Source organism: Piliocolobus tephrosceles, chromosome 21 (genome assembly GCF_002776525.5).
Source record: "Piliocolobus tephrosceles isolate RC106 chromosome 21, ASM277652v3, whole genome shotgun sequence".
NCBI lineage: Eukaryota > Metazoa > Chordata > Mammalia > Primates > Cercopithecidae > Piliocolobus > Piliocolobus tephrosceles.
The window spans coordinates 43,514,970-43,587,058 of NC_045454.1; the positions used below are offsets into that span (position 1 = coordinate 43,514,970).

Genomic DNA, 72,089 nt, shown 5'->3' on the forward strand with positions numbered 1-72,089 from the left:
AAAAAAAAAAAAAAAAAAAAAACTTGGATTCCTAGGTATTTTGTTCTCTTTGAAACTATTGTGGATGGGAGTTCATTCATGATTTGGCTCTCTGTCTGTTACTGGTGTATAGGAATGCTTTTGATTTTTGCACATTGATTTTGTATCCTGAGACTTTGCTGAAGTTGCTTATCAGCTTAAGGAGATTTTCGGCTGACATACTGTTTTCTAAATATACAATCATGTCATCTGCAAACTGGGACAATTGGACTTCTTCTTTTCCTAACTGAATACCCTTATTTCTTTGTCTTGCCTGATTGTCCTAGCCAGAACTTCCAACACTGTGTTGACTAGGAGTGGTGAGAGAGGGCATCCCTGTCTTGTGCCAGTTTTCAAAGGGAATGCTTCCAGTTTTTGCCCATTCAGTATGATACTGGCTGTGGGTTTGTCCCAATAGCTCTTATTGTTTTGAGAAACGTTCCATCAATACCGAATTCATTGAGAGTTTTTAGCATGAAGGGCTGTTGAATTTTGTCAAAGGCCTTTTCTGCATCTATTCAGATAATTATGTAGTTTTTGTCTTTGGTTCTGTTTATATGCTGGATTATGTTTATTGATTTGCGTACGTTGAACCAGACTTCCATCCCAGGGATGAAGCCCACTTGATCATGGTGGATAAGCTTTTTGATGTGCTGCTGGATTCGATTTGCCAGTATTTTATTGAGGATTTTTGCATCAATGTTCATCAGGGATATTGGTCTAAAATTCTTATTTTTTGTCGTGTCTCTGCCAGGCTTTGGTATCAGGATGATGTTGGCCTCATAAAATGAGTTAGGGAGGATTCCCTCTTTTTCTATTGATTGGAATAGTTTCAGAAGGAATGGTACCAGCTCCTCCTTGTACCTCTGATAGAATTTGGCTGTGAATCCGTCCGGTCCTGGACCTTTTTTTTGGTTGGTACGCTATTAATTATTGCCTCAATTTCAGAGCCTGCTATTGGTCTTTTCAGGGATTCAACTTCTTCCTGGTTTAGTCTTGGGAGCGTGTAAGTGTCCAGGAATTTATCCATTTCTTCTAGGTTTTCTAGTTTATTTGCGTAGAGGTGTTTAGTGTTCTCTGATTACCGGTAGTTTGCATTTCTGTGGGGTCGGTGGTGATATTCCCTTTATCGTTTTTTATTGCATCTATTTGATTCTTCTCTCTTTTCTTCTTTATTAGTCTTGCTAGCAGTCTATCAATTTTGTTGATCTTTTCAAAAAACCAGCTCCTGGATTCATTTATTTTTTGGAGGGTTTTTTGTGGCTCTATCTCCTTCAGTTCTGTTCTGATCTTAGTTATTTCTTGCCTTCTGCTAGCTTTTGAATGTGTTTGCTCTTGCTTCTCTAGATCTTTTAATTGTGATGTTAGGGTGTCAATTTTAGATCTTTTCAGCTTTCTCTTGTGGGCATTTAGTACTATAAATTTCGCTCTACACACTGCTTTAAATATGTCTCAGAGATTCTAGTATGTTATATCTTTGATCTCATTGGTTTCAAAGAACATCTTGATTTCTTCCTTCATTTCATTATGTACCCAGTAGTCATTCAGGAGCAGGTTGTTCAGTTTCCATGTAGTTGAGTGGTTTTGATTTTCTTAGTCCTGAATTCTAGTTTGATTGCACTGTGGTCTGAGAGACAGTTTGTAATAATTTCTGTTCTTTTACATTTGCTGAGGAGTGTTTTACTTCCAACTATGTGGTCAATTTTGGAATAAGTGCAATGTGGTGCTGAGAAGAATGTACATTCTGTTGAATTGGGGTGGAGTGTTCTGTAGATGTCTATTAGGTCTGCTTGGTGCAGAGTTGAGTTCAATTCCTGGATTTCCTTGTTAACTTTCTGTCTCTTTGATCTGTCTAATGTTGACAGTAGGGTGTTGAAGTCTTCCATTATTATTGTATGTGAGTGTAAGTCTCTTTGTAAGTCTCTAAGGACTTGTTTTGTGAATCTGGGTGCTCCTGTATTGGGTGCATATGTATTTAGGATAGCTAGCTCTTCCTGTTGAGTTGCTGTAATGGCCTTCTTTTTCTCTTTTGATCTTTGATGGTTTAAAGTCTGTTTTATCAGAGACTAGGATTGCAACCCCTGCTTTTCTTTGTTCTCCATTTGCTTGGTAGATCTTCCTCCATCCCTTTATTTTGAGTCTATGTGTGTCTCTGCATGTGAGATGGGTCTCCTGAATACAGCAAACTGATGGGTCTTGACTCTTTATCCAATTTGCCAGTCTGGTCTTTTAATTGGACCATTTAGTCCACTTACATTTAAGGTTAATATTGTTATGTGTGAACTTGATCCTGTCATTGTGATATTAGCTGGTTATTTTTCTCATTAGTTGATGCAGTCTCTTCCTAGCATCAATGGTCTTTACATTTTGGCATGTTTTTGCAATGGCTGGTACCGGTTGTTCCTTTCCATGTTTAGTGCTTCCTTCAGGGTGTCTTGTAGGGCAGGCCTGGTGGTGATAAAATCTCTAAGCGTTTGCTTGTCTGTAAAGGATTTTATTTCTCCACTTATGAAACTTAGTTTGGCTGGATATGAAATTCTGGGTTGAAAATTCTTTTCTTTAAGAATGTTGAATATTGGCTCCCACTCTCTTCTGGCTTGTAGAGTTTCTGCCGAGAGATCGGCTTTTAGTCTGATGGGCTTCCCTTTGTCGGTAACCCGACCTCTCTCTCTGGCTGCCCTTAACATTTTTTCAACTTTAGTGAATCTGACAATTATGTGTCTTGGAGTTGCTCTTCTCAAGGAGTATCTTTGTGGCATTCTCTGTATTTCCTGAATTTGAATGATGGCCTGCCTTACTAGGTTGGGGAAATTCTCCTGGATGATATCCGGAAGAGTGTTTTCCAACTTGGTTCCAGTTTCCCCCACTTTCAGGCATACCAATCAGATGTAGATTTGGTCTTTTCACATAATCCCATATTTCTTGGAGGCTTTGTTCATTTCTTTTTCCTCTAGACTTCTTGCTTCATTTCATTCATTTGATCTTCAGTCACTGATACTCTTTCTTCCAGTTGATCGAGTCAGTTACTGAAGCTTGTGCATTGGTCATGTATTTCTCGTGTCATGGTTTTCATCTCTGTCAGTTCGTTTATGGCCTTCTCTGCATTGATTATTCTAGTTATCCATTCATCCATTCTTTTTTCAAGATTTTTAGTTTCTTTGCGCTGGGTACGTAGTTCCTCCTTTAGCTCTGAAAAGTTTGATCTACTGAAGCCTTCTTCTCTCAACTCGTCAAAAGTCATCCTCCGTCTAGCTTTGATCTGTTGCTGGCAATGAACTACGTTCCTTTGGAGAGGGAGAGGCGCTTTGATTTTTTGAATTTCCAGCTTTTCTGCCCTGCTTTTCCCCCATCTTTGTGGTTTTATCTGCCTTTGGTCTTTGATGATGGTGACGTGCTGATGGGGTTTTGGTGTGGGGGTCCTTTCTGTTAGTTAGTTTTCCTTCTAACAGTCAGGACCCTCAGCTGTAGGTCTGTTGGAGTTTGCTTCAGGTCCATTCCAGACCCTGTTTGCCTGGGTATCAGCAGCGGAGGCTGCAGAAGATAGAATATTGCTGAACAGCAAGTGTTGCTGTCTGATTCTTGCTCTGGAAGCTTCGTCTCAGGGGTGTACCCTGCTGTGTGAGGTGTCGATCTGCACCTAGTGGGGGATGTCTCCCAGTTAGGCTACTCAGGGGTCAGGGGCCCGCTTGAGCAGGCAGTCTGTCCGTTCTCAGATCTCAACCTCCATGCTGAGAGATCCACTGCTGTCTTCAAAGCTGTCAGACAGGGTCATTTATATCTGCAGAGGTTTCTTCTGCTTTTTGTTTAGCTATGCTCTGTCCCCAGAGGTGGAGTCTACAGAGACTGGCAGGCCTCCTTGAGCTGCGGTGGGCTCCACCCAGTTTGAGCTTCCCAGAGTCTTTACCTACTTAAGCCTCAGCAGTGGCAGGTGCCCCTTCCCAAGCCTCCCTGCTGCCGTGCAGTTAGATCTCAGAATGCTGTGCTAGCAATGAGGGCAGCTCTGTGGGCGTGGGACCCTCCAGGCCAGGTGTGGGATATAATCTCCTGGTGTACCATTTGCTGAGACCCTTGGTAAAGTACAGTATTAAGGTGGGAGTTACCTGATTTTCCAGGTGTTGTGTCTCAGTTTCCCTTGGTTAGGAAAAGGGATTCCCTTTCCCCTTGCGCTTCCCAGGTGAGGCGATGCCTTGCCCTGCTTCAGCTCTCGCTGGTCGGGCTGCACTAGCTGACCAGCACCGACTGTCCAGCACTTCCCAGTGAGATGAACCTGGTACCTCCGTTGAAAATGCAGAAATCACCCGTCTTCTGTGTCGCTCACCCTGGGAGCTGGAGGCTGGAGCTGTTCCTATTCGGCCATCTTGTGCTGGGATCCTTTTTTTTTTTTTTTTAAACAGATTGATGGTGAAGTGTCTGATTGTGGTTTTCTTTGCAGTTATCTCACTTGGGTTTGCCAAGCTTGAATCTGCTGGTTTGATGTTTTTAATCAGTCTTAGAAAATACTCATTGTTTTCCCGTGTCCATAAGTTTGGCACATTTCTGTTAACCTACCTTGAGTTCACTGATTGCCCTCTTCCCCCACCTTTATTTGCTGTGTTTAGTTTGCTTTTAGGCCCACTTACAGAATTTTTTAAAAAAATTTCAGAGACTGTAATTTTTACCTCTAGATTGTCTGTTTCTACTTTATAGATTCCACTTAGATAATGTAATTCTATGTATTTTCTTTTTTCTTGTTTTTTTTTTTTTTGAGAGTCTTGCTCTGTCACCCAACCCTGGAGTGCAATGGCACAATCTTGGCTCACTGCAACCTCTGCGTCCCAAGTTCAAGTGATTCTCCTACCTCAGCCTCCCGAGTACCTGGGATTATAGGCATGTGCCACCACACCTAGCTGATTTTTCTATTTTTAGTAGAGATGGGGTTTCACCATGTTGTCCAGGCTGGTCTCGAACTCCTGACTTCGTGATCCGCCTGCCTTGGCCTCCCAAAGTGCTGGGATTACAGACATAAGCCTACAATTCTATGTATTTTCATCCATTTGAAATTTTTTATTTAATGTATCTGTGATAACTTATAGGGACAATTCTGAAACTGCCCCTATAAACTTTATAAAATTAATCAGGAAAGAAGGGAGGGGGATAAATGAAAAACCAACCTTATAGCACATTCAACATTAATCAAGTTTAATCTCTGACCTCCTCCTTCATAGTTCACTGGTGCCTACTGTCCTAGAATCATGTAGACCCTGTGTATTAGTCTGTTCTCATGCTGCTAATAAGGACATCCCTGAGACTAGGTAATTTATAAAGGAAAGAGGTTTAACGGACTCACAGACCCTCATGGCTGGGGAGGCCTCACAATCATGGCCCAAGACAAAGAGCAAAGGGATACTTTACATGGTGACAAGCAAGAGAGCGTGTGCAGGGGAACTGCCGTTTTATAAAATCGTATGTTCTCATGAGACTTATTCATATCATGAAAACAGCATGGGAAAGACCCACCCCCATGATTCAATTACCTCCCACTGGGTCCTTCCCATGACAGCTGGGGATTATTACAATTCAAAGTGGGGACACAGGCAAACCATATCACCCTGTTACAAGATCATACTTCCCCTTAACCATTATAAAACATTAAGTTTTTCCTTTGAGATACTCTTTCACACTTTTTACATGCTGATAAACATACCATGTCAGCTAGTCTGAAGGACCCCATTGACTCAGCTGGTCTGAGGCGCCCCACGAGCTGACTTACCAAAGAATCCAGTTTCCACATCCTGATGACTTCATCCTGCTTGCTCTGACCATCAACAACCCTAATTCTCCAGTCCTTCACCCTCCCTGATCCCCTTTAAAACTCCAGCCTGGAACTTCTTGGGGGTATAGATTTGTCTCCTCTTATCTCCTTACTTGGCACCCTGTGGTAATTAAACTCTGCTTAATCCCTATGTAATTGGTGTGCTACTACACAGCAGACATAACGAACCTATTGGTTCTATAACAATTCTAAAGTCCTTGTCTGCTAATTCTAACTTGCCGTATCATCTATGGATCTATTTCTGTTGGAGCATTTGCTCTTGATGATTAGTAACATTGTCCTCCTGCTCTGCACATCATGTGATGTTTTAAATTGTATGTGGATATTATGTTTAAAAGAACAGCAGAAATCAAAAAAATATTTTCATATAGAAGTCACTCCGTTTCCTCTGTCAAGCAGTTCAGATGAGAATCTCCTCAACTTTGATCCAATCAGAGGTTGAGATGTGAAAAAAATTAATTTTGGTTCACTTCTGGTTTCAAACATCTTGAGTAAGATCTTTCCTGTGACTATTTCAGAGCACTTCCTCTAGCAGGACTGTGGAATCTAAGCATTGCAAGACAACAGGGATATCTATTTTTTTCCTGGTTAGTGCCCAACACCAGCTATTGCTACACACTCAGCAAATCATCATAGGGATATGCAGCACTGGTAAAGACAGTCCGTTTTATATTACAGTGTCACACTAGCCTTGTGACTGTAATTCCCCCCCTGCCCCGCCCCCATATTCCAGTGAAGTTCCTCTGCCTGTGGCAGGCCTGGCTTGCCACCAGTCTGCTCCTAGACCAGGAAAATGCCTTCAGGGAAGAAACCAGCCACTGATTTCTGCTCTTCTAGGAGGAGCTCATCCTCTGGCATTTAATTCTCTCACTCCTTTTATTGTCCACAGATTTCCAGGGTCTTTGAAGATGTTAATTCACTATTTATTCATGTGGGTTCCTGTAAATGTCTACAGCCCATCTGGAAGTGGAGCTGTGTAACTTTGTAACTTTTGGAATCTAAATCAGTTTGGGAGAATTGAGTCTTTTCAGAATTTGGCCTATGAATGTCTCAAATTTGTTTAGGTCATCTTTAATGTTTTCAATACTGTCTTCAAAACAATTTTGGTAAATTTTAAATTTATTCTTCCATATGTTATACTATTGTTGCTCTCATAAGTGGTATCAACCTCTAAATTTTATTATTTCTATTCCTGAGTATAAGTTGCAAGTTTACCTTAAGATACTAAACATTTTCATTAATTCTAATAATTTATATATAGATCCTTTGAAATTTTCCATTTAGGTAATATTATAAAGACATTTACTTCTACTTTTCTGGTCCTTAGGTTTTTAAATATCATTAGCCTGCCTCACTTAAGAGTCCAGTAAAATACTAAGTAGTGTTTTTAATAGTGGATACCATTATCTTCCTGATTTTAAACTCGTTTTCCACCATTGTTTACTTTTGCATTTTTATATAGTGTTTATATTTTGAAAGATTTTTCTCAGTAATACCTCTTTATGGCTTTTTCTATATTTACTGAGATAATCCTGTTTTTTCAATAATGTGTTAAATGCTTTGAACACTGCCTCATTCATTTTAGGTGCCTAGTAATTATTAGTATGAGTGAATGAGTAATAAGCCTACTTTAAAAGTGAATTGTATTTATTGATTTTTTCCAATGTATAACCAACTTTGCATTTCTGGGTAAATTTAAATTTGATATGATGGTTTCTTTTTAAAAAATACCCAGTTTCAGCCGGACATGGGGGCCCACACTTTTAATCTCAGCACTTTGGGAGGCTGAGGCAGGCGGATCATGAGGTCAAGAGATCGAGACCATCCTGGCCAACATGGTGAAACCCCATCTCTAACTAGCTGGGTGTGGTGGTGCATGCCTGTAGTCCCAGCTACTCGGAGGCTGAGGCAGGAGAATTACTTGAACCCAAGAGGCGGAGGTTGCAGTGAGCTGAGATCACGCCACTGCACTCTAGCCTGGTAACATAGCAACACTCCATCTCAAAACAAAAAGTTTCCTTCTATCTTGTAAACTGTTTTTGAAGGTTTTCAGGTTTCATTCTGTCCTTGTCTGAGTTTGTTATCCTGCCCTCATATATTGCCAGAATGTGTTGTTGTTCTTTTTTTTTTTGAAATGGAGTTTCGCTCTTGTTGCCCAGGCTGGAGTGCAATCTCGAATCACTGCAACCTCTGCCTCCCGGGTTCAAGTGATTCTCCTGCCTCAGCCTCCCAAGTAGCTGGGACTAGAGGCATGCGCCACCATCCCCAGCTAATTTTTTTTTACTTTTGGTAGAGGCAGGTTTTCTCCGTGTTGGTCAGCTCAGGTGATCCACCCACCTCGGCCTCCCAAAGTGCTGGGATTACAGGCGTGAGCCACCATGCCTGGCCCATAATGTGTTGTTTCTCCAAATTTTCAAAGTGTTGTCATATTGCTTCTTTTCTGTAAGGTAGAAACTTCACTAATATAGTGCCTCCAGAAACCAAAAAAGCTTACTAAGCATTGTGCTATTTGTTGTTAGTAGCACAAATTGCAGCAATTTTCCCTTCACTTTAGAGGGAATATCTTGGTAAGCTCCAGATAACTGAACCCCTAGAAACTTCAGGTGGTTAGCCTGAATGTTTGGGTCTATTCCCAAACAAACATCTTATTCACCTATGTCTTATGAAAGAACTCATAAAGGCTTCAATAGAGAGGACAAGTTGTGGGATGAAAAGATGAGCATACCTGGTGGATGTTATTGTAAGCAACAGTGTAACTGATGTAATGCTGAGAAAAAGTTGCTCCTGGTTGTCCTTACAGTTTGAGAAAATGGCATTTCTAAGTCAGTATCTCACATTTATATCAAGTAAATTAATGAAAATTATTACGGAAAAACTATGGGTACTATAAGAATAATAGGACAATTTGCCAGAAACATAAAATGAGTAAGCCCATTTGTACCCAACTGTAATGCCCCCCAAAAAATGAGAAACAGATTTTTATTTTTTCCTGAGACAGTCTCGCTGTGGCCCAGGCAGAAATGCAGTGGTATGATCTCGGCTCACTGCTACCTCTGCCTCCTGGGCTCAGGTGATCCTCTCAACCTCAGCCTGCTGAGTAGCACACTACCATACCTGGCTAATTTGTGTGTGTGTGTGTGTGTGTATTTTTTTAGAGATGGAGTTTCGACTCATTGGCTGGGCCTGAACTGGTAAGTGCAAGTGATCTGCCTGCCTTGCACTCCCACAGTGCTGGGATTCCAGACATGCACCACTGCACTGGCCTAAGAAGAAAGATTTTTAAAAAAAAAATTTGGCTGGGTGCAGTGGCTCACACTTGTAATCCCAGCACTCTGGGAGGCCAAGGCAGGGGATCACTTGAGATCAGGAGTTTGAAACCAACCTGGTAAATATGGTGAAACCTTGCCTCTACTAAAAATACAAAAAGGTACCCAGGCATGGTAGCATGTGCCTGTAATCCCAGCTACTTGGGAGGATGAGACACGAGAAATCATTGGAACTCGGAAGGCAGAGGTTGCAGTGAGCTGAGATCACACCACTGCACTCCAGCGTGGGCGACACAGTGAGACTATGTCTCAAAAACAACAAAAAATTTAGAAAAACCATGGTTATAGTATGACGTTTTAACATACTGAGAGGTGACAATGTGCCAGTGGCCCTCACTCTCAGTGCCTATTCGGCCTCGGTGTCCACTCTTGCGGCGCTTGAGGAGCCCTTCAGCCCGCCACTGCACTGTGGGAGCCCCTCTCTGGGCTGAGCCAGCTCCCTCTGCTTGTGGGTAGGTGTGGAGGGAGAGGCATGGGTGGGAACCAGGGCTGTGCGCAGCACTCACAGGCCAGTCCGAGTGCCCGCAGGCACGGGCTCGTCAGGCCCCACACTTGGAGTGGCCGGCTGGTGCCGCCAGCCTGGGGCAGTGAGGGGCTTAGCACCCAGGCCAGCAGCTGTGGTGGGTGTGCCCAGTTCCCCAGCAGTGCCAGCCCGCTGGGCCTAAGCTGTCTCCCCGTGGGGCAGGGCTCAGAACCTGCAGCCCGCCATGCCCCAACCACTCTATGGTGGGCTCCCATGCAGCCCGAGCCTCCCCAACGAATGCTGACCCCTCCTCCACGGTGCTCAGTCCCATCAAATGCCCAGGGACTGAGGAGTATGGGTGCATAGCACGGGACTGGCAGGCAGCTCCACCTGCAGCCCCAGCGTGGGATCCAGTAAGTGAAGCCAGCTAGGCTCCTGAGTCTAGTGGGGACTTGAAGAACTTTTATATCTAGCTAAAGGATTGTAAATACAACAATCAACACTGTTGTGTCTAGCTCAGGGATTGTAAACGTACCAATGAGCACCCTGTCAAAACAGTCAAATCAGCTCTCTGTAAAGTGAACCAATTAGCAGGATGTGGGTGGGGTCAGATAAGGGAATAAAAGCAGGCTGCCTGAGCCAGCCAGCGGCAACCCACTAGGGTCCCCTTCCACACTGGAAGCTCTGTTCTTTCACTCTTTGCAATAAATCTTGCTGCCACTCACTCTTTGGGTCCATGCCATCTTTATGAGCTGCAACACTCACCTTGAAGGTATGCAGCTTCACTCCTGAAGCCAGTGAGACCATGAACCCACCAGGAAGAACGAACATCTCCAGACGTGCCACCTTTAAGAGCTGCAACACTCACTGTGAAGGTCTGCAGCTTCGCTCCTGAAGCCAGCAAGACCACGAACCCACCAGAAGGAAGAAACTGCGGACACACCATCTTTAAGAACTGTAACACTCACCGCGAGGGTCTGTGGCTTCATTCTTGAAGTCAGTGAGACCAAGAACCCACCAATTCCGGACACAATACCACTCTCGATTATAGAGATCAGGAGACAACGTTTGTAAATATACGACCTTTTTTGTTTTTTTAAGAGTTGGGGTCTCACTCTGTTTTCCAGGCTGGAGTACAATGGTGCAAACACGGCTTACTGCATCCTCAACTTCTGGGCTCAAATGATCCTCCTGCCTCTGCCCTCCAGAGTAGCTGAGGCTACAAGTGTGCAGCCTGCACCCAGCTAATTATTCTTTTTTTGGTAGAGATGGGGTCTGTGTCACCTAGGCTGATTTCAAGCTCCTAGGCTTAAGTGATCCTTCTGCCTTAGAAAACACAATTTTTCAACCGTACTTGAAAGAGTCCTAAAACTTGACCATAATATTAGATGTAACAGTTAGGACTGAAATCAGCTGAAAGAGGAACTTCCCACAAGAGTGGTTTAAACCACGTGGCAGTTCATTTTCCTCTTGTAATACAAAACCCAGAGATAAGCAATACAGGATTGGTGCAACCAGATAACATTGTATCTCCCCTGTTTCATTTAGTATCCTTTCTCTGTCCTCCTCTTGGTGTATATATTTTCTAGGAAATAAGGGATAAGACAGAGGGCAAATAGTTAAGAAAAAAATACCAGATGAGATATTCCCATTTCCATGAGCTTCCTCAGAAGCTGTATCCAGTGACTTCTGCCTACTTTGCATGGGCTAGGGATGTGGACATATTTGGCCACTCACAGCTGTAAGGAAAGCTGGGTGAAAACTGTCCACATTGCCAGCTTGAACTAAATGGTAAATTTTATTACTTTAACAAGGGAGGAATGGGTATCGAGACAGCAACTAGTTCTGTCTGCCTCAGTACATCAGTGTCCAGCAATTAATTATGTTCAAATCTGTATCACAAAGAATCTACAAATTGAAGACCATGTATTCTGTTCACAATGGAATTAAACTGAAAAGATAACTATAAGATCTACATAATATACTTAATAAGTTGTGACACATATAAGAATGAAATACTGATAAAAACAATCAGCGCTATAACATTTATAAGGTTTGTCCCAGTGTAACAGCCAGCCAGAGTTGGGCCAGAAGGCTGTTTCCATGTGGCCATAACAGGGCTTCTCTGCAATGTATGTTCTAAAGTGAGAAAGGAGGCATGAGGGGCAACAAACACTTTCCTGTCATCATCTCATTCATGTAGTTCCTGGCCAGTGTGGATTCGCTTGTGCATTATAAGGTTAGTGCTTGTGCTAAAGGCTTTTTCACACTGAATACATTTGTAAGGCTTCTCTCCAGTGTGAGTTCTCACGTGTACCCTCAGGCAAGAGGAATTCCTAAAGGCCTTCCCACATTCTTTACACTCATAGGTTTTCTCACCAGTGTGAGTTCTCTTGTGCACAATAAGGTAAGAGCTTGTGCTAAAGGATTTTCCACACTGGTTACACTCATAAGGCTTCTCTCCAGTGTGAGAGCGTATGTGTTTCTTAAGGGATGACTGATCAATGAAGGCTTTTCCACAGTCACTGCATTCATATGGTTTCTCTCCAGTGTGGGTTCTCACATGTTTCTGAAGGGATGAAGGAACAGTGAAAGCCTTCCCACATTGTTTACAGTCATAGGGTTTCTCTCCAGTGTGAGTTCTTTTGTGCACATTCAGATGAGAGCTCTGGCTAAAGGATTTTCCACAGTGATCACACTCATAAGGCTTCTCTCCAGTATGAGATCTCACGTGTTTCTTAAGGGAAGACCGAAAAATGAAGGCTTTCCCACACTCACTGCATTCATAGGACCTCTTTCCAGTGTGAGTTCTGACACAGTTCTGAAGGGTGCCATAGTCACTGCATTCATTGCCTTTCTCTCCAGTAGGTATTTGCTCATGTAGTGAGCAGGAAGAGTGTAGGCTAAAGGACGTATCACATTGATCATACTCATGACACTTCTCTCTTGAGGGAGTTCTTAAGTGTTTCCCAAGGGATGACTCTTGATTGAAAGCTTTTCCACAATCAGTAAATTCAAGAGTGTTCTCTCCAATGTGAATGCTCACATGACTCCTAAGAGTTGATGGATGGTTGAAGACTTTGCCATACTCTGTATATTTATAGCATTTCTCTCCCTTACAATATCTTGTACAAATAAAGAGAGTGTTCTTTCTGAATTTCCCACAATGGTTACACTCCAGGGAGTTCTTACCAGGTTGATTTTCTGCCTATTGAAAAGGGAGTAAGTGGTGACTAAAGGCTTTTTCACTTTCACCTTATTCACAGGAATTCTCTTCCATGAGGATTCTGCCGTATATAGGAAGCACATGATCGTAACTGACATGTTTACCATTTTCAGTATGTGCATATGACTTTTGCCCTATTAGCTTTTTCAAGTTGAATAAGCCCAGTCCTCTGTCCAAGGCTCTATTCCTTCCCAGCAAAGGGCTTCTTTAATATAGTTTTTCTAATACTGAGTGAAGAATGAATGAATTATGTACTAAATACTTAACATTAAAATCATATTTAAGTAAATGTTTACTTGTGGTTATTCTCTGTGAGCCAGCAAGCGTTAACTTAGGTTTACAGATTTCTCCAATTTCATGAAAATCAAACTCTCTCCTGAGATAGCTTGGTGCCTGAACTCTTACCCCTGCTTTGGGTGCTGATGTTTTAACTCACTGAAATTCCCAGACGACTTCTACAAAGACCAGGAATAATTCTGAGTTAAGTCTTACCATGTTTATGCCATTGGATGTTTTTCCCCCAGGAATGTTCTGCATAGCAATTACATCTTTTGATTTAAGTCGAATTTCCCAGTCTGAAATAGCACAGAAAAATTTTTATAATTATTGGGAGAAAAGGTTGGGATGAAAGAAAAAGGGAGCAAGACCCTATAGATTTGTTTTCAAATAGTATCTTGCAAGTAGAGAAATGTGAGAGAGAAGACACAACCAGTGATTCACCAGTGATAGGAACAAGCAGTAGAAATGGGAGGTATTTTAGTTGGAAAGGATTGTGGAGGTTGGAAAATAAGACAGTATCTGGAAAATAGGGAGAACTAAACAAAAGGCATTCATGGAAATGTTACATTTAAAGAGGGATTAAAACTTTTCTCGGAGACCAAATTAACACATGAATGATTGGACAGATGGTGAAACAGGAAGGAAGCTCATGTAATGGCCTCATTTCCTGCACTGAGTGACATTCCCAAATGTACCAACCCTCAATGGCCAAGGCCGTACTCTGTTCTGCCCAGGGCTCACCTGCACAGTCACCTTGTAGAATTCCTCTTTCATCTGTCTTCAGCTCTTCTTGATCCACCTTGGAGATCAGACTGTGTCTGCAGAGCTGATACCCTGCTCGTGCAGAAAGAGGATGTGGGAGAAATGTGTGAGAATTAAATATTCCACAAAACTGACTGCCATACTTTGACTTTAATTAAAGGAATGCTAAAATAGTCAAGTGCAGCTTTAGGAACAGCAAAACAATCAGAGCCGAGTTCGTTCTTTCACAAAGACCAAAAAGCATAGTCCATGCCCTATACAGAAGTGACCCTTGAAACCTATACACAAGATCAGAGACAGATCACAAATTACCTAAAGCTATTAGTGACAGAGAAAATGAAATCAGTGCATTTTCATGGGAAGCCACTGGACTGCCCCCTCAAGGGCAGGGACCATTCGTTTTGTGGTTAACCACTGTAGTGCCGTTCTTTTCACAGATTCTGGAATACAATATGCGCTTAAGAACTATTTGCTACATAAACAAATGAAGGAATGAGGCCAGCCTTACCCACTGAGGCCAGGTTCCTAAAGTTCTCCAGCATCACATCTTTGTATAGATTTTTTTGAGCAGGGTCCAGCAATGCCCACTCCTCCTGGGAAAAGTCCACTGCCACTTCCTGGAAGGTCACGGAGTTCTAAAACATCACATACATATTCTGGCTCAGCCGATGACCATTTTTGACAATATACCAGGAGAAAGGTGGGTGAGGCTGACAGGACTGGAGAGAAGACCCAGGGCACTGGAAACTCAGACATACATCAGAGGCCTTCTATTAATTTGCCTTAAAGCTGACTTCTCAGAACTCTCTTTAAATCCTACTCCCTGGGCCATTTCATTCAGGGTCGTGGTCAAAACAGCTTTTCTAAAATATGATTGGCTTGATCTTTGCACAGTGAGGCTGTAAGGACTCTCTTGGTCTTATTCAGATCCAGTATAGATAGGGTATACTGTAGGAATGCAAGAAATATTTGAGAAATGATAAACAGTTTTCCTAGTAAAAGTCTTCGTTTACAGCACTCACTAAAGCATGGAATTCATACTCAAAAATATGGAAGAATATCTGGAGAAAGTTAACAAATGTGGGAACACAAGCCTTTCCCAGGGATTCCCTCTTCCACATGAAGCAGCCTGGGAACTGCGGAAGATGAAGCCAGCTCAGATTGGGCTGTGAAGCTTCAGGTCAGGGGCAAGAGATGTGTTCTTTCCAGGAATGGCAGTGTGCTTTTGGAAATCGAGAAATTTCTTGTGTACCTGTGACCAGGCTGTCAGCCACCTTGCAGCCATTCTTCCTCCTGTAGGTTTCCTTCCTGGCTGGGCAGAGTCCTAAGCAGGCAGAGCTAGAGGAGAAAATAGAAGCCATTAGAGTCTAGGCCTACTAGATACTCAACACTAGCAGGCTTGGAAGCTTCTTCATACTAAAGAGTATACACACAGAATTTAGTTATAATTTGTCTCCTTATCCAAGAACACAGTATATCCTCAAATTAGAAATATAGTATGCATTTTTCATTTTTTCTTATTTGACTTTTTTGTAGCCTGAACCACTAAAAAGGCTTATGACTGCTAACAGCTCAGGAGGAATGAGCCTCTAAAGTGCAAAACTCTCTCTGAATACCATTTACCCATGACAGAAACCAGGACTCACTGGGGAAATAGCTGAGTCTGGTATAGAATAAGAAATCTTCAAGATGAGTTTGGAATATCTTATATCGCACCTCACTTTCCTCATTGTTAGAATAGGACAGACTTCATAGGGTTGGGCTGAGTTAACATCCCTAAATTACTTACAATAATAATGAGTAACTTGTAGGGACCATAAAGGTGAGCACATTTGCATTTCATAATAAAAGGGTGACATTCCAGAACAACATTTAGTACACTCAGCTGTATATGTGAAGTCATCAAAATCTGCTGCAAATCTTCCAGGACTCTTCTTAACTCAGTAGCCTACCTTCAAGGCCCAGTTTGCCTGCCCGATTTTACTTTTTAAACTTTTTTTGTTGTAAACGAAGACACATATGCATTAATCTAGGCCTACATAGGTTTAGGATCATGAATATCACTGTCTTACACCTTCTATCATGTCCCATTTAAGGTATTCAGGGGCAATAACACGCATGGAGCTGACATCTATGGTGACAACGCCTTCTGGAATCTCTTCTGAAGCATCTGCTTGAGGCTGTTTTTGAGTTAACTCTTCTTTTTTAGTAAGTAGAAGGAATGCACTCTAAAATAACACAAATGGTATAAAAATAATATAAACCAGTAATGTGGTCACTTATTACTATTATCCATTATTATGTACTGCACATAATCTGTATTGTACATAATCATATGTACTACTGTTACATGACTGACAGTGCAGGATTAAACCACGACATGTGAGTAATGTGCTTTACAATGTTACATTGGCTATGTCACTAGGTGATTGGAATTTTTTTAGCACCATTATGTTATGAGACCACTGTCACATATGTAGTCCATCACTGACCAAAATGTCTTCATGCAGTGCATGACTGTACTACCAACCAAGAATGTTTTATCTGCCAAAAATGGCCTTCAGAAATGAAGAGATAAAAACTTCCTTGGACAAACAAAAGATGAAGGGCTTCATGAGTAATGGAGCTGATTTATAGGAAATAGTAAATTCTTCAGCTTAAAAGAAAGGACACTTAGTAACATGAAAACATAAAATTATAAAACCCACTGGGATAAAGGTAATTATACACTCAATCCAGATTACCCTAATACTGCAACAGTAGTATCTAAATAACTTTTAACTCAAGTATAAAAGATTAAAAAATAAAAATATTAAAAAGTTACAATAATTTGTTAATACACAATATAGAAAGACGTAAATTGTGACATCAAAAACATAAAATGTGGGAAATGGAAGTAAGAGTATAAATTGTATGCAATCAAAGCTAAGCTGTTAACAGCTTAAAACAGACTACTAAAACTACAGGATGTTTTAAGCTTCATAGCAGCCACAAAGCAAGAACCTATATTATGGAGAAAAGAGAAAGGAATCAAAGCATATCACTAAAGAAAGTCATCAAATCACAAAGGAAGGGAGGAAGAAAGGAACAAAACATCTGTACAACAGCCACAAAAGAATGAACAAAATGGCAACAGTAAGTACTTATCAATAATTACTTTAAATATAAATGTACTCAGGAGGCTGAGGCGGGATGATCACTTGAGAGCAGGCAGGAGTTTGAGACCAGCCTAGGCAACATAGCAAGACAACATCTCTACAGAAAATAATTTAAAAAAATTATCTGGGTGTGGTGGCATCTGCCTGTAGTTCCAGCTATTTGGTGGGCTAGGGTGGGAGGATCGCTTGAACTTGGGAGTGGTCAGAGTATGATCATGCCACTGCACTCCAGCCTGGGTGACAGAAATCCTATCTCCTTAAAGCAAACAAAAAAGTAAATGGATTAAATTCTCTAGTCAAAACACATAGTAGCTGACTGGATTAAAAAAGAAAGACCTAAGGTATATGCTGCCTACAAGAAACTCACTATAGCTTTAAGAATGCATGTATCCTGAAAGTAAAACGATGGGAAAAGACATTCCACGTAAATGGGAACCAAAGAGAGCAAGGGTGAGTAGGAAAGATCTTATATAGCTTAATGTTACACCTCAAGTTACTAGAAAAAGCAGCAGCTAAGCCCAAAGTCAGCAGAAGGAAAAAAGAAGAAACTAAGCCCAAAGCCAGTAGAAGGAAGGAAATTAATAATAAAGATCATAGCCGAAATAAATGAGAGACAACAGAAAAGATCGATGAAACTGAAAGTTGGTTGTATGAAATGATAAACCAACAAAAACCTTTAGCCAGACTACCTAAGATGAAAATAGACAAGACTGAAGTAAAATTAGAAATGAAAGAGAAGGCATTACAACTGATAACTACAGAAATACAAAGGATCGTGAGACTATAATGAAACATTATATGCCACAAAATTGGATAATCTAGAATAAATGGATACATTCCTAAAAACATACAACCTGCTAAGACTGAATCATAAATAGAAAACCTGACAAGATCAATAAGAGTACAGAGATTAAATCAGTGAGGAAAAATCTTCCATCAAAGAAAAGCCTAGGGCCTGATGGCTTCACTGCTGAATTCTACCAAACATTTAAAGAATAATCCTTCTCAAACTTTTCCAAAAAAATGGAAGAGGAGCCCAACCAAGCTCTTCATCAAACTCATTTTATGAGGTCAGCATTACACGGATACCAAAGCCAGAAAAAACACTGTAATAGCAAAAAACTACAAGCCAATATCCCTACTGAAAATAGATGCAAACTCCTCAATAAAATACTAGCAAACCATATTCAACAGTACATTAAAAGGATCATATACCATGATCAAGTGGGATTTATCCCAGAAATTCAAGGATAGTTCAAGATATGCAAAATCAATGTGATATGCCATACTGACAAAATGAAGGATAAAAACTATATGATCATTAGAATAGATGCAGAAAAAGCACTTAGTAAAATTCAGCATTCTGTGATAAAAACCCTCAACGAATTAGTTATAGAAGGAATGTACTTCAATACCAGTAAAGGCCATAGGTGACAAAGCCACAGCTTATAGTCAATTGTAAAAAATTGAAGGCTTTTCCTCTAAGATTGGGAACAAGATGCCCATCCTCGCCACTTCCAGTCAACATACGACTGGAAGTTCTAGCCAGAACAATTATGCAAGAAAACAAAAGGCATCTATGTTGGAAAATAAGTAAAATTATCTGTTTGTAGATGACATGATAGTCTGATGTAGTTTCACTTCATTATTTTTGCCTTTCTTGCCTGTGCTTTTGGTGTCAACTCCTTTAAAAAAACAAGACCAGCCTGACCAACATGGTGAAACCCCGTCTCTACTAAAATGCAAAAATTAGCTAGGTGTGGTGGTGGGTGCCTGTAATCCCAGCTACTTGGGAGGGTGAGGCAGGAGAATCACTTGAACCTGGGAGGCAGAAGTTGCAGTGAGCCAAGATCATGCCACTGCACCCCAGCCTGGGAGACAGAGCAAGACTCTCTCAAAAAAAAAAAAAAAAAACCCAACTGAATTATGAAAGGAAGCAAGGGAAAAAAATGGATGTAGTAAGAATGGCATGGCAGGTGTTGTATGAAAGGAGAGAAGGTTAGCACTCCCCTTGACAAGGATGGAAGAGGCCCTCGGGCCTGACAACACGCATAAGGTTAAGGCATTGCCACCTACTTCGTGGCATCTAACCATCGTTTTTGATGGGTGCTGCACACCAACATGGCACAAGTATACATATGTAACAAACCTGCACGTTATGCACACGTACCCTAGAACTTAAAGTATAATAAAAAATACATATATATATATATCGTGAATATAGTTCAATGACAGTTAATAGATGTACATCATCATCATCAATCTTAATATTACATACTTTTCTATTTTATGGAGTTAGTATAATTTGGTCAATTTCTATTTTAAGACTTTAGCTTGTTTCTAATTTTTGTCTTAATAAACCACATTTGATAAAAAAAAAAAAAAGAATGGCAAAATGGTGACAATCATTGAGGCTGGGTGGTAGGTACATAGTAGCTTCATCATAGCACTCTATTCCTGGGTACGACTGAAAATCCATGGTGAAAAGTTTTTTAAAAAGTAAGTAAAATTTCCATATGAAAACATGAAGCAAGGAACTGTACCTGTCAGGTATAACAGGAAGAAAATCTCTCTTGAGGATTTGTGTACACAAGTGCTCTCTTTTAGGTTTCAGTCCAAATTCATTTGTGTAGTTCAAACAACCTCAAGAGAATAATTTCACTTAAGAGGGTCCTAAGTGGCATTGTCCCCAAGCAACTAGTGCAAGCAAATGGACCTATCTCTGGAAAATCAACTTTAAGTCAGGTCTTGAGAAAAAATCTTATATGCAAAGTTCTAAGTAAACTGAGGAAGGCACAGTTTAAGAAACAAACACAAATACGCAATGTACCATGTGTAAGACACAGCTAAAACACAGCTATCAGGTGGAAAAGCCTAACACTTCAGATATTATCCTTTTAGACATACTTTAAAAAATATAGAAGCTTAAAGAAATTAACAAAAATTTGAATGGATGTGGAATAAGATACTTTAAAATGGTTAATTAGTTTAAAAACCAATTTTTAGAAATGAAAAATAAACCCACTGAAATGAGAAATTCAATGCCAGTATTAACTACTAGATTAGAACTTTGATAGCACTATTAGATGAAAACCTAGCGATTTTCTTGAATTAGTGAAAGACACTAACCTTTGGGTACTGGAAGTATTATAAGCCCCAAGCTGAATACATAAAAAGAAATCCATATCTAATTTCATTATAGATTTTTCTTCCTTAGTATTTGATTTTTTTCCATAATTTCCAAAGCAGCTAGGGGAAAAACACACGTCACCTATAAAAGGAAAAACAGACTGATAGCTGACGTCTCAACAGCAACAATGGACATCAGAAGAAAGCAGGACTATGTCTTCAGTGTGCTGAGAAAAAAATAACTTATCAACCTAGAATGCTATACAGTTAAACTATCTAGTTGCTCTTTATAGGAAATACAAAGATAACCAGTTTAAGCAATGAAAACAAACCAGTCAGCAAAATCCAAATATTATGTGGGACATTTTAAGAACAAATAACTTTATTCCTTTAATAAATCAGTGGATTAAAAAAATGAAAAGGGAGGAGGAAGAGAACAGACACAACAGAAACTTAAGGGGTATAAAATTTAAAAAAAAGGGGACCCTATTAAGCTTCTCATTTGAACAAACCAAACGTAAAAAGATATTCTGTAGCCAATCACGGAACATCAGACTTTGTTAGTTGGGATAATGGAGTAGTGGTGATGAACCAACTAGAGATGCACAGTTAGTAATTTACTGAAGAAATGACAGGATGTCTGGAATTTGCTTTAAAAACAAATCTTGGGGAAAAAAACAGCAATATTTATTTGCAGTAACCACTAATACAGTAATCACTAATCATGTATGGACAGATACTGAACACTTGAAATGAGGTTAGTGTTAAACTTTAAGCATTTAAACTTCAATAGCCACACGAGGCTAGTGGCTACTGTATTGGACAGCTAAGGGCTAGATGATGCAAGATGAGCAAAATATTGGTAACTGTCAAAGCTGGGTGTTAAGGACATGAGAATTCATTATACAGTCAGCCCGCTACACGACCACAGATCAAAAATATGTGGAAAAAAAGATAAATGCTTCTGTCTGTACCGAACATGTAGACTTTCCCCCTTGCTATTATTCCTTAAACAATACAGCATAACTATTTATGGTCCAGCACAGTGGCTCACACTAGTAATCCCAGCACTTTGGGAAGCTGAGGCAGGAGGATGCCTTGAAGTCAAGAGTTCAAGACTAGCCTGGGCAATAAAGCAGAACCCTGTCTCTACAAATATATATTATTATTATTATTTTTTAAGTTATCCAGGTGTGGTAGTGCATGCCTGTGGTCCCAGCCACTTGGGAGGCTAAGGTGGGAGGATTACCTGAGTCCAGGAGTTTCACGCTGCAGTGAGCTATGATCACAACACTGCACTCCAGCCTGAGCAACAGAATGAGACTCCATCTCTTAAAAAAAAACAAAAAACCAACGAACCACTTACATAATACTTATTGTACTAGGTACTATAAGTAATCTAGGGATGACTTAAAGTAAATGGGAGGGAAAACATAGCATTTATGGGAGGATGTGTATAGGTTATATGCAAATAAAATGCGATTTTATATAAGGAATTTGTGACTGTGGAGTTTGGAAGCCCTGTGGGGGTCCAGGAACCAGTCCCCCATGGATACGAGAGACACCTGTACTATTCTACTTCTGTGGAGAATTAAAAATTTTCATGATTAAAAGCTTAAAAAATATACAAGGACAGTTAAACAAAGGCATTTTAAAATAAAGACCGGAGACAACGTACCCATCAAAAAAGACCATCACAGAAGTAAATTAAAAGTACTTCAGGAGATAGGAATGTTAAGTAGAATGAACACAGGTAAAATGGATAAAATTAAAGAAACCTTTACTATATAAAATGATAATAATATCCAATTTGTGAGATGGAAAAATAAGCTCAATCCTAATACTAAATAATATATAAATTGGGAAGGAGGTGACTCAGTTGTATGTTCCTTGTATTCTTCCACTGGAGACTCACAATATTGATTGATGAGCTTTAGACTGTAAGTATGCATGATAAAATAGGGTAAAAATTCAAAGGATGGATATAATGAGTTAACTCACAGTCTAGAAGACAAAATGGAATTAGGTTAAAAAAAAAACCCTCAATTCCAAAGGTAAGAAAAATAAGGGAAATGAAACAAAAAAATAGGTCAAATGAAAAGCACAATGTAGTAAGATGGTAGAAAATGTCTGACTTTATCAGTAAGCGTACAAATGGGCTAAATTCTGCAGTTTAAAAAGACTGTCCCGGTAGATTAAGATAAACTCCAGCTCTATGTTATTTCATTAGATGCACTGCAACCCACAACAACACATAAAAACTGAGTCTCGCCAAGGCGGAGTGGATCACCTGAGGTCAGGGGTATGAGACCAGCCTGACCAACATGGAGAAATCCCGTCTCTACCAAAAAAAAAATACAAAATTTGCCGGGCTTGGTGGTATATGCCTGTAATACCAGCTACTTGGGAGGCTGAGGCAGGAGAATCACTTGAACCCGGGAGGTGGAGGTTGCGGGAGCTGAGATTGCGCCACTGCACTCCAGCCTGGGCAACAAGAGCGAAACTCCGTCCCAAAAAAGAAAAAACAAAAAACAAAAAACTGAGTCTCAAAAATAAGAAAGATATACCAGGTGAATATTAACCAAAATAAAGTTAGCTAAATTAATTTCATACATTTTAAGACAAAAGGCACTATCAGAGGTAATGACATGAGGATGTAAAGTACCAATTAATCAAGAAGATATAAAATTCTAGTCTCATAAAACTCATAAAGCAGAAGCTAGTACAATTAAAGAAGAAATAACACAAATCATCAACACTTTAAGACTTTCAAACACCGCTCAGCGATAGATCATATAAAAAAAGGATATGAAGATTTGAACAATACAATAAGTATGTTTAATCTAGCACACTGAGGGACACGACTGAATGTAATGAGTATACATACATTCTTTTGAAGCACAAATGAAGTGTTTATAAAAACTGACCATATTGTATGGTAAATATACTGTAAGCTATCTTTCAAAATTTGGTATATTAAACATCGCAAGTGCCCCTTAAATATATATACCTACTATGTGCCCACAAAAATTAAAAATTAAAAAAATTAGAAAAAGATTTGGTATACAGACACGTTCTCTGACATGTCTTAATTACAATGTAATTAAATTGTAAGTTAATTACAAGAGATTACGTTGAACTAGATGAAACGGCTGTTTTGGTAGTTTAAAACTGGTTGAATGTTAGTGGTTTCATATTTTTCAAGCAAATAGAAAAAAGTAACACATTTGGAATACAGAACACATCACACTTCCAAAAACCTTATGGTTTTATAAAAGAATTGCATTAGAAAATACATAATACTATAGTTATTGATTAGTTCTAAGTACCACAACTTGTAGAATGTAGCTAAACTGGTCCATAGGAAAAAAATAAGCTTTTTATATGTTTATATTAGAAAAGAAGTAAAGTTAAAAATTAACTTCAGTGGTTGGAGCCGGAATAGCAAAAAATACTATGATGAACTAGAAAACAACAGTGTCACTCAAGCGACAAACTGGTTCTTTGAAAGCTACTAGGAGAAAAATCAGGCAAAACTCTTCAAACAAAAAGGGAGAAAAACACAACTATAGATGTTGCAGAGATTAAACAAGACATGAATAACTTTAATCAAATTCAAAACTTTCAGGAAATAAATTGATTCCTACAGAAATATAACTTACCAAAACTGACTATGTAGAAATTACAATAAAAAGAACTAGCTGGTGATGGTTGAGTAACACTGTGAATGCAATTAATGCCACTGACTTGTACATTTAAAAATGATTAAAATGGCAAATTTGGCTTTAGATATTTTACCACAATTCAAAACATGTAAAAGAAAGAAGAATCTAGACTGATGCTGTCAGCAAGGCGCTAGGTCTTCCCAGCTTAACTCACTGCCCAGACATTCTTTTAAAATAGAAAACAAAACTGGATTATTTAGGTATTCACCAAAAAACACCATGCTCAAAGGCTTTATCAGTTATGCCACTCAAAGAAGAAAGAATTCTAGTCTGGATGAAAATCTTCCAGAGATTAGGCATATTTATGAAGACTCTGGTTACTTAAACTACACTTCAATGTAATTCATCACTAATGTTTACATTATATTAGGTATAGATAACTTATCCACTCTATAGGGAAGAGTTGGGTATTTAGAAGGTTTAATATAGCCTTTATGCAAACCCCAGAATTGTGTATGGTTCAAAATGTCACGTTTGCATTTGATTATTCTATTAACAGCAGTTTACAATATTACAAGGGAAAAAAATGGTCACTTTTTTTTTTTAAATGGTCACTTTAAAACTAATTTCACAAAAGTTTAACTTATCAAAGGGATTACAGTGATTAACAGTATAAAAGGAACAATGTTCTCTGAGATTGGCATACTGATATCAAACATGACAAGGCCACTTTAAGTAAACAAAATTATAGGCAAATTTCAACATAGATTCAGATATTCTAAGGAAAATAAGTCCAAATAAAAAATGTCAATAAATAGGAAAGATAGTACAACAGAATTAAGTTAGGTTTACCAGAGGAATACAAGAGATGCTTACTATTAGAAAATCAATATAATTTGCTTCATTAATAGAGCAAAAGAAAACCAGGATGATCAACTCAAAGTGATAAAAACCAGTATCACATAATGATTTCAAAAATAAATATTTTCAGCCTGAAAACTTTCAGGCTGAATGTAATTCAGCCAGCTTATTTATTTATTTATTTTTGAGACGGAGTCTTTATCTGTTTCCCAGGCTGGAGTTCAGTGGCACGATCTCTGCTCACTGCAACCTCTGCCTCCCAGATTCAGGCGATTCTCCTGCCTCAGCCTCCCAAGTAGCTGGGACTACAGATGCGTGCCACCATGCCTGGCTATGTTTTTGTATTTTTAGTAGAGATGGGGTTTCACCGTGTTAGCCAGGATGGTCTCCGTCTCTTGACCTCATGATCTGCCCGCCTCAGCCTCCCGAAGTGCTGGGATTACAGGCGTGAGCCACTACACCCAGCCTCAGCTGAAATTTTTAAAATACAATTCAAAGATGGGCAAAATGACCTGAATGAACATTTTTCTAAAGATAAAAATGTCAACTGCACATGAAAAGATGCTAAATATCATTAGTCACCAGGGACATGCAAATCAAAACCACATTAAGATACCACTTCACACACTAAGGTGAGTGTAATTAAAAAGACAAGTGTTGAGGATGTGAAGAAATTCTGGTTTTTTGTGGAGGGGAGTGAAGTGGTGCTGCCACATTGGAAAACAGCCTGGCATTTCACCAGAAGATTAAACATAAAAGTTCGTCTCATGAACAAGCCATTCCACTCCTAGGTATGTATATACCCAAGAGAAACATTCACAGCAGCATTATTCATAATAGCCAAAGAGGAGATACAACCCAAATGTCTATCAACTGATGAATAGATACATGGATAAATGAAAATGTGGTGTATCCATACAATGGACTATCATTTGACAACCGAAAGGAATGAAGGCCAGGCATGGTGGCTCATGCCTGTAATGCTCAGCACTAAGGGAGGCTGTAGTGGGTGGACCACAAGAACCCAGGAGTTCAGACCAGCCTGGTAACACAGTAAGACTCAATCTCTACTAAAAATTAAAAAAATTAGCCGGGCTTGGTGGCCCACACATGTGGTCCTACCTACTCAGGAGGCTGAGATGGGAGGCTGAACTAGGAAGGTCGAAGGCACCACTGCACTCCAGCCTGGGTGACAGAGCAAGACCTCGTCTCATTAAAAAAAAAAAAAAAAAAGGAATGAGGCTGGGCACGGCAGCTCACACCTGTAGTCCCAGCACTTTGGAAGGCCAAGATGGGCGGATCACGAGGTCACGAGATCGAGACCACCCTGGCCAACATAGTGAAACTGCGTCCCTACTAAAAATACAAAAATTAGCCAGGCATGGCGGAGCACGCCTATAATCCCAGCTACTTGGGAAGCTGAGGCAGGAGAATTGCTTGAACCCGGGAGGCAGAGGTTGCAGTGAGCCGAGATCGTGCCAGTGCACTCCAGCCTGGCGACAGGGCTAGACTCCGTTTTAAAAAAAAAAAAAAAAAAAAAAGGAATCAGGCAGTGATACATGCTACAAAATAACCTTGAAATCATTACGCTAACTGAAAGCAGCTAGTCGCAAAGGACTACATAGTTTATGATTTCCATTTCATGATTCCATTTATATGAAATGTCTAGAATAGGCAGATCCACAGAAACACAAAATCTCTTAGTGGTTGCCAGTGAAATGAAGTGGAATGGGGGAATAACTGCTGATGAGTACGGGTTTCTCTTGGGGCAATGAAAATGTTCTAGAGTTAGATTGTAGTCATGGTTGTACAACTCTTAATATACTAAAAACCGCTGATTTATACACTTTAAATGAGATGAAATATATGACCTTATGTCAATAAAGCTGTTACAGAAGGGAATGTCCTTAATCTATCCAAAACATACAACAAACATATAAGTAGTGACAAGCTGAAAGCTTTCGTTCTGACACCCTGGAAGGCAGCAAGGATTGCTCCTTCTAATGTTTCGGAGGTCTTAGGCAGGGCAGTAAATTTGCAGGGCAGGAGTGGGGTCATAATAGGATTATAAAGGGAGAATAAACTTCTTATTCATAAACAATATGTCAATATGTAAACATCCGAAACAAACTACAGGTAAACTGAAAACTAAGGTCTGCTGCTTGCTGCATACAAAACATACATTTTCGAGGGCTTAAAACATACATTTTTGAGGGCTCACAAGTCCCATAGACGTGGATCTGGTCATACCTAGGAATTACACATTCATTTACCCTTTGACCCAACAACTTGACTTCCAAAAACAAACTTTGAAGACCTAAGTCCACAAATATGAATAAACACGCACAAGCCCACTCAGATGGAACAACTCAAATGCCCATCAGGCACTAGGGTGCATCCCCATAACAGAGGGGAAAAAAAGGGACGATCTCCGCAAATTGATAACGCACATCCCAAGATATGCCTTCTAACAGCGAAAAGTGAGGCACACGAGGGCATTTTCTTGAGAAAAATAGTCTCATACTGGGGAAGACGTTTAAAGAGTACGGTACGGAAAGTGGAGAAGAGGCCCCGGCAACGCGCTCTGACCACGTCAACCCACTCGCCTCCTCCCAGGGACCAACGTCCGGAATGGCCGCCCCAAGCCCAGAGGTGCCGGAAAGAGCCGTAGTCGGGGGCTCTAGGAAGAAACACAGCGATAGCCGGAGGCTTGCGCGGGAGGCGGCAGGCAAAGTCTGGAGCAGCCGGGGCTGTGCACGGCCCCCTCGACCCCTTCCCTTCCCACTCCACCGGCCTGACTAGCGGGGCGCACCTGGGCCTGGCTCGCTGGGACAACAATCGATACGAAAACCTCTCTCAGCTACAATCGGCAGCGCTGGGAGACGGAGAGACGACGAATGCGCACTTCCGCTTCCGGCCAGCGGCTGTGAGGGGCGGGCTCACCAGCTCGCGCATTTGGTGGATTCGCCCTGAGGACTTGGGAATGGGGAGTGGCAGACAGCTCTGCTCCCTTAGGGCGAAGGCTGTGACTATTCATTGCATTAGAGAAAAAAAAGAGGCACAAGCCAAGAAACTTGCTTGGGTCTCAAAGTTAAGTAAAAGGGTCCGCAAGAACTAGAATCCGTACGGTCTTCCCAAGGGAAAAAGCAAATGTCTCCAGAGGAAAATGGGACTCTGCAGCCGCAGGGGGGAAAAGGGGTCCAATTGCCCCTCCCCTCTTCCTGACCAAAGGAAGACCCCCGAGGTCAGGGATATTTTGGTCTGGACTCCAGTTTAAACAATTAAGTCCAGGTATTTAAAAAAAACTAAGGGTCTCTGTCAGCACTTGAAATTATCCGCCAAGAAAGGAGATCCTGTTAGGACCAACAGGGTTTGATTCACATTTGCAAGACTGGAACCTTGGAATTAAAACTGAAAATCTCAGTCCGGTGGTAGAAAAAAAGATGCATTTTAAATGACTTTGCAGTTATTACTGTATTCAGACATCCCAAATCCAGGCTTTAAAAAAATCTCAATAGCCTTTGTCCCTTTTCCAGACACTCCCATGAATAAAACTCCTACCTAGACAGAAGGATTTAAGAATGTTTAAGAGAATCATTATTTTTAAAATTATTATTTTTTTGAGACTGAGCTTTGCTTGTCATCCAGGCTGGAGTGCAGTGGCGCGCTCTGGGCTCACTGCAACCTCCGCCTCCCAGGTTCAAGCAGTTCTCCTGCTTCAGCTTTCCAAGTAGCTGGCATTACAGGTGCCCGCCACCACGCCCAGCTAGTCAATTTTTGTATTTTTAGTAGAGACGGGGTTTCACCATGACCAGGCCAGGCTGGTCTTGAACTCCTGACCTCAAGCGATCCACCCGTCTCGGCCTCCCAAAATACTGGGATTACTGGCATGAGCGCCCGGCCAGAGATTCACTGTTAATGTTATTCACTAGAGCCACTCAGAACTAAGAATCCTGGCTAAAGGAAATCTCAATCCCTCCTGGCAGTTTGTGCCTCTCACATAGACCAACTCCATAAAATAACTGCCTATAAACAGAATATCCTTAAAGCACTAGGGATTAACTACTAACATTAGATTTAGGCATTAGGGCCATTGTGTTTAAAACAAAAATTTCAATCTACATCCAAAAAAGGAAAGATTTTTAAAAGTTAGTTTCTTTTCTTTACCACATTATTAGAGCCTAAAAAGGAACTACTAAGTGAAGTGTGAGGATATTTACACATGTTCATTGACCAAGGACTCTCGACTTTGTTCTGGGGACAAAGTGTGATGGTCTGAGGGAGAAGTAAAATGTCCATTAGCCCTCCTGAGCTCCATGGCAAACACACAGCCTCTGTTAATGCCGGTCTTGGCCTCCATCTGTATTCATGCAAGAGGCAGAACCTCTTTTTTTTTTTATTTTTTTTATTTTTTGAAACAGAGTCTCACTCTGCCGCCCAGGCTGGAGGTGCAGTGCCTTGGCTCACTGCAAGCTCCACCTCCTGGGTTCAAGCCATTCTCCTGCCTCAGCCTCCCGATAGCTGGGAATTACAGGCACCTGCCACCATGCACAGCTAATTTTTTGTATTTTTTTTTTAGTAGAGACGGTGTTTCACCTTGTTAGCCAGGATGGTTTCGATCTCCTGACCTCGTGATCTGCCCACCTCGGCCTCCCTAAGTGCTGCAATTACAGGTGTGAGCCACCGTGCCTGGCCTTTTTTTTCCTAGAGAAAATGCCAAGGCTGCATGCATGCAGATCCAAGAGCAGACTGCTTGTTCACTGGAATACAGCTACCTCACTGATTACACCGATTCCATTTTTAAATTATTATTTTTTTCTGGAGAGGGAGGGTGGATAAGAGGAGAAGGAAGTTCCAGGGAGTCAAAGGCCCAGAAACTCAGTGGAATGTCTCTTCTCACCACAATCTGTTCTGCTCCCTGCTGCTGACAATTCCCACTGAGCTCTTCAACAATCTCCCACACACAGGACAAGGGCTGCTTCTCCTACCTCCTCGCCCATGGATGCAAACATTGGTGGGAGCAATCATTTTATTTTTATGGCAAAGAGAAGCCCTGAGGTTACCCACATGGATGCCTTCAAGGTGACAGGCAGAGCTTGAGGCTCTGAAAAAGGCTGGCCTAAAACTACTGCACTAGATGTGCACTTCCTGCTTAGATGAATCTCATTTGAGAATTAATGATATAGCCTTGCCTATATGGGGCCCTGTTCTGACTGCAGTCAGGTTTGGGGTAGGCAGTGTAGAAACCCCCAAGATATCCTCACAGGCATCTGTAAAACTCATGTTAGGGATTTATTTATACTAAGCCACAGTAGGTTCACGCAAATCTAAAAACACTTTATGACGTGTTTGTGTTTGTCTTAAATCCTTGATCTCTTAAAGCAATTAAAAAAAAAAAAAAAAAAAGCAGGCCCAAATTGAAAACAGGCTTTCCAATTTCAATGGGTAGTATTTCTTCCGTATGAAAACTTTACATTTGTGAGTCCTGTATTATTATTGGCCAGATTTTCAGAATTATTTTTTTAAAAGACTACTTTAGGATTTTCGTTAAAGGATACTGTCACCATTTATATACCAAAAACTGGCAAAATTGTACCACCTCTGGATCCAGAGCAGAGACATATTTGAAAACAAATTCCCAATGAAACCAAACCTGGGGGTTTTCAGGGCTCAAAATCAAAACCTATAGCCTTGTTAAATGCTCATATATACTTTTCTTTTTTTCCCCTGAGATGGAGTCACCCTCTGTTGCCCAGGCTGGAGTGCAATGACACCATCTCGGCTCACTGCAACCTCCGCCTCCTGGGTTCAAGCTGTTCTCATATCTCAGCCTCCCCAGTAGCTGGGATTACACGCGCCTGCCACCATGCCTGGCTACTTTTTGTATTTTTAGTAGAGACGGGGTTTTGCCATGTTGGTTAGGTTGGCTTCGAACTCCTGACCTCAGGTGATCCACCCGTCTCGGCCTCCCAAAGTGTTGGGATTAAAGGTGTGAGCCACCGTGCCCCGGCCTCACATGTACTTTCAACTTTTCATTCCTTTGTCAACTGCAAGAACCGTAACAAGTTGGGTTTCTTGTCAAATACTACAATTCTTGCAGTTGACAAAGGAATGAAAATTTTTTTTTTTTTTCCAGTAGCTTGGCAAAACAATCCTCTTATTTCTGATGACAGCAATACTCTCACTTCCTTCTAATTCCTGAAAATCAGCATATAACATACTTTCATTTTATTGTGCTTTGCAGATAATGTGTGGGGTTTTATTTTTATTACAAATTGAAGGTTTGTGGCAATCCTCCACTGATGAAGTCTACTAGCACCATTTTTCCAATAACACATACTCATTTTGTTTCTCTGTCAGCATTTTGAAGCAAAGTATTTTACAATTCAGGTGCGTCCTGTTTTTTAGACATAATGCTACTGCACACTTAATAAACCTTTTTTTTTTTTTTTCTTTTAAGATGGAATCTTGCTCTGTTGCCTAGGCTGGAGTGCAGTAGCATAATCTTGACTCACTGCAGTCTCCAACTCCTGAGTTCAAGTGATTCTCCTGTCTCAGCCTCCTGAGTAGCTGGGATTATAGGTGTGCTCCACCACACCTGGCTAATTTTTGTATTTTTAGTAGAGATGGGGTTTCACCATGTTGGAGAGGCTGGTCTTGAACTCCTGGCCTCAGGTGATCCATCACCTGCCTCAGCCTGCTAAAGTGCTGGAATTATAGGCATGAACCACCACGCTCAGCTTTTTTTTTTTTTTTTTTTTTTTTTTTTTTTGAGACAGGGTATTGCTCTGTCACCCAGGCTGGAATGCAGTGGCACAGTCATAGCTTACTGTAGCCTTGAACTCCTGGACTCAAGCAATCCACCTGCCTCAGCCTCCTGAATAGCTAGAACTACAGCTACTCCACCACACCGGATTTAAAAAAATTTTTTTTGTAGAGATGGGGTCTTGCTATGGTTGTCCAGGCTGGTCTCAAATTCCTACACTCGAGTGATTCTCCTACCTCAGCTTCTCAAAGCACTGGGATTACAGGTGAGAGCCACCTCATCCAGCCAACGTAACTTTTATATGCACTAGGAAACCAAAAAATTTGTATGACTCGCTTTACTATGATGGTCTGTGGACACAAACCCACAAATCTCCAAGGTATGACTGTATATAACTGTGAAAACCTGAAATTAAATAAACTGTATTGTCTACAGGTGCCAAAACAGTGGCAAAAAATAAACAGCCCTTACTTATATTTTACCTTGAGTATGGTTCTGAATTTGAAGAATGGTTACTCAGAGGCAAAGTGACTGGGGAAAAAAAGATCAGTCTAACTCTTGATATTATTTCACCTAGACTTAATGGGTCTCCAGGGTCAGCAATAAGGGAGATTTTGGGTTCATCACAGGATCTCTAAAGTAAGTGGCTTAATGACAATATTGTGAGCTTTATTACTATCATGCTTATCCTCTGAAATACTTCATTCCAACAGGACATGACATACATATCTCATTAGACAGATGCAGCTTGCTGAGTAACTTCCAAAACAAGAGAGGAAAGAAATTGGAAAGTAAAAAACAAACAAAAAAAATTTGGGCATGGTGATTTGTGCCTGTAGTCTCAGCTCCTGGGAGACTGATGTGGGAGGATCACTTGAACCCAGAAGGTGGAGGCTGCAGTAAGCTATGATCATACTACTGCACTCCAGCCTGGATGACAGAGCAAGACCCTGTATCAAAGGAAAAAAAAAAAGGTATTTTGAACTGTGAGTTCTCTGCCCAGAGGCACACAATAATTCTGAATATCTGGCCAACAATATAGAACCCAGAAGAATGCAAATTGGCTGCTGTTAATTTTGGATGAGGCCAGAAAGTCTGGAATCAGTAACCAGGGTTCCCCTGTTAACTCTAAAGACTGGACAGACTCAAGTGAAACAAGGTACGCTGGAATCCATCAGAGATGGTGGTGGATATTTCATCGTACACAGATCACTTAAGACAGTAACAATGGTGCTCCTTCAGGGAGTTGTAATGAAGTGAGTTGAACCACAGGCATTTTATGGCATCCATTAAGGGCAAAATAACTGTGAGGTCATCAGACCTTGTGACAGTTACAACTATTAGAAAGTTTCCACTGGCATTTAGCAACAAAATCATTTGCCTTATTTATGACGTCATTTAACAAATGAAGAATGAGACTCAGGAAAGGCTAAGGGAAGGGCCCCAGACACACAGCTCAACAGTAACAGCTGCAAGGCCCACATTCCAGCAGCTGGGCTCCAGAGTCTAAGCCCTCAACGCCTAGGCTCTATGTGAGCAAACAGTACCTCTACAGGCTTTGCAACTCTGAAGCTGTTGGGACCCTGGAATCTTCCCAGTCAGCCGTCTAGTCCACTGAAGAAACTAATAATTAAAAAGAAGAAGAAAAAAGGGTATGAGTTTGGTTCTGATTATTATTGTTGTATAAAAAAACCACCTCAAGCTTAGTGATACAGAATAGAGGTTCTCAGGGTTGGTAAACTGCTGAGGGACCCAAAACTCTTTCAGGGGGTCTGTGAGATTAAAACTATTGTTATAATAGCACAAATACATTCTTGACCTCTTCACCATATCCACATTTATACTGATGACACAATATAACAGTGGACAAAAGTGCTGGTGCCTCAGCAGAAATTAAGGCAGTGGGCTGGGTGCCATGGCTCATGCCTGTAATCCCAGCACTTTGGAAGGCCAAGGTAGGCGGATCACCTGAGGTAAGGAGTTAGAGACCAGCCTGGTCAACATGGCAAAACCCCGTCTCTACTAAAAATACAAAATTAGCCGGGCGTTGTGGAGTGTGCCTGTAATCTCAGCTACTTGGGAGGCTAAGGCAGAAGAATCACTTAAACCTGGGAGGCGGAGGTTGCAGTGAGCCGAGATTGTGCCATTGCACTTCAGCCTGTGGCTAAAAAGAGCAAAACTCTGTCTAAAAAAAAAAAAGAAAGAAAGAAATTAAGGCAGTGGCACTGAACTGCACGGTCACTGAATGCCTCACTGTCCCACACTCGGGATAAAAAAAAAATGTCCTTGAGGGAAGAAAGTTGGAAAGCTTAGATCTGTCACCTTGGAAGTGTCTCAACACATATAACCTTTTCTGATAGGATCAATGGTCACATTCATGAAGGTTTATTTTAGACACTGTACTATAAAATGGGTCAACATTTGGAAGATCTGCATAATGAAGTAAATGACTATTTCCTTTCACTTTAGAAATGAGGGTCTCAATATGTTGCCCAGGCTGCTTTCAAACTCTTGGGTTCAAGTGATTCTCCCACTTTGGCCTCCTGAAGTGCTGAGATTAGAGGCATAAGCCACTGTGCCAGCCCTATTTTCTAAGTCAGGTAGTAAGGTATAAAGTCATGCATTAATAAAATAGCCAAAGTGCAAGATACAGGCTGGGCACGGTGGCTCATGCCTGTAATCCCAGCACTTTGGGAGGCCAAGGCGGGTAACTGACTGAGGTCAGGTGTTCGAGAGCAGCCTCGCCAACATGGTGAAATCCTGTATCTACTAAAAATACAAAAATTCGCCAGGCATGGTAGTCGGTGCCTGTAATCCCAGCTACCTGGGAGGCTGAGGCTGGAGAATCGCTTGAACCCAGGAGGTGGAGGTTGCAGTGAGTGGAGATCGCACCACTGCATCCCAGCCTGGGCAGCAAGAGCAAAATTCCATCTCCAAAAAAAAAAAAAGAAAGAAAGAAAGAAAAGAAAAGAAAGAAAAAAATAGTGTAAGACAAACAAACGGATTTTAATGTAACAGAAAAGAAACAATTCCTTGACAGGATTTCATATTCCATATTGCAACTAATCCTTCACAAACTACCATTTCTTGAGCTTTGGTGTAATATCAAAGAAAATTCAAAATTACCTGAAAATGCTTCTCTCTTTTCCAACTATATATCTCAGCAAAGCCAAATTTTCTATATATACTTTAATCAAAGCAACTAATGGCAAAAAATGTAGAAAAAGGTATGAAAATTCAGCTGTCATCTATTAAGCTCTTAAGACATTAGAGAGATTTGCAAAAGCATGCAATATGCCACTCTTTCCACATTATTTTGTTGCTATTGTGGAAAAGTTATTTTTAAAAAGCATGTTATGTATATTACTAAAATATTTTTAAAATTTGCAATTTTTTTTTTTTTTGAGATGGAGTCCTACTCTGTCACCCAGGCTGGAGGCTGGAGCACAGTGGCATGATAGCAGCTCACTTCAACCTCTCCCCCGGGTTCAAATGATTCTCTTGCCTCAGACTCCCGAGTAGCTGGGATTACAGGCACACACCACCATGCCAGCTAGTTTTTTTGTATTTTTAGTAGAGATAGGGTTTTGCCATGTTGGCCAGGCTGGTCTTGAACTCCTGACTTCAGCTGAGCTGCTGGCCTCAGCCTCCCAAAGTGCTGGGATTACAGGCAAAAGCCACCACGCCCAGCCTTAATTTCTAAAATATTACATATTCACAGATAGAATGCCCATTGGCAAAAGATTTTTGGGGTGCTCAATTTTTGGAGTATAAGAGTCTCAAGATAAAAAGTTGAGAACTGCTGGTACAGAACCATTACCACTCTATTATGTTAAGAGATCATGGGGCAGGAATTTGGACAGGATACAGTAGGAATGAAAGGCTTGTCCTCTGCCTCACAATGTCCAGGGCCTCGGCTGGGAAGTCTTACACAGCTGATGCTGAATCCAAAGGCTGGGGGCTGGAATCACCTTGATTCTATCATCACCCTTGTATCTGATGTTTTCCTTGAAATGGCTAAAAGACAGACAGCAGCTGGTGGCTGTTGATGGCAGCCATCTACATGTAACCCCTCCCTGTTACAGCATAGCTGCTAGTTCCCAAGAGGAAGCACTGAGAGGAGCAAGCATCTCAAGAGGGAATGTTCCAGGATAACCACGAGGGAACCGCATGGCCCTTTGTGGCCTCGCTGTGGAAATCTCATGGAATCATTTATGTTGTACTCCTTTGGGAAATGCAGTCAAAGGTCAGTGCAGATATAAGGGGGAGGTAGAACTATCAAAGAATTTTAGGGCCATGTTTTAAAACCATCGGAGTCTGCACGTGGCTACAAATTATTAATATTTATACTTCCCACATACAAGAAACACTCACCACTTCCTAAGGCCACACCAAAGTCTCATGCCCATAGTAGCAGACTCTGGTTTTCTGTCCAGGATCTAGTCATCTAAATAAGATGCAATCCAGAAAAGAGGGCCAAGAGCAGTGGCTCACATCTGTAATCCCAGCACTCTGGGAGGCTGAGGTGGGAGGATCCCTTGAGTCCAAGAGTTCAAGACCAGCCTGGGCAACATAGAGACCCCCATCTCTACAAAAAATACAAAAATTAGGTGTGGTGGCATATGCTTCTGGTCCTAGCTACTCAAGAGGCTGAGGCAGGAAGATCACCGTCAAGTCTGCAGTGAGCTATGATGGTGCCACTGCACTCCAACCTTGGCAAGAACAGCAAAAAAAGACTCCCCCCTACCCCCCACAAACACATGTTGGGTGTGGTGGCATGTGCCTGTAGTCTCAGCTACTCAGGAGGCTGAGGCAGGAGGATCATTTGAGCCCAGGAATTTAAGGCTGCAGTGAGCTATGACTGCATCACTGAACTTCAGCCTGGGTGACAGAATGGGACCCTGTCTCAAAAAATTTTTTGAAAAGTGGCTGGGTACAGTGGCTCATGCCTGTAATCCCAGCACTTTGGGAGGCCAAGGCAGGAGGACAGCTTGAGCCCAGGAGTTTGAGACCAGCCTGGGCAAAATGGTAAAACCCTGTCTCTACCAAAAACAAACAAATAAATAGCTGGGCATGGTGGCATATGCCTATAGTGCTGCTACTCAGAAGGCTGAGGTAGAGGATCGCTTGAGCCTGGGAGGCAGAGACTGCAGTGAACCAAGATCATTGTGCCACTGCACTCTAGCCTGGGCGACAGTGAGACACTGTTTCAAAAAATAAATAAAAATAAAAATTTAAAAATAACAATAAGGCTGGGCGCGGTGGCTCAAGCCTGTAATCCCAGCACTTTGGGAGGCTGAGGCGGGCGGATCACGAGGTCAGGAGATCGAGACCATCCTGGCTAACACGGTGAAACCCCGTCTCTACTAAAACATACAAAAAATTAGCTGGGCGAGGTGGCGGGCGCCTGTAGTCCCAGCTACTCGGGAGGCTGAGGCAGGAGAATGGCGTAAACCCGGGAGGTGGAGCTTGCAGTGAGCTGAGATCCGGCCACTGCACTCCAGCCTGGGCGACAGAGCGAGACTCCGTCTCAAAAAAAAAAAACAAAAACAAAAAAACAATAAAAACATAAATAAAAATCATAAAAGAGTCCTTGGGTTTGGTTTCTTGAATATACTCCTGCTCCTCTAGATGTGAGCATTTGTAAGCTAAAGAAACGTTATCTGTTCCCCACACAACCAATACAGAGTTTGGAACAGGAATGGGATAGTTAAAATAGACATTCCTATTAAAAAGGCCTGGGTGGGAAGAAATGGGATTCCACAGCAGCCCCGACCCACAGCGAATTCTTAAATTCAGGCAGAAACCTGTTTCTTTTTTTTTTTTTTTTTTGAGACGGAGTCTCGCTGTCGCCCAGGCTGGGGTGCAGTGGCGTGATCTCGGCTCACTGCAAGCTCCGCCTCCCGGGTTTATGCCATTCTCCTGCCTCAGCCTCCGGAGTAGCTGGGACTACAGGCGCCCGCCACCACGCCCGGCTAGTTTTTTGTATTTTTTTTAGTAGAGACGGGGTTTCACCGTGTTAGCCAGGATGGTCTCGATCTCCTGACCTCGTGATCCGCCTGTCTCGGCCTCCCAAAGTGCTGGGATTACAGGCTTGAGCCACCGCGCCCGGCCAGAAACCTGTTTCTTAAGCACCAGTGCAACTCCACAGGAGTGATTCTTCTGAAGTTCTGTACTCTGAATCATACTTGCTTTCCCATAAAAAGTAAACATTTTCAACTGAGTAGTTTTATAGGCCTATTTCACCTGTTTTCTAACTGCAGTTTGGGGGTTCGAAGGTCTCTTTTCATTTTGTACTACTACTTTCCATTTTATTTGGACAAAGTTGGCCTTGCTTTTGCCAGTGCAATAAAAACCCTTTTCCCATTTATCTCCATTAATTTTACTGGGTTTGTGTCATTAGACAAAAGCCATGGCTTAAATATCTTAGGCCCTTCTCTATCTTGGACCCCTGTCTGTGAGAATGCAGGGGAACAATGCCCAGAAGGGATGCTGAGATGCTCTCTTGGTTAATGGAGAGGCACCTTATTTAAACTTCTACATATTATATCTATTCATAAGACTCTATCAAACACCAAACTAAAGGTCTCTGAGATCTTAAGAAATGGTTCTATGATAAGAGGTTTTCATAATAAAATCTCTCAATGAACTACTGTAGTCCCAGCTACTTGGGAGGCTGAGGTGGGAAGATCACTTGAGCCCAAAGTTAGAAGCTGAAGTGAGTTATGATTGCATCACTGGACTCACGCCTGGGCAACAGAGTGAGACCCTGTTTCAAAAAAAAAAGAAAAAGAAAAAAAATTAAAATGCATAAATGCTAAAAAAAATAAAAATAATAAAATAAAATCTCTCAGTGAACAAGCAGTGGAAGGGAACGTCGTCAACCTAATAAAGCTGTCTTCAAAGGAATCCACAGCTAACACCATACTTAATGGTAGAAGACTGAACGCTTTCTGCCTAAGGTTGGGAATAAGACAAGGATGTGTGTTCTTACCACTCTCACTCAACACTACTGGAGGCCCTAGCCAGTACATTAAGAAAACATAAAGAAATAAAAGGCACAGATATCAGAAAGCAAAACTGCCTTAATATAGGGGACAGATTTGTTTATGTAGGATATTCCAAAAAGTTACAGGAATAGATAACTATACAACGTTTGCAGGATTCAAGGTCAAATATAAGTTATACACAATTGGAAATAATTTTATACACTAGCACTGAAAAACTGAAAATTTAAAACTAGTATTTATAATAGCATCAATAAAATGGTGCAATACACAAAACCACAAAACACTGTTGAGAGAAATAAGACCTAAATTAACGGGGAGATTGTCTTAGTCCGTTTGGGATGCTAGAACAAAATACCATAGACTGGATGGCTTATAAACAACAGAAATGTATTGCTCACAGTTCTAGAGAATGGGAAGTCCAAGACTAAGGTGTTGGCAGATTTGGTGTCTGATAAGGTCCCACTTCTTGGTTTACAGATACTGACTTCTTGCTGTGTCCTCACAAGGCAGAAGAGATAAGCAAGCTCTCTGGAGTATCTTTTATAAAGGCACCAGTCTAATTCATTAGTGCTCTGCCCTCGTGAGCCTAATCGTCTCCCAAAGGCCTGACCTGCCAGTATCACTGGACTGGGGATTAGGATTTCAACATAAAAATTCTGGCGATATGCAAACATTCAGATCATGGCAGAGATATTGTGTCTATGGTTCAGAACAGCCAATATTAGTAAGATGCCAATTCTCTAATTCATCTTTAGATTAAACTGAATCTCAGTTTAAAAAAAAAAAAAGAAAAAAAAAAAAATCCCAGCAGGCTTTTTATGGAAACCAGTAGGTTTACTCTAAAATTTATGTGAAAAGGCCGGGCGCAGTGGCTCACGCCTGTAATCCCAGCACTTTGGGAGGTCAAGGTGGGCGAATCATGAGGTCAGGAGATCACCATCCTGGCTAACATGGTGAAACCCCATCTCCACTAAACACACACACACACACACACACACAGACACACAAACACAAAATTAGCCAAGCGTAGTGGCACGCGCCTGTAGTCCCAGCTACTCAGGAGGCTGAGCTTGCAGTGAGCTGAGATTGTGCCACTGCACTCCAGCCTGGGAGACACAGCGAGACACTGTCTCAAAAAAAAAAAAAAAAAAGAAAAAAGTGAAAAAACAAAGAACATGGACCATCCCAAATGATTCTGAAAATTAAGGTCAACGATGGAACTCTTATACCACTTGCTTTCAAGATTTACTAGCAAGCTACCATCATCAAAAAAGTGTATTAGTAGGCCAGATGTGGTGGCTCATGCCTGTAATTCCAGCACTTGGGGAGGCTGAGGTGGGTGGATCACTTTAGGCCAAGAGTTTGAAACCAACCTGACCAACATGGTGAAACCCTGTCTCTGCTACAAACACAAAACTTAGCCAGGTGTGGTGGTGTGCGCCTACAGTCTTAGCTACTCAGGAGGTTCAGGCACGATAGTCCCAGCTACTCGGGAGGCTGAGGCACAAGAATTGCTTGAGCCTGGGAGGTGGAAGCTGCAGTGAGGTGAGATGGTACCACTGCACTCCAGTCTGGGTGACAGAGTGTGACTCTGTCTCAAAAAAAAAAGTGTAGTATTAGCAAAAGGACAGACATAGATTAGTTGAACTGAATAGATCCCAGAAATAGATTTAAACATATGTAGTCAATTTGATTTTCAAAACAGGTGCAAATAATCCAATAGAGAAAAGACTGTGTTCAACCAATTGTCCTGGGGAAAAAAAAAAAAAAATTAAAACATTCACATCCCTTCTACCCCTTCCAAAAGAAACCGTGACCCATGCATTGCAAAAAAGATCACAGAAGGGCTCATGCTTCCCAATTTCAAAAATTACTCTAAAGCCTGGGGCAGTGTGGTTACAAACAGGTTAGACATGTACAATGGAGGCAAACTGAGAGTCTAGAAATAAATCTTAATGCTGGGCACAGTGGCTCACATCTGTAATCCCAACACTTTGGGAGGCCGAGGCAGGAGGATTGCTTGAGTCCAGGAGTTCAAGACCAGTGTGGGCAACAAGATGAAACCCTGTCTCTACAAGAAATACAAAATTACCCAGGTGTGATGGTGTGCACCTGTAGTTCCAGCTACTTGGGAGGCTCAAGGGGGAGGATCACTTGAGCCTGGGAGGTCAAGGCTGCAGTAAGCCAAGATCACACCACTGCACTCCAGCCTGGGTAACAGAGCAGGACTCAGTCTCAAAATAAATAAATAAGCCTTTACATTCATGGTCAACTGACTTTTGACAAGACTGCCAAGACAATTCAATGGGAGAAATAGTCTTTTCAACAAATATGCTAGGGTAACTGGGTGTTACATGCCAAAGAATGAAGCTGGATACACTGTTCACAGCATGCATAAATATTAGTTCAAAATGGATCATAGAACTAACGATAAGAGCTGCAACTATAAAAATCCTAGAAGAAAATATAAAAGACTTCATGACCTTGAGTTGGCAATGGTTTCTTAGATTTGACACCAAAAGCATAAGAAAAAAGAAATTTAACTTTTACACTCAAAAGGATGCCACCAAGAAAGTGAAATGACAACACAAAGAATGAAAGAAAAATACTTGTAAACCATTTATTTGATACGGTATTTGTAGCTAGAATTTATACAGCTCTTGAAACTCAATAATAAAAATAACTCAATTTAAAAATGGCAAAGGATCTAAACAGGCATTCTCCCAAAGAAGATACATAGTCAAAAACTGATGAAAAGATGATCAACATCTTTAGTTTTCAGGTGAGCTAAGCTCAGAAAAAAAAAAATAATAAAAATCTTTAGCCACCAGGGAAATAAAAATAAAAAACAATGAATACTATTTCCCACCCAATAGGTGTTATCAAAAAAAAGATAATAAAAAAGGTAGTTACTAAATGGTAAAAGATTCAATGATTTACTCTCAAGACCAGAAACAAGACAAGACTGGTCTCTCAACTTCTATTTAAAAATACACTCCAGGTTCTAGTTAATGCAATAAGAAAAATACAAAACGCAGATTGGAAAGCAAGAAGTAAAAAATTTTATATGCAGACAACAGAATTGTCCTAGTAGAAAATCTGACAGAATCTACTAAAAAGCTGCCAGAGGCTGGGCGCGGTGGCTTACATCTATAATCCCACCTCTTTGGGAGGCCGAGGTGGGTGGATCGCTTGAGCTCAGGAGCTCCAGACCAACCTGGGCAACATAGCAAAACCCCGGCTCTACTAAAAATACAAAAAAATTCAGCTTGGCGTGGTGGGGAACACATGTATTCCCAGTTACTCCAGAGGCTGAGGCACAAGAATTGCCTGACCCCCAGAGGCAGAGGTTGCAGTGAGTCAAGATCATGCCACTGCACTCTATCTAGCCTGGGATACAGAGTGAAACTCGTCTCAAAAAAAAAAAACAAAAAAAGCCCATGCGCGCTCCTCAAGTCTGCAGGCAGCAGGTGTGGGCGAACACTTGGTGCCTGGTGGAGACAGAGGCAGACGGGATTATCAATAGCGCAGCAGGGGTACTGGAGGAGGTCTGGGGCGAGGTGCTCCGGGTCTGAAGGGCTCCAGACAAACGGTGCTGGTGGCCCCTGAGCTGAGTGAGGCCGAGGCTTGGTGGCTGTGCTCGGAGTAAGGCAAAAAGAAAATGAAAGAAGTAGATAATCTTGAAAGTATAAAAGACTGGGTTTGTGAAACAGGACCTGACAATCAACCTCTTGGTGATAATCAATAAACAAATTGTGAATAGTTTGTTGATAGCCTTTTTGAGGAAGCTCAGAAGGTTGGTTCCAAATGCTTGTCTCCCACTTAACAGAAGAAACAGGTAGATGTAAACATAAAATTACAGAAAAATGGATTCGCTGTCAACGATTTCAGAAGTTATTCAAATGGTGCAAGTCAGCAGTTTTTGAACTCCATCAAAAAGCAGGAATTACTTTCAGAATTACAGGGAATTTTTGATAAAGAAGAGGTGGGTGTCAACGCTGAAGACAAGAAAAATGAAATATGTATGTCTACAAACCCTGTCTTCCAGCCCTTTTCAGGACTGAGTCACCGATTAGGAAGGGTAAGCCATATCAAAGACTTCATTGAAAAATACTAAGGATCTCAAAAGAAGTCCTCCCTTTTACCTGGCAACAACTCTTCCTGTCCTCAGATTGTTAGATGAAACAATCACACTGGAAGAAGCAGATTTACAGAATGCTGTCGTCATTCAGAGGCTCCAAAAAACTGCTGCACCTTTTCGAGAACTTTCAGAGCACTGATTTTTGATAGACTAAGTGGAAAATTTGCAAAAATGATGGTTGTAAGCAGACATGCAAACCAAACTGGGGACTGGAGAAGTCAGATTCACTGGACTTTCGGTTCAGGTACTATTGAACTCTCTCCTGATGAGATGTTTAGATAAGTGCAAGTTAGAGAAGTAGCATATGCCCCATCTCTACTAAAATATACAAAAAAAAAAAAACTAGCCAGGTGAGGTGGCGGGCGCCTGTAGTCCCAGCTACATGGGAGGCTGAGGCAGGAGAATGGCATAAACCCAGGAGGTGGAGCCTGCAGTAAGCCGAGATCTGGCCAGTGCACTCCAGCCTGGGTGACACAGCAAGACTCTGACTCAAAAAAAAAAAAAAAAAAAAGTAGCATATGACTGGAAACTATATTCTGTGCACTTTTTCCAAAAGGCTACTCGGAAAAATACATTTATTTCAAATACTAATTATCAAGATATATTAAATAGCTGTATTATTTAGAATATTAATATAGTATAAATTGGCAAATATGTCCACAATATTATTCACTCAAACATCATTCCCAAACAGGGATTTATTTAAATGTTAGCTGTCTCAGAGTTATTAAACGGCTAATACATTGAAAAATTATACATGGCAGGTTTAAAACCATCGACGTCATTATTTTACAATTTAGATACAAAGTTGGAGAGAGCTGTTTTTACCACAGCTATGCCTAAACCTCAAAGTGTTCTTGGTTATCACTCCGTAATGGCAACATATATTTGAATATTAATTTGGCAGCCAGGTGTGATGGCTCATGCCTCTAATCCCAGCACGTTGGGAGGCCGAGGTGGGTGGATCACCTGAGGTCAGGAATTCAAGACCAGCCTGGCCAACATGGTGAAACCCCGTCTCTACTAAAAATACAAAAATTAGCTGGGTGTGGAGGCGGGTGCCTGTAATCCCAGCTACTCAGAAGGCTGAGGCAGGAGAATCACTTGAACCTGGGAGGTGGAAGTTGCAGTGAGCCAAGATTGTACCACTGCACTCCAGCCTGGGCAACACAGCAAGAAAACTCCATCTCAAGAAAACAAACAAAAAACAAATACGAATCTGGCGACGATATCAAAGATCTATTTTCATTTAAGAATAAAATTGCAGCCGGGTGCAGTGGCTCACACCTGTAATCCCAACACTTCGGGAGACCAAGATGGGAAGATCACTTGAGGTCAGGAGTTCAAGACTGGTCAACATAGCAAGACCCCCATCTCTACTTTTTTTAATTTAAAAAAATAAAGAAAGAAAAAAATTATGTAGGTTAGTATAATATTAATATAAATATAAAAAATATTCCAGAACAGGTTTAACAAGGTTGCAGCATACGAGATGAATATATGTACAAAAACTGTATTCCAGGTAGTAATGAACTAGCAGAGAAATTGAAATCTTTAAAATACCATCTGCAATAGTGTCAGAGAAAAAATGCCTAGGAAGACCCAAACACCAAAAAACACAAACATTGCTGAGAAAAAAAACTGTAAATCCTAAATAAGTGGAGAGATAGATACATTATGTTCATGGGTTGAAATGCTCAATATTGTGAAGACATCAATTAATCTACAGATTCAACACAATGATAATCAAAATCTTAGTGAGTTACTTTGGGGGTGTGGGGTGGTGGTGGTAGAAATTGACAACCTGATTCTAAACTTTATATGGAAATACAGAAGTCCTAGAAAGGAAATAAGTCAACAACGTACAGCCACATCAAGACCAAATGTGGCTCATCGCCTATAACTGTACAGGTTGAATGGAATGTGAGAACTATTTTTATATTTTAAAAGGTCTGTAACAGAAAAAAGAACATGCAACAGAAACTATATACAGCATGTAAAGCTTAAAATCTCTACAATCTGGTCTTTTACAAAAAACTGTGCCAACCTCTGACCTAAAATAGGACAACTCTGAAAAAGAAAAAGCTGGAGGACTAACTATCGGACTGCAAAAGTTATCAAGTTGTCAAGAGAGGGTAGTCTTGGAATAAAAGATAAGTAGCTCTATGGAACAGAACAGTTGAGAAGCAGACACATGTATAAAGACAACTGATTTTCAAGAAAGAAGCAAAGGCAATTAATTAAGTGGAGAAAGGATAGTCCTTTCAACAAATGATGCTAGAACAATTAGATACAAAGAAAAAAAAAAACCCACAACTTTGATCCAAACTTTGTGCCATGTAAAGATTTTAACTCAAAATGCATCATGTACTTGTACCACAAGTACAACATATATTAAATATATTGTAATACAGATACTCCTCAACTTATGACAGGGCTATGTCCTGATAAACCCATTTTAAGTTGAAACTATCGTAAGTTGACAATTTGTAACCTCATTGTAAATTGAGAAATGTATTGAATGCATCATGTATTTCCATCATTGTAAATTAAAAACAATACTAAGTCAAACTCTCATAAATTGGGAACTGTATTTATGTTACCTCTGTTAAAATGAAATGTTTTATTATATAAACGTACATTAAATGTAAAGTATTAATATATCAAATACACTAATAGGTTTAATATTAAATAATTACAAAATTTAAACTCCCAAAATTCAATAAAAATTGCAAAACCACATGATCATGCCACTGCACTTCAGCCTGGGAGACAGAGCAAAACCCTGTCTCTATTAAAAAAAAAAAAAAAAAAAAAAAACAAAGCCAATATAAACAGGCAAAAAATTTGAAGAGACTTCCCCAAAGGCTTAAAGAGTGCATGTGAAACCAGGTAAAAACCTCATTAGTCACTGGGGAAATACAAATTAAAACCATGATACTACTGTACACCTATTAAAACGGTCAAAATAAAAAAGACTGACCATATCAATAATTGGCAAGGATGCAGAGGAATTGCAACTCTTATACACTGCTCATGGAGATGTCAAATGGCACAACCACTTGAGAAAGGTTTAGCAATCTCTTAAAAAATGAAACGTACAGTAACATATGATCTCATCATTCCACTCTTAATTAGAAATAGAAGCCTATGTTAAAGAATAAAGCATTTCTTCTATTTCTTAAAGAAACAGAAACATATGTTAAAAGAATAATCTGCATATGGGTGTTCAAGGAAGTTTTAATTGCAATAGCCAAAAGGTAGAAATAACACATGGATAAATAGCTTGTGGCATGCCTTACAATGGAATACTGTTCAGCAGTGAAATGGACTCTACAACATAAATGTATCTAGAAATTATCCTGAAAGATGCCAGACTATGATTCCATTTATATAAAAACTGTACATAATATAAAGTCATCTAAGAGAAAGCAAATCAGTGGATCAGGAGAGTGACAGACAGGGAAGGGTGAGGAGAAAAAATTACAAAAGGGCATGAGGAAACCATCTGGTTTGATAGGTATGCTCATTATCTTGGTGTGTATGTACACACACGTGTATGTGTCCAAACTTAAAGTGTACGCTAAAAACGTGCAGTTTATTACATGGCAATTATACCTCAATAAACATATTGAAAGAATCTGCCTCAATGATTCAAACCAAAGACTCTCGGCAACAGTGAAAAAAGATCATTAAACGTACACTTCACCAAAGACTCATAAGCATATGAAAGCTATGTTCAACATCATTAGTCTTTAAAGACACATAGAAAGGCAAACTTACTTAGTTGGTTTTCTTTGCTGGCGCCAATTTTCTTTTTTTTTAGACAGGGTCTCATCCTGTAGACCAGGCTAGAGTGTAGTGGCACAATCTGGGCTCACTGCAACTTCTGCCTCCCTGACCAGGCTCAACCAGTCCTCTCCTCCCAGACTCCTAAATAGCTGGGACTATAGGCATGAACCACCACACCCAGTTAATCTTATTTATTCTTTGTCAAGATGAGGTTTCACTATATTGCCCAGGCTGGTCCTGAACTCCTGGGCTCAAGTGATCCTTCTGCCTTGGCCTCCCAAATTGCTGGAATTAAGGTGTGAGCCACCATGCCTGGCCAGGACCAATTTTCTCGTATGCAGTAAGTAAAAACTTATACCCCCTAAATGTTCCTCAATTCCTTATTCTTATAACTAAGTTTTTCACTAAAAAACCCTTTGAGGATATTTTAATTTTTTTTTCTTTCTTTTTTTGAGACAGAGTCTCACCACATCGTCCAGGCTGGAGTGCAGTGGCGTGATCTCAGCTCACCGCAACTTCTGCCTCCCAGGTTCAAGCAATTCTCCTGCCTCGACCTCTCGAGTAGCTGGGATTACAGGCACGTACCACCATGCCTGTCTAGTTTTTGTATTTTTAGTAGAGATGGGGATTCACCATCTTGGCCAGGCTGGCCTCAAACTCCTGACCTCAAATGATCCACTCGCTTTGGCCTTTCAAAGTGCTGAGATTTTAGGCATGAGCCACTTCGCCCAGCCTAAAATTGTTTTAAAGACTAGTGAAGTGTAGTACTGACAAATGGGGGAAAGAGTGGAACTCCTAAATAATTAAAAGTTCCATCTGTAACCGTGAACAATTGAGATAAGTCAGGATCTTCAGACCAGCTAGATATTTTTATTAATAATATATACCTCTTTAAAACATGTATATTTACCAAAAGCATTCTGATACGGCATTCCTCTAGTGTGACTTTGTGCATCTAAATTAATACAGCCTTTTTGACCTTCCATAGTCGAGTTCCTCTTCAGTGTGGATGTTTCCTAATGACCAAGTTCAAGGGCTTTCCAACATCTCTTTCACTCACGGGACTTCCCAATGTGTGCTTTGACACGTTCCCAAAGTGGAAGCTAAAAACAAAGAAGAATCTCCACACATCTTACATTCAAGATTTTAACACTTGTGAGATCACAGTTGAATATTAAGGTATAAGGCAGAACAAAAGGTTTCAACACATTCCTTACATCCAGAGGATGTGCATTTACATCCAGTGTGCTCATAAGCTCAGTAAGGCCTGAGGAAAATAATGAAAGCTTTTCCACCTTCACAGCATTTCTCTCCAGCATGAGTTCAAACAGACTCAGTAAGATGTAAGCATCGACTGATAGTTTTCTACATTCAGTTTGTTTCCTAGGATGCACAGACACATGAATAGTAAGTATGGCTGATGGAAGGAGTCAAGACTTTCCCACATTCCTTACATTCATGTCTTCTCTTCTATTGGAATTGTTGAGATGAGACACCAAGGAAGGCTTCGCACATTCCTTATGACTGTGTACATTGCCACTATGAGTACATGTTCAATAAGTGTGAGGAAGTAGTGGCTTTACCACATTCTTTACAAATATCAACCCCAATTCACACACATTCAGTAAGGCATGAGGAATTACTAAAGGTCTGCCCACATTCCTTATATGATTTCTTCACACTGTGACTTCTTATATGTCGAATAAGATACGTGGACCGAGTAAAGGCTTTCCCACATTCCTGACATTCAAAGGGCCGTTCGCCAGTGTGAGTTCTCATGTGTACTGTAAGGCCTGATGAGATAGCGAAGGCTCGCCCACACTTTTGACATTTATATGGCTTCTCCCCTGTGTGTGTTCTTTTATGTTGACTAAGGTGCGAGGAGTATCTAAAGGCTTTCCCACATTCTTCACATTCAAAAGGCCTTTCCGCACTGTGACTTCTTAAATGTCGAATAAGAAATGAGGATCGAATAAAGGCTTTCCCACAATGTTGACAGTCATAGGGTTTTACACCAGGATGAGTCTGCATGTGACTTTTAAAGCAAGAGGAATTAATAAAGGCTTTTCCACATTCCTTACATTGATAAGGCTTCTCACCAGTGTGAGTTCTCATATGTACAGTAAGATGTGAAGAGTTAGCGAAAGCTTTCCCACATTCCTTACATTCATAAGGCTTTTCTCCAGTGTGAGTTCGCCTGTGTTTTATAAGACCTGAAGAATCAGTGAAGGCCTTCCCACATTTGTTGCACTCATATGGTTTTTCTCCAGTGTGAACCCTTATGTGAATGTTGAGTTTTGAGAAACAAGTAAACTCTTTGCCACATTCATTACAAACATAGTGTTTCCCTCTAGTTCTAAGTCTCATATGTTTAGCAAGTTCTGGGGAATAAGCAAAGGCTTTGTCAAATTTCTTATGTTCTATAGGTAACACTCTACTATGAGTTCTTAAATGTTGAATAAGATATGAAGACTGAGTGAAGGCTTTCCCACATGCTTTACATTCATAGAACTTTTCTGCATCTTGAGTTTGCATGTGGACAAAAAGGCCTGTAGAATCAGAAAAGGTTTTGACATACTCCTTATGAGTATATGGTCTCTCTCCACTATAAATTCTTATACATTCTCTGAGGTGTGAGGAGGAAGGTAAGCCTTTTTCACAGTCACTGCATTTGTATGGTTTCTCTTGAGTGTGAGTTTTCTTGCAAACAAGATGTAGATTTTGGCTAGTTTTCTTGCAAACAAGACGTAGATGTTGGCTGAAGGCTGTTTCACATTGATTACAGTTAGGAAGTTCCTCTCCAGTATCAGTTTTCTTGTGTAAAGTAGAGGGTTTTGTGAAGGCTTTTTCACACTGATTACGCTCACAGGTTTTCTTTCTAAAGTAGGTTCTCCTGTGAGTCTTAAGGCATGAGTGTTCACACAAGGCTTTTTCACATTGGTTAAAGTCAAACAGTTCCTCTCCAAAATGGTTTCTCTCCTGTTGGTGAAAATTAATGATGATTCATACAAGTTTTCCACATTTATTTCATTCAGATTCTCCCTTTTACTCTCAATTCTGTTATGCATGGAAAATAAGTTAGTATAATTGAAATTGTTTGTTCCTGCCATTTTCATTGCAATGCATGGTTCAGATCTGAGTACTTTCAAGTGAAACAAAGTGACTGCAGGAAGTTCTGTTACATTCTTTACTTTCACAGGGCTTCTAAACAGAGCTTAGCTGATAATGGCCCAAGAGTGAATTATTTATCAAAAACATCTCAGATACCTATATGGGAATGTTTAGTTGAAGGAATACGTAAGCAAATATATTTTGAGGGATGTTTAGAGTGTTTGTCAAACTCATGATCCACAGTGTCTCCAAGAGACAGATTATTTTTGGGTGAAAAACACTAGTCTCAAATGTCTCAAGGTTATTGTGCAGCTTTTCCATTTTATGGAATTTCCAATCTTCCTCTAGCATGGAAGGCAATAAATTATACCTTCTGAATCTTACCATTTCCACCACACTGGATGTTTTCCCCTGCAAAAAATTCTGCTGAGATGCTGACCACTTGGTATTAATATGACTCTCCCAATCTGAAATAAGATGAAAAAAAAAATTTTAAGTTCTTAGAGAAATAATGATTTTAAAAAGGGTGTTAAAAATGCAAGACTAGCGTGTACTGTAGTTTCAAATACTGGCTTGAAATACAGTTTTTTTTTTTTTTTTTTTTTTTTTTAGAGAAAGGGAAACAGAAACTGAGAAACTTGGATGTAATAAGAGTCTAGCAACAGTAAGGTACTGAGGTCAAGTTGGTAGGTAATTCACTAAGAAATGGTTCTCTAGGCTGGGGGTTGTGGCTCACGCCTGTAATCCCAGCACTTTGGGAGGCCAAGAAAGGCAGATCACGAGGTCAGGAGATTGAGACCATCCTGGCCAACATGGTGAAACCACGTCTCTACTAAAATACAAAAAAAAAAAATTAGCCAGGCAAGGTGGCACGCACCTGTAGTCCCAGCTACTCAGGAGGCTGAGGCAGGGGAATCGCTTGAACCTCGGAGGCAGAGGTTGCAATGAACTGACAGAGTGAGACTCCGTCTCTAAACAACAACAACAACAACAACAACAAAGAAATAGTTTTCTAAACACTGAGACTTTATAGTGAACAAAAAAGAGGTACAGCCAGTGAAACAAAGTTAAAAGGAAATGGATACAGAGCTAAATGCAAATCATAAATTTAAAGGAGAAATGAGACAGATCTTAATGTCAGGGCAATAGAAAGTTTCCAAGACGGATGGAAAGTGAAAGAGAAAGAGAAGTTAAGGTACCCAAGGAACCACAGAAACCAATTGGCCTTGATATTCTCCTCAAAAAAGTACACTTTCAAAACCTTCCTACTTAACATTTATAAACAGACTGCACCTCTCATAGATCAGGGCTGTTTCTCACAAATAATCACATCTGTCTTTTCTCTCATCTTGGAGAACTTTCTGCACTGTCTTTAACTCTCCTTGTTTCACCTGAAAAGTCAAACCATGTCTGCATAGCTAGTACCCTGCTCTCGGGGAAAGATGAATGATGTTAGAATGTGCAAGGGATGGCCGGGCACAGTGGCTCAAGCCTGTAATCCCAGCACTTTGGAAGGGCGAGGCGGGCGGATCACGAGGTCAGGAGATCAAGACCATCCTGGGTAACACGGTGAAACCCTGCCTGTACTAAAAATACCAAAAAACAAAACACAAAAAAATTAGCTGGGCGTGGTGGTAGGCACCTTTAGTCCCAGCTATTCTGGAGGCTGAGGCAGGAGAATGGCGTGAACCCAGGAGGCGGAGCTTGCGGTGAGCTGAGATGCCCCTGCACTCTAGCCTGGGCGACAGAGCGAGACTCTGTCTCAAAAAAAAAAAAAAGAAAGAAAGAAAGAAAGAATGTGCAAGGGATAACAAATGCTTCCATGAATTAACGGCTAAGATTTTGCAGTTTGGGCATTCTGAACCCTCTCAGGTATAACTTAAACAGCACAATGTTCATAACAAAAACTTTCAAGTGAACCTAAACTGCAAATACTCTTTTCTCATTCACTGTGTACCAAAAGGGCTAGCAATTCTTCCCGTGCAACCCAGGCTCAAGCTCGTATACATATTCAAGAAGCTCTAAGTCTTTTATCCATGGAGAAAACAAAGCCAGAACAATGAATAGATGTTCAATCTCATCAGAAAAATCACTAGGCAGTAAGGTCTATGAGATGGAAACAATGTTTCGCCTGTTTACCAATGCAGCCCATTAACAAGCAGAGAACCTAGAATATAGTTACTTAAGACATATTTGTTCCAGAAAAAAAACTAAATGAAAAGAATGGTAGCAGCCTTACCTACTGCAACTAGATTCTTGTAGTTCTCCAGCATCACATCTCTGTATAAGTTTCTCTGAGTTTGATCCAGCAAAGTCCACTCCTCCTGGGTGAAGTCCACAGCCACATCCTCAAAGGTCACTGAGTCCTAAACCATCACACACATGCTGGCATCAAGCAAGTACCTTCTCCACTATGTTGACTGGACAATGAGGGACCTTGTCTTGGCATGCCTTGACAAGACTCTTTGGTCCCCTATCACTTGACAGTCCTCACTTTCTTCTTCTCTGTCTGTACATATTCACTGGTGATCTCATCTAGTCACACGGCTTGAAGAGCACCTCTTTCACCTAACTGAATATATCTCAGCACAACTAGATTGTGACTTCTTATTGTTCACTACTGACAGGTTTTATCACAATCCTGAGTACATTATAGACACTCAAATAAATGCTCTAGTGACAGCACAAATTCTGAGAAGCACAAGTGCATTCTCTCCCTGTCTATCACAGCAAGATGAAAGCATATGATCAGCATGAATGAGAGTCAGACTGAATTAGTAAACACTGGGATAGTAGGATCATTTCCCTGTGAAATCTGTTAACCACGTGAGAGGGCTGTGGTCCGAAGGAGTTTGATGAGAGATGTAGTCCCTAAGCAGACCCTCTTTACTTGTAGGAGCTCTGTTCCACTAGGAGAAAACACATCTATATGGTAATAAGAAGCATATGCTTCTACAGAAAAAGCAATTTCCTACTTACCTGAGAGTAATTTGTCAACCACCCAGCCACCATCCTTTCCTCTTCAAATTTTGCCTCATGAAGACAGAAAAAGTCTTGAGAAAGATGATCTTGAGAAGAAGAAATAAAACCTGAGAATCCAGGCTGCTGATAGCTTCCATACTCACAAGCCAAGAAGCCACCTCATACTAATACTAAGCGGACACACATTCATTATTACAATAAAATGCCTGAGCAGCGTGTCTCACCTGAAGCCAGAAAATATGCTTCAGGCTTTGATGAGCAGGAGAATGAGTTTAACAATCCCATTTTATAAGGAATAAAAAGTCTGGAGAAGTTAACATTTTCCTTATTTGCCAAAAATGAAACTCATCATGTGATTAAGCTGAACATCTTCCACAAAAGCCTACGTTACTTACCCCTCCTTCCCAAATCCCAGGATTTAGACCACAGAATATTCATATCTACTTTAGCCCCTTCTAGATATCTCAAAAGCAGGGCCATTTAGACTCTAAACCCTAATCACAAGACAAGCTGTTCACAGACTGGTTAAAGTAGGGTCTCGAAGGACCATTAACATGGACTTACCACAAAGGGAAAGATCAATGGCCAGCATCCTGTGAGTCTAACAGTGAAATGTACCTGAATATCTTGTTCCCAAAGTCTCTTCAAGACATTGTCTGAACTTATGGGTAGGTCAATCTCAATTCCTCCTGATTAAGTAGTAATGGGAGTCTTGTCTCATACCATCAATCTTTAAGCAACAGGCATTACTCATCTATCATCAAGAGCCATTCATTAGCCATCTCTCTGCAGAAGATAAAGTTGTTCATGTGAATGCCACTACAGTATTATGCCACGTGGACATAAATAATAACAAATGCCATTTACCTGGTACCCATGTGCCAGAAACAGTGGTAGGATAAGTTCATATAATTATCAAAGCAGTTTTTGTTACTATCGTATTAGTTAAGGAAACCTAATAAGCTCAGACACTAATTGACCCAACATCACCAATTAGGAAGTGTGAGCCAGGATAAGAATGCAGGTTACTCTAACAAACCTAAACTCTTGAGGTTCTTCTTATTCTCCAATGTGACCATGAGATGGTCATGAAATGATGTGCGGAAAGGTTAACTCAACAGGCCTGGGATGCCCAAACCCTGCACTCTCCTGAGAAAGATCTGTCTTCAGGACTGACACTTGGCTCAGTTTGTGAGAGATGACCTGTTAGCCTGTGGAATATCTTGCCTCATAAGTGTATATTTTTGTACGGTTGAGCTATTGAGCCAAACTATATTAGCGTGACCAGATTGTGTATGCTAACCATATGATTTATGCTGAAGGCTTGTTTTTGTATGCCTGAGGCTTCTGGCAATAACGCATGAATTTGAACTGTTGACGGGCTGGACATAAGTGTATGAAGTAAGTCATTCAGGTGCTGTATGCCTACGGTACTAAGCCTTGGTAAAAATCCTGGACACCAAAGCTCAGGTGAGCTTCCCTAGTCGGCAACAGTTTACATGAATACTACACACTTTTACTAGGAGAATTAAGCACTGTCCATGTGACTACACGGGAGAGAAGCCTGGTTTCTTCCACACTTCATTCATCTTTTCCCTTTGCAGATTCTAATCTGTACCCTTTTATTGTAATAAACCGTAAGTGTAGGTTTAATAGCTTCTGAGTCCTGTGAGTGCTTCTATCATTGAGCATGAGGGTGGTGGTCTTGAGGACTCCCAACACAAACGGTTTATTGAATTTAGATATCTTTAGCTCCTCCAGCTGGCAAAGTCATGTAGGCCAGGTGGCTTCCCTTCAAGTCCTTATCTCCGGCTTATGCTTTCATTCACTCTACAAATATTTATGAAGGACCTTATCTTCGTAAGGCAATATACTAGACACTTAGGATAGTCAACTATACAAAAAATGTCCTAAATGTCCTAGACCTTAGGTATCTCACATTCTAAAGTGCTAAGTAGATAACAAACACATAAATAAGTTTTTTTTTTTTTGAGATGGGAGTTTCGCTCTTGTTGCCCAGGCTGGAGTTCAGTGGGGCAATCTCAGCTCACTGCAACCTCTGCCCTCCCGGGTTCAAGCAGTTCTCCTGCCTCAGCCTCCCAAGTAGCTGGGATTACAGGCATGTGCCACCACGCCCAGCTAATTTTGTATTTTTAGTAGAGACAGGGTTTCCCCATGTTAGTCAGGCTGGTCTCGAACTCCCGAACTCAGGTGATCCGCCCGACTTGGCCTCCCAAAGTGCTGGGATTATAAGCGTGAGCCACCGTGCCCGGCCATAAATATGTATTATGTCAATTGGTGACAAGTGCTATGGACAAAAGTAGACGAATGGATAAGTAATATCATCTTCCACCTCTCCTACCACACACACATATAAATGTATATTTACAGACTCAGAACTGGTTCTGGGCAAGAAAATAGAAGAAAGTAACCATAAGACACTTGAAAACTGACATCTGGCTTGCCTAAAAAATTGACACTCGGCCGGGTGCGGTGGCTCAAGCCTGTAATCCCAGCACTTTGGGAGGCCGAGACGGGCGGATCACGAGGTCAGAAGATCGAGACCATCCTGGCTAACATGGTGAAACCCTGTCTCTACTAAAAAATACAAAAAACTAGCCGGGCGAGGTGGCGGGCGCCTGTAGTCCCAGCTACTCGGGAGGCTGAGGCAGGAGAATGGCGTAAACCCGGGAGGCGGAGCTTGCAGTGAGCTGAGATCCGGCCACTGCACTCCAGCCTGGGCAACAAGCCCGAACCCCCCATCTCAAAAAAAAAAAAACAAAAAAATTGACACTCAACTTTTTATCCAAAGCAATAGAGTAACACTAATGGTTCACAAAAGAAACTCAGAATACTGATAAGGCTAATGCCTAGCTGTAGCCAATTAAGTAATTTCTTTACTTTGCTTCCACATTCAGTCTATAAAACCCAGTTGGGCATGCTGCTACAGCAGAGCCCCTGAACCTCTTCTGGTTTTGACTGCTGCCTGATTCACGAATCATTTAATGCTTAACTATTACATTTATCTAAAGTTTTTCTTTTAATATTCATAGGTCCTAGCAGAGGGTAGAAAATGTATGGGGTGTGGCTCATGCCTGTAATCCCAGCACTATGGGAGGCCAAAGCAGGCAGATCACTTGAGCTCACAAGTTTGAGACCAGCCTGGGCAACATGGTAAAACCCCGTCTCTACAAAAAACACAAAAATTAGCCAGGTGTGGTGGTGCATGTCTGTAGTACCAGCTACTTGGGAGGTGGGAAGGTGGCTTGAGCCTGGGAGGCAAAGGTTGCAGTGAGCCGAGATCATGCCACTGCACACCAGTCTGGGCGATAGAGCCAGACCTTGTCTCAACAAAAAAGAAGAAAAAGAAAAAAGAAAATGTGTGGGGTGGATGAAATGCTGAATCACACATTATGCAAAAGTTTATCTATTTTATACTTTTCTGGGGGTATGGGACAGACAGGGCTTCACTCTGTCCCCAAGGCTGGAGTGTAATAGTAGGATCAAGCTCACAGCAGCCTTGAACTCCTGGGCTCAAGCAATCTTCCTGCCTCAGCTTTCTGAGTAGCTAGGACTTCAGGCACAAGCCCCCACCACACCTGGCCAATTAAAAAAAATTTTTTTTGGTAGATAGAGATTGGTGGTAGGGCTGGAACGGAGAAGGGGTTCCTCACAATGTTGGGAAGACTGATCTTGAATTCCTGGGCTCAAGCGATTCTCCCGCCTTCACCTCCCAACGTGCTGGATTACAGGTGTTAGCCACATGACCAACCAACTGTTTGTTTGTTTGTTTGTTTTTGAGACAGAGTCTCGCTCTGTCGCCTAGGCGGGAGTGCAGTGGTGCCATCTCGGCTCACTGCAAGCTCCGCCTCCCGGGTTCACACCATTTTCCTACCTCAGCCTCCAGAGTAGCTGGGACTACAGGCACCCGCCACCACGCCTGGCTTATTTGTTTTGTATTTTTAGCAGAGACGGGGTTTCACCGTGTTAGCCAGGATGGTCTCGATCTCCTGACCTCGTGATCCGCCCGCCTTGGCCTCCCAAAGTGCTGGGATTACAGGCGTGAGCCACCGCGACCGGCCATGGCCAGCCAATTTTATACTTCTAAAAAACCTATCACTTGGCCGGGCATGGTGGCTCACACCTGTAATCCCAGCACTTTGGGAGGTCGAGGTGGGCAGACCACCAGGTCAGGAGATCGAGACCATCCTGGCTATCACGGTGAAACCCTGTCTCTGCTAAAAATGCAAAAGATTAGCCGGGCGCAGTGGCAGGCACCTGTAGTCCCAGCTGCTTGGGAGGCTGAGATAGGAGAATGGCATGAACCTGGGAGGCAGAGCTTGCAGTAAGCCGAGATCACGCCACTGCACTCCAGCCTGGGTGATAAGCAAGACTCCATCTCAAACAAACAAACAAACAAAAAAACCTATCACTTGAGTTTACTGATCAGTTTTACTTTTTTTCCCATTAAATGTTGCTTTTAGTGTTGTTATGTTTTCTTTACATTCATTTTGCTAATCTCTTTCAAACACTTGGAAATGACACCTGAATTTTTTAAACATTTAATTGAAATATATATTCACAAAAGTATAGAATTACAAAGGTATAATGCATCATTAATTTCTACACAATGCACACATCTAAATCATTGCCCCCTTCTCCAATGGTAGCACTATTCTCACTTCTAACAGTATAGATTAATTTTGTCTGTTTTTAAACTTTATAAATGAAATCATTTATTTATGTCTAGCTTTTTTGTTTTGTTTTGTTTTGTTTTTTGAGACGGAGTCTGGCTCTGTCGCCCAGGCTGGAGTGCAGGGGCCGGATCTCAGCTCACTGCAAGCTCCGCCTCCCGGGTTTACGCCATTCTCCTGCCTCAGCCTCCCGAGTAGCTGGGACTACAGGCGCCCACCACCTCGCCCAGCTAGTTTTTTGTATTTTTTAGTGGAGACGGGGTTTCACCGTGTTAGCCAGGATGGTCTCGATCTCCTGACCTCGTGATCCGCCCGTCTCGGCCTCCCAAAGTGCTGGGATTACAGGTTTGAGCCACCGCGCCCGGCCATGTCTAGCTTTTTTGATTCAACATTATGTTTACGAGAGTCATCCACACTGTTGCAAAGAGCTGTAGTTCTTTTCCTTTTACCTAAAAGCATTCCATAATACAGGTTGAGTATCTCTAATCTGAAAATCTGAAATCCAAAATGCTCCAAAAAAACCTTTTTGAGCATAGACATGACACTCAAAAAGGAAATGCTCACTGGAACATTGTAAATTTCTGAAGTATAATGCAAATAATGCAAAATCTGAAGAAATCTGAAATCCAAATCACTTCTGGTCCCAAATATTTCTGATACTTAACCATTATAGCATGGTTTATTCATGTATTCCTGTAGATAGACATTAGAGCTGCTTAATTCTGAGCTACTTCAAATGATGATGTTATATGGTTGTATTTAAGGGTATATCCTTAAGTTCAAATTTGGAATGCAATGCCAAATCGTTTTTCAAAACATATTTTTACTTTACACACTAAAAGTATATGCAAACTCTAGTTTCTCTAAATTCTCTTCGACATTTGGTATTGTAACTCTTTTTGGATTTAGCCATTCTGATGCATGTGTAGTGGCAGATTTAATTTCCATTTGCCTGATTATTAATGAGGATTAAAAACTTCAATTTTTCATATTTATTATCCATAGCACAGTCAGTTTTGTGAAGAGCCTGCTCAAGCCTCTTACTGATTTTTCTACTGGATTGTTTGAATTTTTGGAATTAATGTGTAAGAGAGTTCTTAATATATTTTGGATATAAGCCTTTTTTTTGTGTCAGTTACCTAAGTAGGAATTATCTCCTCTTATTCTCAGGATTGTTTTTGGGTGGGGGTAGGGGACAGGGCCCTGTTCTGTTGCCCAGACTGAAGTGCAGTAGCACAATCTTGGCTCACTGCAGCCTTGACCTGCAGGGCTCAAGCAATCCTGCCTCAGCCTCCCAAAGAGCTAGGACAAGAAGCATGTGCCACCATGTCCAGCGAATTCTTTAGTTTTCTGGAGAGATGAGGTCTTGCTATCTTGCTCAGGTTGGACGCAAGTGATTCTCCTGCCTTGGCCTCCCCAACGGCTGGGATTACATATGTGAGCCACTATGCCTAGCTTCCTTTGGAATTATTTTTAACTTCATTAAAAAAAAAAAACACTAGGGAATTTGGCAGCATGTAGTTAAATTATATAGGCATTTACCCTTTGACTTAGAAATCCCGTTTCTAAAAATCCTCCTGGATGTATAACTCTACAAATATCTATTTTTAAAATTTTCTGGCTGGGCATGGTGGCTCATCCTAGCACTCTGGGATGCTGAGGAAGGTGGACTGCTTGAGCCCAGCCTAGGCAACACATGGTGAAATCCTGTCTCTACAAAAAATACAAATATTCGCCAGGTGTGGTAGCACTCACCTATAGTCCAAGCTACTCAGGGGACTGAGGTGGGAGGAACACCCGAGCCTCGGGAGGTCAACGCCACAGTGAACCGTTATCTCGCCATTGCACTTCTGCCTGGGCAACAGAGACCTCGTCTCAAAAACACAACAAAACAAAAACCAAAATAAATGCTCTCATATATTCATATTAGAATGTAAAACTTCCAAGGGTTGATTCTTCTCTCTTAAAACACAAGCCACATAGCTATAAAATCATACCTTTTAAAAATACATCAGAGAGCCAAGAATGCAGATACACCTAAATAATAAGCTTTGATAAGAAAGAATATACCCATGATTTTTCTCAATCTTGGATGAGTGCTGAGAGAAGGAATCTGCCACACATGAAGGTATAAAGAAATCATCATTAAATCTTATCAAAATTTGACAGCAGAGTGTGGTTGATAGACCACATTAGAATTTTGAGACATCTCAGTTACAGAAATCACAGCGATGAATCCATCCACAGACTCTCACAAGTCTTCACCTAATATCAGACCATAGTATATTTAAGGCTGGGATAAGGCAGAATCACTGAGGTGCATGTAGTCTCCCTGATGACCAAGGCAGCCATCCCCAAAAGCAAGTGGCAGGGCACAGGGGTGAAGATAAATCCATTTAAGGCATTCTGGGCCCTCAGCTATCACAGGCTGATTGCAGAGCAGAGTTAATACAAACCCTTAATAAAATTTTAGCAAAATGAATACAGTGATATATATACACACATACATATGTATACCTCTATATACGAAGAGATAATACATCAAGTTAGAACATATCCCAGAAATGCGAGGTATTCAAATGTAAATCAATTTAATGCAACATATTGGCAGGCCAGAAAATCAGATGATCTCATGAGATGCAGAAAAGGAATTTGACAAAATTCATCAACCATGATTGTTTAATAAGGCCAAGAAAAATTTTCAGCCTAATAAACGGCATCTACAAAAATGCCAAAGCTAACATTATACTTTAAGGTGACAAAAATGGTTGCTTTTTAACTGTATTATAAATGAATAACAAAACCATATTGAAAGATAAAAATAACTCATATAAGTGAATTTGGAAAACAGTATTTTGAACATATAATCTAAGCCTAAATTATTGTAAAAGAATCACACAAAAATAACTCAGTTAATAAATCTGTTTTCCACAGGGGTCTGAATTAGCAATTCAGAGCTACCTTATTTGTATTTTAAGATTCAGTAAGTAATATATCACAGAGAATGTCAGTAAAACAGCAGAGTAGGAAGCCCTACCTCTCTGTTCACTCATGGAAACATGTAACAACAATACTGGAACCAAAATACCTTGAAGATAAATCCATAATCAAACTAATAATTGCAAGCAACCTCAGAGGAGCACAAACTGAGAGCAGCTGCATTTATATGGGTAAGAACAATTTTCAACTTACCCTCATCAGCCCTTCCCCCAAACCAGCTCAGCTCAGTTGCTCTGACTGATTATTTCTTCATGGGAAGAAGTGAGATTGGCTACTTGACCTCCTGACCTCTCAGAGGAGGTCAAGGAGGTCCAAGGAGTTAGTAGCCATCTTGTCTCATACTGAGGTGCTGATCATCTGAGAAAGCAATGAGGCAGACATCCTCTTACCTCTGCTCTGCATGACTGAGACGCTTTTCTGTGGAGAGAGAGAGAAGATGTACTTGTCACCAACCTTATGGTACACTCCTGTAGGGGTCAGTCCTGATCTTGTCTCATATGGAGCACGGCTCATGGATGAAGGTCTTTCCCAGTCAAGACTAACTCATAAAGACTGAGAGAAATACCTACTACTACAATTCACAGATAGCAAAGCAAACCTACAAATAGCATGAAAAATCAAGAAGAAACCATGACACAAAGGAAGAAAACAAATATTCAGTAGCCGACCCAAAAGAAATGGAGACCTGTGAATCACCTAAGAAGGAAGTCATAATAATCATCTTAAAGATCAGTGAGTTAAATTATATGAGGTCAGAAAAATAATAGATGAATGAAGTGAGAAATTCAACCCAGAGATTGAAATGACAAAAAACAAAAGAGAAATACTGGAGCTGAAGAGTACAATAACTGAACTGAAATATTAACTAGAGGGGTCCAAGAGCAGACATCATCAAGCGGAAGAATCAACAAAATAAAAAATAGATTATAGTCAGTCAAAGGAATAAAAAGAAAAAACAATGAAAAAGAGTGAAGAAAGCCTAAAGAACCTGTGGAACCCTGCCAAGTGAATATAAGCATTAAAGAAGTTACAGAGGGAGCAGAAACAGAAATGAGTAGAAAGCCTATTTAAAGAATAGCTACAAATCTTCCAAATCTGGGGAGACAGAGGCACCCATATTCATGAATCCCAAAGCTCCCAAAAAGGTTTAACTGAAAGAGATCTAAACTGAGACACATTACAGTCAACTTGTCAAAAGGCAAAGACAAAGAGAATTTCGAAAGTAGCAAGAGAAAAAAATGACTCACTACATACAAAGAAATCTCCATAATATTACCCATTGATTTCTCAGCAGAAACCTTGCAAACCAGGAGACAGTAAAATGGCATATTCAAAAAGTCATCAATTGCAAAGACTGCAAGAGAAGACAGGAATAAAAGAACTATAAGACAGCCAGAAAACAATGAACTAAATGGTAATTACAAGTCATCGTCTATCAACAATTACTTTAAATGGATTAGATTCCCCAATGAAAAGACACAGAATGGCTGAATATGGTTAAAACAAACAAACAGGTGGGGCGTGGCAGCTCACGCCTGTAATCCCAGCACTTTGGGAGGCCGAGGCAGGCAGATGATGAGGTCAGGAGTTCGAGACCAGCCTGACCAATATGGTGAAACCCTGTTTCTACTAAAAACATAAAAATTACTTTGGGAGGCCAAGGCGGGTGGATCACAAGGTCAGGAGATCGAGACCACGGTGAAACCCCGTCTCTACTCAAAATACAAAAAATTAGCCGGGCTCGGTAGTGGGCACCTGTAGTCCCAGCTACTCGGGAGGCTGAGGCAGGAGAATGGCGTGAACCCGGGAGGCGAAGCTTGCAGTGAGCCAAGATCGCACCACTGCACTCCAGCCTGGTGGACACAGCGAGACTCTGTCTCCAAAAAAAAAAAAAAACCCATAAAAATTAGCCAGGCATGGTGGCGCACGCCTGCAGTCCCAGGTACTCAGCAGGCTGAGGCAGAAGAATTGCTTGAACCCGGGAGGCGGAGGATGCAGCAGGCTGAGATCACGCCACTGCACTCCAGCCTCAGCGACAGAGCGAGACTCTGTCTCAAAACAAACTAAACACCATCCAACTATCTCCTGGCTACACGATACTCATTTTAATTTTAATGGGCACAGACTAAATGTCAAGGGTTAGAAAAAGATATTCTATGCAAATGATAACCAAAGGACAGCAGGAGCCCCTATTCTTATATCACACAAAATACACTTTAAGATAAAAATTGTCACAAGAGACAAAGGTCCTTATGTAATAATAAAGGGATCAATTTATCAAAAGGATATAAAAGTTTTAAGTACCTATACACCAATATATGTAGGGAGCTCATAATACATAAAGCAAATATTAATGGATCTGAAAGAAGAAAAAGCAATATGATAATAGTAGGAGACTTCAATACTCCACTTTCAACAATAACTAGATCATCCAGACAAAATATTAGTAAGAAAATAGACCTTGAAAAACAATATAGATGAAATGGATGTAGAAACAGAACATTTCATCCAACAGCAGTACAAAATACATTCTTCTCCAGCACACAGGAGAATATTATCTTGGAATATTCTCCAAGATGATAAAATGTTGAGTGACAAAGCAAGTTAACAAATTTAGTAAGACTGAAATCATAAAAACCATCTTTTCTGAAAATAATGGTATGAAGCTAGAAATCAGTAACAGGCTAAAAACTGGAAAATTTAGAAATAGGTGGAAATTAACCAATATACTCTTGAACAAGCAAAGGTCAAGGAATACACTAAAATAGAAAACTAATAATTATCTTGAGACAAACAAAAGTAGAAACTTGACATACCAAAACTTATGGGATGCAGTTAAAAGAAGTTCTAAGACAAACCTTTAGAGCAATACATACTCATATTAGAAAAAAAAAAAGATATCAAATAAACAACCTAATTTATGTCTCAAGGAATTAGAAAAAGAACTAAGCCCAAAGTCAGAAGGAAGGAAATAATAAAGATTAGAGCAAAAATAAATCAATGAAATAGATACTAGAAACAAAAGATCAACAAAACTGAGAGCTTGTTTTTTTTAAAACAAATTAAACAAATGAAGAAATCTTTACCTATAGTAATTAAGAAAAAGAGAAGGAAAACTCAAATAAGATTATAAACTTAAAGAACGGGACATTAAAATGGATGCCTCGGAAAAACAGAGAACCAGAAGAGACTACCGTGAACACTTATATGCCAATGAATTGGATAACCTAGAAGAAACAGACAAATTCCTAGAAACATACAATCTATCAAGACTGAATCATGAGGAAATAAAAAACCTGCACAACCAAAAACAAGTAAGGAAATTAAATGAGTGTACAACCACCCTGCACTAACAGGACCAAATGGCTTTACTGGTGAAATCTACCAAACATTTAAAGAATTAATGGGCCGACTGTGGTGGCTCACGCCTGTAATCCCAGCACTTTGGAAGGCTGAGAGGCAGGTGGATCACTCAAGGTCAAGGGTTAGAGACCAGCCTGGTCAACATGGTGAAACCCCATCTCTACCAAAAATACAAAAATTAGCCGGGTGGGGTGGGGGGCGACTGTAATCCCAGCTACTCAGGAGGCTGAGGCAGGAGAATCACTTGAACTCAGGAGGCGGAGGTTGCAGTGAGGCGAGATCATGCCACTGCACTCCAGCCCAGGCAACAAGAGCAAAACTCTGTCTCAAAAGAAAGAAGAATGAATGCCAATACTTCTTAAATTCTTCCAAAACGCTGAAGAAGGAAGACTTGCAGACTCACTTTATAAGCCCACCAATACCCTGATACCAAAGCCAGACAGGAAGCCTTCAAGAAAACTACAGGCCAATATCCTTGTGGAATATAGATGCAAAAATCCTCAACAAGGCCAGGTGCAATGGATCATGCCTGTAATCCCAGCATTTTGGGAAGCTGAGGTGGGAGGATTGTTTGAGACCAGCATGAGGAACATAGTGATACCCCATCTCTACAAAAAGCCGGGTGTGGTGGCACACGCCTGTGGTCCCAGCTACTTGGGAGGCTGAGGTAGGAGGATTGCTTGACCCCAGGAGGACAAGGCTGCAGTGAACCATGATTGTGCCCCTGCATTCCAGCTTGGGAGACAGAGTTAGACCCAGTCTCAAAAACAAAACACACACACAGAAAATCTCAACAAAAGAGAAGCAAACTGAATTCAACCACATGTTAACACCATGTAGGGTTTATTCCTGGGGTTCAAGGATGGTTCAAAATAATACAAATTAAGCAATGTGATACACCACATTAACGGAATGTAGGACAAAGTTCTTATAGTCATCTCAATAAATGCAGACAAAGCCTTCACAAAATAAAACATCTTTTCATGATAAAGACCTTCAACAGGCCAGGCACAGTGGTTCATGCCTGTAAACCTAGCACTCGGGTAGATCATTTGAGATCAGGAGTTTGAGACCAGGCTGGCCAATATGGTGAAATCCCGTCTCTACTAAAAATACAAAAATTAGCGGGCCATGGTGGTGTGCATCTGTAATCCCAGCTACTTGGAGGCTGAGGCACAAGAATCATGTGAACCTGGGAGGTGGGGCTGTGGTGAGCAGAGATCATGCTACTGTACTCCAGCCCAGGAGACAGAGCAAGACTCCTGTTTCAAAAAAAAAAAAAAAAAAAAAAAAACACTCTCAAATTTCTGTAGAGAAGAAATGTACCTCAACATAATAAAGGCCATATCACAAGCCCACAGCTAACATCATATTCAATAGTAGGAAGCTAAACCTTTCCTTTAAGATCAGGAACATGACAAGGGTGCCCAATCTAACCACTTATGTTCAACACAGTACCAGAAAACCTGGACAGAGCAATTAAGCAAAACAGAGAGAGAAATAAAAGGCATCCAAATTAGAAGGGAAGAAGTAAAATAAACTGTTTGCAGATGACATGATCTTATATACAGAAAACCCAAAAACTCCACCAAAAACTGTTAGAACAAGTAAGCAAATGTACTCTTTGCTGCAGGATACAAAATCAACATACAGGGTAGGCGTGATGGCTCATGCCTGTAATCCCAGCACTTTGGGAGGCCAAGGCGGGAGGAACACGAAGTCAGGAGTTCCAGACCATCTTGGCCAACATGGTGAAACCCCATCTCTACTAAAAATACAAAAATTAGCTGGGCGTGGTGGCATGTGCCTGTAATCCCAGCTACTCGGGAGGCTGAGGCAGGAGAATCACTTGAACCCAGGAGGTGGAGGTTGCGGTGAGCCGAGATTGCACCACTGCACTCCAGCCTGGCCACAGAGCAAGGCTCCATCTCAAAAAAAACCATACAAAAATCAGTTGTGTTTCTATACATAAACTATCCAAAAAAGAAAGAAAAGAATTCCATAAAACACCATTAACAATATTTAGTAATAAATTTACCTAAGGAGGTAAAAGATCTGAAAACTATAAACACTGATGAAAGAAACTGAAAAAGATACAGATAAACAAAAAGATACCCAGTGTTCATGTATAGGATGAATATTAAAATGTCCACAGCACCTAAAGTGATCAACAGATTCCATGCAATTCCTATCAATATTCCAAAGACATATTCTTCAGAAATAGAATAAAAGCTGAGATTTGGATATGATACCATGGTTTTTTTGAATAAAAGCTGAGATTTGGATATGATACCATGGTTTTTTTGGTAAATTTTTTTCTTTATTGTGGTAAAATACATAGAATATTTAACATCTTAACCATTTTCAAGTGTATACTTCAGTAGCATTAAGTACATGTTTGTACAATCACCACCACCATCAACCTCCAGAGCCCTTTTCATGTTGCAAAACTGAAACCCCAATACCTATTAAATACGTCATGGGTTTAGGAATATATACAAATACATATAGACAGATATGTTTTGGTGTGTGTAACAGACACACACATTTCCCAGATGTATCCAGAAGAAAAAAGCACACCTAACGCCCAGATCTTGGTTTATGAATTTCATTCTCCAACAAAAGGAACCAGAGTTCCCCAGAGATCAATTCCAGGTCTAAGGCAAGGAAAGTACAAGATGAGCCTGAACACTGCCAGAAGGTAAATAAATCCTCCAAAAAGGATGGGAACATGTCAAAAAAAAATGCAGAAATCAACTTAAGGGAGTTCCCAATAACCAAGTCTGGGACATTCTGAGCAAGAAAATAAAAAATAGTGGTAACAGCCACTGGCCTATACTGATGTGAAGTAATTTAATAAAGGGAGGAGAAAGAAAAGTTGTTTTTTGCAGAATTCCAATAAATACAGAAGATACGACTGGAACAGAAATTCATAATTTGGAAAAATGGCACAATAATATTACAGGTAATAATTATCAATGGATACTAAAATTAGTGGGCATATAGTAAGATGAAAACAGAATCCTTGCCTAGTCTTGAAGTATCTCCCTATTAGAAACTTTTTTTTTTTTTTTTTTGAGATGGAGTCTCGCTCTGTCGCCCGGGGCTGGAGTGCGGTGGCCGGATCTCAGCTCACTGCAAGCTCTGCCTCCCGGGTTTATGCCATTCTCCTGCCTCAGCCTCCCGAGTAGCTGGGACTACAGGCGCCTGCCACCTCGCCCCGCTAGTTTTTATTTTTTAGTAGAGACGGGGTTTCACCATGTTAGCCAGGATGGTCTCGATCTCCTGACCTCGTGATCCGCCCGTCTCGGCCTCCCAAAGTGCTGGGATTACAGGCTTGAGCCACCGCGCCCGGCCCTATTAGAAACTTTTTAATCGCATAGAGTAAGATATTAACTTTACAGTGGGTTAAAAGTGGAAGAAAACACATTAAACGTGAAAAACAAAGACTCTTAAACTAAATACAAAAATCAATCATATTCTATATAAATATAAAAAAATTTAAAAATATGACTCCACATACGCTCAAGGCCATTTCATTTATGAAACAGGAGTAATAACTATGATGTTTAAAAAGCTGTATTGGGTAAGCATAGGAATAAAAAAGGAAAGTTTAAAACTTAAAACCCCAAACCCAAAAAACGAAAAAAACAGCTGTACGGTTACCACAAAAGGAACAAAGCAGTTTTAATGACTTTTTTGAGTTACTGTTGCTTTTTTACTCACTGTGAAACTTTGTTCTCTAAAATCAGTTATTAGAAATTTGCTGTTTGAAACTGTATCAGTAAGAAATATCAGAAAGACTGAAATATCCCACTTTCGCCTGGAGGGTTTATGTAATTTTTTGACACCAAGAAGTATTAATTTACAACCCAGGTGCTAGTCACTAGTTAAAAACAGATTTAACAGATCTAAAAACATGCAAACAACCTGGCAACATAATGGCGACTTTTGGACAGCTGGGGAAATGTGATTTGATTTGGGGGTGAGAATGGACAATGTAGTCTTACTTTAAGCTTGTCCTCACTTTTAGGAGGTATATAAGATACATGCTTAAGATTAAAGGGAAACGTTCATTCACTTCCAATTTAAATGGCTCATCATAAAGTATATACAGAAAAAAATGAAACAAATCTTAACAACTAGTAAATGTAGGTTAAGGGTTAAAGACATTTGGGATATTTATTTATTTATTTATTTTTGAGACGGAGTCTCGGCACTGTCCCGATCTCGGCTCACTGCAACCACTGCCTCCCCGGTTCAAGCTTCTCGTACCTCAGGACCCTGAGTAGCTGGGATTACAGGCGCCCACACCTGGCTAATTTTTTGTACTTTGAATAGAAACAGGGTTTCATGTTGGTCAGGCTGGTCTCGAACTCCTGATCTCGTGATCCGCCAGCCTCAGCCTCCCAACGTGCTGGGATTGCAGGCGTGAGCCACCACGCCCGCCCTAAAGACATTTGTTGTACTTGAGCTACAGATTTTCTCTAAATCGGTATTTGTTTTGTTTTGTTTTTTCGAGACAGGGTCTCACCCTGTCGCCCAAGTTGGAGTGCAGTGACACAATCACAGCACCCTCGACCTCCCAGGCTCAAGTGATCCTCCCACCTCAGCCTCCAAAGTAGGTGTGACCACAGACACACACCACCATGCCCAGCTAATTTTTTTAATTTTTAGTAGAGACAGGGGTTTGCCCTATTTTTTCTAGGTGAGCATCAAATTCCTGGGCTCAAGCGGTCCTCCAGCCTCAGCCTCCCAAAACGCTGGGATTACAGGTGTGAACCACCTGGCCCCGCCCTCGGTAAGACTTATAAAGGAGTAGCTGACCCACCTGCCGAAAGTTATCTCCGCATTCATTATCAATTCAATCACTCGTGCTAGTAAATCAGCCTGCATCATGTTCCTAGGGACGCCCTCCTGTTTTGAGGCTCTGGGGGAATCTGCAGGGCGCTAGGGTGAGATCGAGGTGATGGTCGGGAACCACAGTTCAGCAGTCCTGTGTTTTTTTCTCGATGGTAAATTGTACATTTATGTGCATTCATCTACCCACTCATGCATTCGATGGTATCAGATTCAAGTGCTCCCGAACAACCTGAAAAGGTTTCTTTCCACCTCGATACAACTTAAAACTTCAAGACCCGACACCTACAGCCAGAACAAGTGCATGAAGTGCTCACCAGACACGACAGAATTGCCCGGCTGGTGAGGCCAGGAGGACGCCAAGCGAAAGTCACAACAGGAAGGCACAGATGCTCTTTCTTCTGGAGAAAAGGCACAACGCTGGATGTAGAGGCTTTTTTTTTCCCCATTAGATTTTGGGGCGGGAGGGGCTCTCCCTATGTTGTCCTGTCTCCCTATGTTGTACTGGCCTCAAGTAAACCTCCTACCTCAGCCTCCCAAAGCGCTGGGATGCCAAGCGTAAGCCGCCGCGCCCGGCCCTATGAGGCTTCTGCAGATGGGAACAAGGCGAACGAAAACGCCGTGCCCCTCCCCGCCTCCTCCAGGGCGAAGGCCCCAGGGCAGCCGCTTCGACCCGAGGACAGACCTGACTGTGGCTTTCAGAGGGGCCGCGACTTGGGAGCGCCCACAGGACGCTCGAACTGCCCGACTGTGCACGGGAGAGGCTCCATTTCACTGGGCATCTCCCCTTTCGACCCACCTACTCCCACGTGGCCGCACCGGGACAAGACCAGACGCCGCCGAGAACTGAAGACTTACCTCACACGCCAGCGGGAGCGCGCGGTTAAGATGGCGGCCGTTATGAGCATGCGCATGCGCACACGCAGACAGGCTGCGCACGCGCAGAGGCTAGGACCACATCGGGCGGGGCCTCGGGTTCCCTGCCCATAAGCGGCTGCGGCTTTTTCCAGCCCAGAGCAGAGAGGAAATGCTGTTTAACTCCCGGAAGAGGGCAAGTGTCACCGGTAGAGGGTCTTGACTGCAAGCTGTCCAGGTTATTGGCGTTTTGAACAAAGAATTAGACAAAACGCCCAGCAAAGCAAAGAAAGAATGAAGCAACAAAAGTACAAAAGCAGGGATTTGTTGAAAACGAAAGCATACTCCACAGTGTGGGAAGTGGCCAAGCAGCAGCTCAAGGGCCCTGATGCAGAATCTTCATGAGTCCAAATACCTCTTAGAAGTTTACCATTGGCCACTTCATGCTCACCTGCTGTAAATGAAGTTTGCCCGCAGTCTGATTGGTTGCAGAAAGCAGCCAACCAGAGGCTGAAGTGAAGTTACAAAGGTCACACTCCTGTGCAAACATCTGATTGGTTGCAAAAAGCAACCAATCAAAGGCTAGGGTGAAGTTACAAAGTTACACTTCTCTGCAAACGAAGACTCAACCGGCCATCAGTCTGATTTGTTGCAGACCGCCAATTTCCTATCTGCCAGCGGAAAAGGTCAAAGGGAGTAGCCTCTGGTCCTTTTGTTACTTAGGCGAGGAAAGTTAGGGTTTTCCTTTCCATTTAGTTCTAGGACGTCGGCATGAAACAGCTTTAAGTTCCCTGCCTCCAGACGCCATTCTGCCTCACAAGGACTTGATTTTTGGTCATCTCACACCCAGAGACTGGAATGCTCCTATTACTTGGAATTGGTTCAAAAATTAGCACATAGAGGCTGGGCCTGATGGCTCACACCGGTGATACCAGCACATTGGGAGGCTGAGGCAGGCAGATCATTTGAGCTCAGGAGTTCGAGACCATCCTGGGCAACACGGCCAAAAAATAGCATGTAGATAAGAGCGTAGATAAGATTCATGCGGACTTCCTAAAAGACAAAACACCAAGATCTGGGGTCGGGGAATCTAAGGCCAATTCGCAATAATTTCCTAAAATTAAATCAAAGAAAAAACACCTGGGGCTGGGGGCAGGGAACCTAAGGCCAATTAACACGAACTTTCTGGAGCTAAACCAAAAGGAAAAACCCCATCTTCCCAAGATCAAAGGCTACTCTCTCTACTGTAAAAAGTAAGGTAGAGGTTCTCTTTAAAGACTTTCCTGCCCATCTAATTAGGAATAAATAGTAACTTCTCTTAGAAGCAAAATTTACTGAAAGATCTGTGCTAACATTCTTAAATATCTGCTAGCCGTAATAAAGAAATCAATCAATGTACTTTATGTTCTTAGCTCCCACAATTTAGCCTAAATATTTGCCCTGGCATGCTTATACTGGTCCAAGCAAGCGTTAGGTCATAGCCTGTTCCTCTTCCTTATCTGAAGGTGTTTTTACCTTTCTCAGCATTCCACAAGTTACTTCCTTTGTTCTCCTCTGCCTTTGCCCCTTTTAAAAAGTCCTAAGTTGCTAGCCTATCAAGACAAACAGAATGTGAGGTCCTGTTCCAGCCAATGGAAACTGGACACAGCAGTAGGATGGACGCGTCAGGTTATAAATGACCCTGTCTCCTTTGTTCAGTGTACTCTCGTGGCAAAACTGCTGGCAAGTGTACCCTTTCTGCAGAAAGTAAAAAAATGTCCTTGCTGAACTAATTAAATTATGTTCAAGTGCTATTTCTTTACGGCACTGGGGAACAAGCATTTCTAACACTACGATCCTCCTCTTTCCACCACGTCTCACATGGAAAGGGGAAGTGCCTTGGAGTGGCCATGGGCCAAGCAAGGGCTACCCCCTTCATCTGTGTGGGGCACCAATCTGCTCCAGCCTCTAGTTGTCTGCAAGCCAATTCATCTCAGCCTCTATTTAGCCAGGGGCCAAATCCTCCATCCAGATAAGGGATAGCCAGTAGGGACCTCAAAAGGAGTACTTAAACCCAAAAAAACTTTGTGAAAGGGACTTTGAGCCACTTGCTTAGGCCCACTCTCACCCTGTGGAGTGCTTTCTTGCTACAGTGAACGCCTACTTTTGGCTAGGTGCGGTGGCTCACACCTGTAATCCCAGGACTTTGGGAAGCTGAGGTGGGCACATCACTTGAGGTCAGGAGTTCAAGACCAGCCTGGCCAATATGGTGAAACCTTGTCTCTACTAAAAATACAAAAATTAGCTGGGTGTGGTGGCAGGTGCCTGTAGTCCCAGCTACTTGGGAGGCTGAAGCTGGAGAATCGCTTGAACCCGGGAGGCTGAGGTTTCAGTGAGCGGAGATCACGCCATTGCACTCCAGGCTGGATAACAGTGAGACTGGATCTCAAAGAGAAAAAAAAAGGCTGGGCACGGTGGCTCACACCTGTAATTCCAGCACTTTGGGAGGCTGAGGCGGGTGGATCACCTGAGGTCAGGTGTTTGAGACCAGCCTGGCCAACCTGGTGAAACTCTGTCTCTACTAAAAATACACAAATTAGCTGGGCATGGTGGTGGGCACCTGTAATCCCAGCTACTTGGGAGGTTGAGGCAGGAGAAATACTTGAATGTGGGAGGCAGAGGTTGCAGTGAGCAGAGATCACGCCATTGCACTCCAGTCTGGGTGACAGAGCAAGACTCCGTCTCCAAAAAAAAAAAAAGAGTTAAATGGTGTCGTTTATGTTATATATATTTTGCCACCAAAAAAACCCTCATGTACGAATGTATATAGCAGTTTT

The 72,089-nt window shown here is 41.2% G+C and overlaps 2 protein-coding genes, 1 non-coding gene and 1 pseudogene across 6 annotated transcripts; 2 read left to right on the forward strand and 2 right to left on the reverse strand.

The window, feature by feature from the left end:
• Positions 1-10,973: 10,973 nt before the first annotated feature.
• ZNF177 (zinc finger protein 177) lies at positions 10,974-15,230 on the reverse strand. The gene is made up of 5 exons (XM_023197446.2): positions 15,139-15,230; positions 14,395-14,521; positions 13,866-13,958; positions 13,338-13,420; positions 10,974-12,827 (listed from the first exon to the last, which is right to left on the reverse strand). The coding sequence occupies exons 1-5, from the start codon at positions 15,169-15,171 to the stop codon at positions 11,811-11,813; spliced, it is 1,353 nt and encodes a 450-aa protein (XP_023053214.1). The 5' UTR covers positions 15,172-15,230; the 3' UTR covers positions 10,974-11,810.
• Positions 15,139-59,078, reverse strand: LOC111530276 (zinc finger protein 559). 4 transcript variants are annotated; one of them, XM_023197445.2, is made up of 5 exons: positions 53,066-53,202; positions 52,499-52,587; positions 51,759-51,885; positions 49,904-49,986; positions 15,139-15,224 (listed from the first exon to the last, which is right to left on the reverse strand). In XM_023197445.2, the coding sequence occupies exons 1-5, from the start codon at positions 53,091-53,093 to the stop codon at positions 15,153-15,155; spliced, it is 399 nt and encodes a 132-aa protein (XP_023053213.1). In that variant the 5' UTR covers positions 53,094-53,202; the 3' UTR covers positions 15,139-15,152. The 4 variants fall into 4 exon arrangements, with proteins under 4 accessions (XP_023053213.1, XP_023053212.1, XP_023053211.1 ...); XM_023197444.2 differs by lacking the exons at positions 15,139-15,224; positions 53,066-53,202 and adding exons at positions 47,259-49,387; positions 58,951-59,078; XM_023197443.2 differs by lacking the exon at positions 15,139-15,224 and adding an exon at positions 47,259-49,387 and having other exon boundaries at positions 53,120-53,258.
• On the forward strand, positions 19,021-19,146 carry LOC111530304. The gene has a single exon (XR_002727762.1). It is a non-coding gene; the product is annotated as a U6atac minor spliceosomal RNA (small nuclear RNA).
• Positions 41,693-42,755, forward strand: LOC111530279 (annotated as a pseudogene).
• Positions 59,079-72,089: the final 13,011 nt, after the last annotated feature.

Coding starts and splice junctions, on each gene's coding strand:
- ZNF177 (XM_023197446.2), bottom strand. CDS start 15,171: ATGGCTGCAAGGTGGCTGACAGCCTGGTCACAG. Junction 14,522..15,138: donor GGCTGACAGCCTGGTCACAG/GTACACAAGAAA, acceptor GTGATGTTTTAG/AACTCCGTGACCTTCCAGGA. Junction 13,959..14,394: donor TAGGAACCTGGCCTCAGTGG/GTAAGGCTGGCC, acceptor CTGCACGAGCAG/GGTATCAGCTCTGCAGACAC.
- LOC111530276 (XM_023197442.2), bottom strand. CDS start 53,093: ATGCTGGCCATTGATCTTTCCCTTTGTG. Junction 51,886..52,498: donor GGTTGACAAATTACTCTCAG/GTAAGTAGGAAA, acceptor GTGATGGTTTAG/GACTCAGTGACCTTTGAGGA. Junction 49,388..49,903: donor CATCCAGTGTGGTGGAAATG/GTAAGATTCAGA, acceptor TTTCACCAACAG/GAGAGAAACCATTTTGGAGA.